The following is a 72,089-nucleotide window of genomic DNA, read 5'->3' on the forward strand; positions in this document are numbered from 1 at the left end:
TCCCCACCTGCTTCTGACTCATTACACACAGACTTGGCAAAACCGACTAAACACCTTTAGCCTAACCTCAAATCTCTTTGTGTCAGGATGTAACCCAGAATAACAGTCACTCTATTAAGTTTATTTTCCCAGACAGATTGTCTAACAGGTAATCTAATACATTATCATCCTTCCTATGATATTATCTTTTAAGCAAATGATTCCCAAAAAACCCTACTTCTTAAAATATTCTACCAGACAGTCAGTCGTCTAGTGTGCCTCTGATTGAACACTTCAATTTACACCATGCATCTCTTCCCACAATGTCATTGGTATATTGTCTCTTTTAATTCCTATTTGACTTCTATAGCAGAGCTCAATTGATTCCTTAAGAGTAATTAAACTGTTTTACTACTTCCAATCCCTATCCTAACCTAATTAGTTTATTTTACAGAGTGATATGTTTAACCTCTTTAGACTGAACCCAGATAAGTTTTTCCCCTATTCACTATCACTTCTAATGGTCAGTTGTTTTTACTTCAATTGTTGGCTATTTTCTCTTCCTCTCCAATTCTGTGTCTGTCCAGACCTTGGCTGTGGATATAACACCTGGTACCCCCCTTGACTGATACAATTGCATTTGATATTGTTCAGTTGAAGCTGTAACAGTGATTGTTGATTTGATTCACTCTGATTCTTCATAACCAACACTTCTTTTCTTCTTCTCCACCACCAGTTATAAGTTGTATTTGATTGAGTTTTCTTCGTCCGGTTCTTCTCGTTGTGGACCTATCAGTATTCTTCAAAAGGTTATCTTCTAAGTTCTGTTCTTGAAATATCATCTTCTTACCAGTGGCCTTTCCTTTGGCCACACTGTATTATTCTTCTCCTTCAATTCTTGAGGTCTTCATCCAGTCGTGTTACTTCTTCCACTTCTCCATTTCTTCTTTGCTCTTGTACCTTCAACTTTCATCAGAGATCAAATCTCTAGTATCCATTTCTTCTTTCCTCTCTTGCCACTTCCCTCTGATCACAGAGTCACCTCCACCCATGACCTCTCATCAATCACTCTCATCTTCATCATCCTCTTCTCCTTCACGTTCCAGACATCTCATTTTCTTCCGTCTTCTGGATTCATCTTCATCGTCGTTTCTGCTTGTTCTCTATCTATTCTGCCATTAGTTTCTCTTAACACTACTTTAGTTAAAGAACTATCCTAATTAGTCAATTTTCCCCTATATCAACCCTTTTATATTCCTTTATTGTGAACTATCTTATTTTAGACTGTATAGCCCATGGCTTCCCCCACTCTAATTCTTTTTAAATAAATCAATTAAAAATCATGAATAATTAAAACCAATCTTTATTCCTATATCACCAATTTATCAATTAGTGTTGAGTATATTACCACAACCCATCAAATGCAAGTCAATTAGTCAACTTCAAAGCAATCCCAAAAACAAAGCCTCTAACCCTATCATTACTCCAATTCCCATCAAACCCCAGTGATACACAGAGCATCCAAAATGCAATTTTTAATGAAATAGTATTTGCCAAGCCTATGTAAAATCGTCATAACATCACATATCTTGTAACAGTAACCTTTTTTATGACTTGATCCTCTGCCGCTTCACGTGATCACTTCCTGTATCTCCTCGCTCCCCCTCTCTCCTGTCTCTCATGACAAGGGACAAAGACACAAGAACAGCTTTTAGTAGTTCATGCCATCACTGAGTATTTCCAACCATTCAATATTCATTCGTTCTACATTATTCACTCTAAGACTAAACTCAGAACTAAATAGATCGCTCAAAAACATTATTTTAATCCGTTATTTAATTATTTAATTCAATCCATTATAATCCATTATCATATATTTAATTTATAAATTCAATAGGTCCCAAAACAAGTTTCATCTTAACCCACCGCCGTTTAAACTTATAAGATTCGTGTTAAAATCTCTTTATGCGTATTTGTTCCGTCGTCTGTGTTCCTCTGTCTCCCCCTGCAGTTTAACCAATGTGTTGTTTTACAGAAATCCACGCATGCGCAAATATCATTTTAACCTCATGCTTGAGTTTCAGCATCCCATCGTGGTGCCGTCTAGTGCCGTAAAACAAAACGTTCCCTAATCTCGTGCCATAAACTCCAACTCCCCCGTTCTGTAGTGTAATGTCGCAAAATTAAACACATGCCCATACATTTATTAAATAGATCGCTCCAAAACATTTCATTTAATTTTAATCGTCTTTTAATTTAATTAATTATACTCCGTCAACATATATTTGATTTATAACTTTACTACATCTCGCCAAATAGTTTCACGTTCGAACAACAGCCGTTTAACACCTAGGAGATTTTTCCCAAAATCTCTCTATTCTGTGACTATTGTCCCTTCCGACCCCCACATGGGACCTATGACCCTTACCCATAATGCCGTGCTTTGTAGGCTTAGCACATAACCACATGTTGTAGTTTTAGCCCCGTAAAATCAACACGTGTCCTAATCTCGTGTCATAAACTCCCCCTTTCTGTCGGGTAGTATCGCAAAATTAAACGCATGCGCACAACCATTCAAAAATCCCTTCTCACCGTGGAAGGAAGATTTTCTATTCTCTCTCTCCCCAAACAGACAGAATAACAGCCCAGCTGTAACTTCCCTTTTCCCCTTATAGTCAAACAACATTTAACAGCGCTCACAAAACATACAACCTGACTTACAGACAGTGACAAGTTTAAGAGACTTTAATCCATCGCAATGGAATCTCTAAGGATATCCGTTAGCATGTAGCACACCACACAATTAGCATGTAGCATTAGCATTTAGCTTAGCCTAAGGTACACTGCGACACAAAACACAATTAGCATGTAGCATTAGCATCCACCTCAGCCACCATGTAGAATGTAGCATGATTCACACTTCAGCCTTACAAAAATTAGCCTTAGCAACGATGTACCACGTGGCCTGAAACAATCAAGCATTAGCCCTAGCCTCCAGCTAACTGCGGCCTACTAGCTATACAAATGAACACCCCGCACCGTGGCCCAATCATTGTCTATCAGTAATATCTCCTTCTAACTTTGTGTTGCCGTAAGTTCTGGATAATCATAGAGAGGTTACCCCAAGCATTATAGTTCGTCAACCATACGATGAGTATATAACATGCATATAATTCGTCCAGCTTAATAATTCCCAGAATTAACCTTACACCACATAACGCGTTGCAAGGATTTTATGGCCCATTCCTAAAGAATCGCCTCGATCCGAGGGCTTTTCCAGATTCCCGGTGCCCTAACTATGCAGACGTCTTCCAACATTTATTCTCTACCAATCCATTGTCACCCGTTACCAATGAATTATACACTTTCAATACTTAAATCCTACCGTTTAATGCTCTACATTCCAATTAACTGCCGTTTTTGATGGAATAAATTTTAGCAGACTCCAGTCGCCCAGCAACAACACCACCGAGGCCAGGTCATAATGGAACATCCCCTCAGTGTACACAAGTCATATCCAATCTAACAACCTCCGAAGCGGTAAGAACACTCACCCTTTTCCATGCTTCAGAGAGAGAGTTAGGCCGGCGGTTGACTGAAACAAGGAGGAGACGCAAACCCAGCCCCACGTTGGGCGCCATTATGTCGTATATGATGAATGGTGGTCATCATTGCTGTCAACAAAAGAGTCCATCTATGCTGCATCGTGTCAGAAGTTTTTATTCATACCACGAGGTTACAGCATAAATTACAGACACGCGTTGTCTGGAGAGCAGTTGCCTCGAATTATAATAACCGCTCTGGGGTTTATTGTCCAAAACCCTTCTTATATAGACACTGCCAAAATAAGGGTTACCCCCTCTTCTGGCCAATCACCAGTCTCCCCTCGGGCGTCATCCTCAAAAAGGCACATTTCAAATACCATCATAAACCATCCCCCCCTCGGTTCCTTTAAACAAAGCACACGTTCAGTTCCACTTAAAACAGTCATAATTTCCATACACTACACATCTTCCCCAATATGTGGAACCAAGGACTGAACACCCCAATCCACAAAAGTGGAAACAAATTTGACCCCAATAACTACTGTGGGATATGCGTCAACAGCAAACTTGGGAAAATCCTCTGCATTATCATTAACAGCAGACTAGTTCATTTCCTCAGTGAAAACATTGCACTGAGCAAATGTCAAAATGCCTCACTCTATTAGAATCTGAAGTCAAATGTCTACTGTTTGCTGATGATCTGGTGCTTCTGTCACGAACCAAGGAGGGCCTACAGCAGCACCTAGATCTTCTGCACAGATTCTGTCAGACCTGGGCCCTGACAGTAAATCTCATAAGACAAAAAGAGTGGTGTTCCAAAAAAGGTCCAGTTGCCAGGACCACAAATACAAATTCCATCTAGACACCGTTGCCCTAGAATACACAAAAAACTATACATACTTCAGCCTAAACATCAGCACCACAGGTAACTTCCACAAAAGCTGTGAACGATCTGAGAGACAAGACAAGAAGGGCCTTCTATGCCATCAAAAGGAACATACAATTCGACATACAAATCAGGATCTGGCGAAGAATACTTGAATCAGTTATAGAACCCATTGCCCTTTATGGTTGTGAGGTCTGGGGTCCGCTCACCAACCAAGAATTCACAAAATGGGACAAACACCAAATTGAGACTTTGCATGCAAAATTCTGCAAAAATATCTACTGTGTACAACGAAAAACACCAAATAATGCATGCAGAGCAGAATTAGACCGATACCTGATAATTATCAAAATCCAGAAAAGAGCCGTTAAATTCTATAACCACTTAAAAGGAAGCGATTCCCAAACATTCCATAACAAAGCCATCACCTACAGAGAGATGAACTTGGAGAAGATTCCCCTAAGCAAGCTGGTCCTGGGGCTCTGTTCACAAACACAAACAGACCCCACAGAGCCCCAGGACAACAACACAATTAGACCCAACCAAATCATGAGAAAACAAAAGAGAATTACTTGACACATTGGAAAGAATTACAAAAAACAGAGCAAACTAGAATGCTATTTGGCCCTAAACAGAGAGTACACATTTTTACATTTTACATTTTAGTCATTTAGCATACACTCTTATCCAGAGCGACTTACAGTTTAGTGAGTGCATACATTTGTCATACAGAATACCTGACCACTGTGACTGACCCAAACTTAAGGAATTCTTTGACTATGTACTGACTCAGTGAGCATAGCCTTGCTATTGAGAAAGGTCACCATAGGCAGACCTGGCTCTCAAGAGAAGACAGGCTATGTGCACACTGCCCACAAAATGAGGTGGAAACTGAGCTGCACTTCCTAACCTCCTGCCAAATGTATGACCATATTAGAGACACATATTTCCCTCAGGTTACAGAGATCCACAAAGAATTCGAAAACAAACCCAATTTTGATAAACTCCCTTATCTACTGGGTGAAATACCACAGTGTGCCATCACAGCTGCAAGATTTGTGACCTGTGGCCACAAGAAAAGGGCAACCAGTGAAGAACAAACACCATTGTAAATACAACCCATATTTATGTTTATTTATTTTCCCATTTGTACTTTAACTATTTGCACATTGTTACAACACTGTATATATACATAATATTACATTTGAAATGTCTTTATTCTTTTGGAACTTTTGAGTGTAATGTTTACTGTTTATATTTATTGTTTATTTCACTTTTGTTTACTATCTACTTCACTTGCTTTGGCAATGTTAACATACGTTTCCCATGCCAATAAAGCCCTTAAATTGAATTGAATTGAGAGCGAGAGAGAGAGAGAGAGAGAGAGAGAGAGAGAGAGAGAGAGAGAGAGAGAGAGAGAGAGAGAGAGAGAGAGAGAGAGAGAGAGAGAGAGAGAGAGAGAGAGAGAGAGAGAGTAAATGAGAAAGAGACTCAAGGATCTCCCATCCTCCTCTGACAGGAAGATCATTGTGTCCCTCAGAGGGTGAAGCGTTGGCACTCCGGCCCAAAAAAACACGGCCCGTCCAAGACCTTTCTGTGCAGATTACCCCTGAACTAGCGACAGTGAAAAACGTAACTTTCCCCCTTAGAGAAAAGGACTGGTTAGAGAGGCTAAAATGTGAGCAAAAACGGAAGCAAAGACTGAACTGGTTTCACATCCAGGAGGAGGCTAATGCTTGACCATGCTAGGCTTTGGCCACCGCTCCTCACCTGACCTTACGCCCTGGTTCTCCTCCCGAGCCACCGTTCCTCACCTGACCTTACGCCCTGGTTCTCCTCCTGAGCCACCGTTTCTCACCTGCCCGTAGGCAGGCCCTGGTTCTCATCACGAGCCACCGTTCCTCACCTGCCCGTAGGCAGGCCCTGGTTCTCATCCCGAGCCACCGTTCCTCACCTGCCCGTAGGCAGGCCCTGGTTCTCATCCCGAGCCACCGTTCCTCACCTGCCCGTAGGCAGGCCCTGGTTCTCATCCCGAGCCACCGTTCCTCACCTGCCCGTAGGCAGGCCCTGGTTCTCATCCCGAGCCACCTCCAGCTGGGCCTGCTGCTCCACACTCTCTCTCCTCAGGATGGTTTCCTGAAGTGTTACATCAAACTTCTTAAACTGTAACATAGAAGTGATGTTTTCCTGAAGTGTTACATCAAACTTCTTATACTTAAACTGTAACACAAAAGTTTGACATGATTATGTGACTAGGCAACCTGCTCTACTCAAGAAGCCATGCATCTGGACTGCTTGTTGCACAGTCTCTGTGCTCAGTCCTCACGCATGTTATATTAATGCTAACTGACAGCTTTACAATCTAAAAATAAATAGCCTAATGTGTGGTTGTAGGGTTGAAGAGGTGATAGAAGTGGTGAGAGTCAAACCTATTAACATTCAAAGCTACTAACATCCCTTTATTTTATCCTATACATTACCGAGACAGCTACAAATGGTCCAAACCAACAACAGAATCACAATAGCTTTTTATGAATTGAATCAGAAGGTGAATAAATTGTCCTGATAAACTGGATCCGACCACACAATACATCACAACAAACAAGACATAGAGGACGAGAAGGTACATTTCTGAATATTCATATTTTTGCCCTACACAAGAGTGCCACCTTCTGGATGCAGAGCAGAATGGATATGATGGAACGATGAGGCCTTCTCTACGCTGGGAGTGGGAGGTGAAGTGATATCAAACTGAAAGAGCGAGCAACTATTATCTCGAAAAAAGTACAGAACGGTCCAATTAGGCTAAATCTGCCATAATAATATCAGAATACCTTGAAAGCTCATTCTACATTTTTTGGTCATAAGTGTCCTCTATGGTCTTCACGGCAAGCTCTCTTCTTCTCAGCAGCTCCTCCATGGTCTTAGTCTTATCTTCCTATATTTTGCAGGTCCTGTGGTCAACACACAGTCTGCGAGTAAGACACTAAACCAACCCTGATAACCCCAGGAAGGATGACAATGACTTAGCATGAGGGTGGTAACATGACTTCTTCTTACTTTCCAAAAGCCTCCATCGTTAACCTCAGCTCTGCTTCTCTATTCCGCACGGTTTCTATTGCTTGTCTCAACACAGCTTGTCTCCACACAGCTTGTCTCAACACAGCTTGTCTCCACATATAGATGTCCTTTTCCTCAATCTGAGTAACAGTGTTACCGCTCCAAACAGCCAGGGTATACTCAGACGCAGAGTTTTGCAGGTGATCTATCAGGACAGAGTCAGACTTCACAGGGACTTGGAACAGTTTCTCCACTCAAGACGGTCGTAAAACTTCCACTAATACAATCTAACAGGGCTAAATGCTCATGTAAATACTTACTTTAAGTGTGTCAAGCACTCCTTGATTCTTAAAGGTTTGGTAAAGCCTCTTCCTCAGCTCATCTGGGGATAAAGCCTCCTGGGGAAGAGAGGATCAAACAACGAATACTAGCTTGCAGGTTTTTCTTGCTGAAGGTAAATACCTAGTACTCTGTAAAGAGACTAACATCTATACAGTGGGGAAAAAAAGTATTTAGTCAGCCACCAATTGTGCAAGTTCTCCCCCTTAAAAAGATGAGAGAGGCCTGTAATTTTCATCATAGGTACACGTCAACTATGACAGACAAAATGAGAAAAAAAAATCCAGAAAATCACATTGTAGGATTTTTAATGAATTTATTTGCAAATTATGGTGGAAAATAAGTATTTGGTCAATAACAAAAGTTTCTCAATACTTTGTTATATACCCTTTGTTGGCAATGACACAGGTCAAACGTTTTCTGTAAGTCTTCACAAGGTTTTCACACACTGTTGCTGCTATTTTGGCCCATTCCTCCATGCAGATCTCCTCTAGAGCAGTGATGTTTTGGGGCTGTCGCTGGGCAACACGGACTTTCAACTCCCTCCAAAGATTTTCTATGGGGTTGAGATCTGGAGACTGGCTAGGCCACTCCAGGACCTTGAAATGCTTCTTACGAAGCCACTCCTTCGTTGCCCGGGCGGTGTGTTTGGGATCATTGTCATGCTGAAAGACCCAGCCACGTTTCATCTTCAATGCCCTTGCTGATGGAAGGAGGTTTTCACTCAAAATCTCACGATACATGGCCCCATTCATTCTTTCCTTTACACGGATCAGTCGTCCTGGTCCCTTTGCAGAAAAACAGCCCCAAAGCATGATGTTTCCACCCCCATGCTTCACAGTAGGTGTGGTGTTCTTTGGATGCAACTCAGCATTCTTTGTCCTCCAAACACGACGAGTTGAGTTTTTACCAAAAAGTTCTATTTTGGTTTCATCTGACCATATGACATTCTCCCAATCCTCTTCTGGATCATCCAAATGCACTCTAGCAAACTTCAGACGGGCCTGGACATGTACTGGCTTAAGCAGGGGAACACATCTGGCACTGCAGGATTTGAGTCCCTGGCGGCGTAGTGTGTTACTGATGGTAGGCTTTGTTACTTTGGTCCCAGCTCTCTGCAGGTCATTCACTAGGTCCCCCCGTGTGGTTCTGGGATTTTTGCTCACCGTTCTTGTGATCATTTTGACCCCACGGGGTGAGATCTTGCGTGGAGCCCCAGATCGAGGGAGATTATCAGTGGTCTTGTATGTCTTCCATTTCCTAATAATTGCTCCCACAGTTGATTTCTTCAAACCAAGCTGCTTACCTATTGCAGATTCAGTCTTCCCAGCCTGGTGCAGGTCTACAATTTTGTTTCTGGTGTCCTTTGACAGCACTTTGGTCTTGGCCATAGTGGAGTTTGGAGTGTGACTGTTTGAGGTTGTGGACAGGTGTCTTTTATACTGATAGCAAGTTCAAACAGGTGCCATTAATACAGGTAATGAGTGGAGGACAGAGGAGCCTCTTAAAGAAGAAGTTACAGGTCTGTGGGAGCCAGAAATCTTGCTTGTTTGTAGGTGACCAAATACTTATTTTCCACCATCATTTGCAAATAAATTCATTAAAAATCCTACAATGTGATTTTCTGGATATTTTTTTCTCAATTTGTCTGTCATAGTTGACGTGTACCTATGATGAAAATTACAGGCCTCTCTCATCTTTTTAAGTGGGAGAACTTGCACAATTGGTGGCTGACTAAATACTTTTTTGCCCCACTGTATTGTGTTTACAGCACTGATCTATAGGTATTCAGGTTTAAATGACCTGCTTAGTAACCAATCGCCCTAAGCACACAGCCAAGACAACGCAGGAGTAGCTTCGGGACAAGTCTCTGAATGTCCTTGAGTGGCCCAACCAGAGCCCGGACTTGAACCCGATCGAACATCTCTGGAGAGACCTGAAAAAAGCTGTGCAGCGACGCTCCCCATCCAAAAGCTCTCAACCTACAACCTATATACTTATTATGGACACAGTATGCTTACATTATTAGTTATCTTGTTGTTATTAGTCCCATCCTTCAACTCCATTCAACACCTCCCATCTATCTCTTAACACAATCCATATTGGATTTCTATTTGCCATATATTTTTCAACAGTACTGTGATGTTTTACAAAAGTTCTGAACCTTTCTATTCTCATTGTTTCTACAGATTGTAAATTGAAAATAAACATTTTTGCTAAAAGTATTATTATATTATTGATCGATTGACTATGACTTTTCAGATCACCCAGTAATGCTATCTGCAGGGTTAGCTCCAGGTAAATATTGCAATCCTTTAGCCATTCCTGGACCTGTGTCCAAAAACAAGCTACAAATGGACAGTACCAAAACAAATTATCTAATGATTCTGTCTCTTTGCAGCAAAATCTGCAGAGCTGGGAAGATTGTATCCCCCATATAAATAGCATTCTATTGGTAGCAAGAATTTTATATAATAATTTAAATTGAAAAATTCTAAGTTTTGAATCCGGCGTCGTTTTGCATATCAGTTCATAAACACTATGCCATGGGATCAGTACGTCAAAAATCTCTTCCCAACTATTTTGCAATCTATATGGGACGGCTGTCAATCCTTTGGTCCTTAAATGAAACTGGTATACTTTGTTATTTATCACAGTTTTCTTTAACCAATTATGTTCTTTAATGCAAGGCCGACAGACAAGTTCCTTACATTTTCCCCCTTCCACTTTCCTCTTCCATTTATGCTGCAATTATTTGGTTGTAATTTTGGGTAGAGCAGACATTTCCATATGTTTTTGTTAGCTGCATGTGCGACATAACTCCACCAGTCCTACCGATGATATCATTTACGAAGATTATATATTTTGTAAACATTTTGTCAAAAAAAAAAAGGTTTTTTATCAATTAGTATGTTTGAGTTTAACCACAATATTTGTTGCATTATTTTTTCTGTCGTTTCTGGAGGATTAAATTGAAATTGCAACCAACTTTCTATGGCTTGTTTTAGAAATAGTGATATTTGGGAGATTATTTCCTTTTCAAATAACTGAAAGTGTGAGGTTGTAATCTGAATAAAGGGAAAAGGGCCATTCTTGAACATTGGGTGAGACAATCTTACTAATTTGCTAGAGAACCAGTTCGGATTTAAGTATAACTTTTGTATGACTGAAGGTTTTAGTGATAGGACTAATGCTTTTATATTTAATAATTTCTGTCGTCCGAATTCATATTCATTATATAAATAGGCCCGTTTAATTTTGTCTGGCTTGCCGTTGTTTTACTCCTCTTGACAGTTTAAAACTTTCTGAGAAATAGTCATTATTTACTATTTTACACCTAGGGTTACTATACATGATTTTAACCCATTTTATAAGAGATTCTCCAAAATTGAAATGCTCCAGGCATTTATATATAAACCCCAGTCGAACTTTATCAAATGCCTTTTCGAAGTCTGCTATGAATAGCAGGCCTGGTTTCCCAGATTTTTCATAGTGTTCTATTGTTTCCAGTACTTGCCTTATATTATCTCCAATGTATCTTCCATGTAAAACACCTGTCTGATTAGAATGAATAATGTCCAACAATACCTTTTAAATTCTATGAGCTATACATTTTGCTAGAATTTTTTCATCACAACACTGAAGTGTAAGGGGCCTCCAATTTTTTTAATTGACTGGATCTTTATATTTTCCACTTTTATCCTGTTTCAGTAATAATGAAATCAGACCTTCTTCTTGAGTGTCTGATAATCTACCATTTACATAGGAGTGGTTAAAACATGCTAATAACGGTCCTCTGAGTATATCAAAAAGGTTTGGTATACCTCGACTGGTATGCCATCCAACCCCGGACTTAAAGTCTTTAATTGCATCCAGAAGTTCCTCCTCTGTAATTTCACCTTCACATGAGTCTTTCTGTATGGCTGTTAATTTTACATTATCAATAGAAAAAAATCTCTACAATTAGCTTCAGTTAGAGGAGATGGAGGCCACTGAAACGAAAACATATGCTTAAAGTACTTTGTTTCCTCCTTCAAAATATAATTTGGTGAATCATGGGTGACTTATTTTTGGTAGCATTCCTATGCTGAAGATAAAAAAAATAATTTGGTGCATTTTTCCCCATATTCCATCCAGTTTGCTTTATTTTTATAATATATTACACTTGATCTTTCTTGAATAAGTTTCTCAATTTCTTTTTGTTTTTCCTCTAATTTATTCTGAGCCTCTATGTTACAGTTTTTATTGCTATCTATCTGTTCTGTTAGACCTTCTATTTCCTTTGTTAGTATGGACTCTTTTGACCTAAATTGCTTTTGTTTTCGAGATGAGTACTGAATTGCATGGCCTCTAAAGGCACATTTAAAGGTGTCCCATACAATAAGGGGATTTGCTGTACCTATGTTATGTCGGAAAAAATCAGTTATGAATTCCTCTGTCCTAGTTAAAAACAAGTTATCATCCAATAGGCTTTGATTAAATTTCCAATATCCCGCCCACATGGAAATTAATTAAGAGTAATGTATATGCCAATTATATGATGGTCCGACCACATTCTGTCCCCTATCAACACTTTTTGAACGTTTGGGGCCAACGAGAATGAGATAAGAAAGAAGTCAAGACGACTAGCTTGATTGAGTCTCCGCCATGTACAGTGGGGAGAACAAGTATTTGATACACTGCCGATTTTGCAGGTTTTCCTACTTACAAAGCATGTAGTCTGTAATTTTTAACACAGGTACACCTCAACTGTGAGAGACGGAATCTAAAATCCAGAAAATCACATTGTATGATTTTTAAGTAATTAATTTGCATTTTATTGCATGACATATGTATTTGATACATCAGAAAAGCAGAACTTAATATTTGGTACAGAAACCTTTGTTTGCAATTATAGAGATCATACGTTTCCTGTAGGTCTTGACCAGGTTTGCACACACTGCAGCAGGGATTTTGGCCCGCTCCTCCATACCTTCTCCAGATCCTTCAGGTTTCGGGGCTGTCGCTGGGCAATACGGACTTTCAGCTCCCTCCAAAGATTTTCTATTGGGTTCAGGTCTGGAGACTGGCTAGGCCACTCCAGGACCTTGAGATGCTTCTTACCTGATTTCCGAATGCATATACGAATGCATATACAGTTACAGCTGTTTGAGAAAGCATGCAAGATTGAGCAAAAATGTACAACAATGTGAGATTTGATTAATCTATTTAATCTATGTCAAGTCCTAGGTGATGGAGATCAGATCCACCCTCTTCACCTGAGACACAAACACTCTGAAATTGTTAGATATTACTTGTTAGGTATTACTGCAATGTCGGAGCTAGAAGCACAAGCATTTCGCTACACCCGCTATAACATCTGCAAAACACGTATATGTGACAAATAAAATGTGATTTGATGCATAGTCACTATAATAACTCCACCTACATGTACCTATTACCTTAATTACCTCAACTAACCTGTACCCCTGCACATTGACTCTGTACCGGTACCCCCTGTATATAACAATAATAATAATATGCCATTTAGCAGACGCTTTTATCCAAAGCGACTTACAGTCATGTGTGCATAATTTTTTTTAGACGTATGGGTGGGTCTCTGGGATCGAGCCCACTACCCTGGCGTTACAAGCGCCATGCTCTACCAATTGAGCTACAGAGCACCACAGCCTCGCTATTGTTATTTACTGCTGCTCTTTAATTATTAGTCTTTTTGGTATTCTTTCTTAAAATTGCATTGTTGGTTAAGGGCTTGTAAGTAAGCATTTCACTGTAAGGTCTACACCTGTTGTATTCGGCGCATGTGACAAATACATTTCATTTGGCATGCACCTTAAACATTTGTTTGCGGACCGCCATTATGTCGAAGAAGAAGAAGAAGAAGAAGAAGTGCCTATAGCTTTGAATTAAACGAACTGGCAATGTTATTGTTTAGTTCCAGTCGCACATTTATGACCTTGATATTCTGTCTTTCAAATAAGAGATAAATACAGATAAATTAATCAACTAATATACACTATTAAATATAAATTAACTAAATATAATCTAAGATACACAAAGTTAAAAACTCGTTGCAAATGTTTCTCTCGTTGCGTTTCGGTAGTTTATAGCAACTTTTCATGTCGTCATCAAACAGTGACGGTATTCTCCAGAAAGAAGGACAGGTTCATTTTTTTATTACAGGTAAACAAACGTTTGTTTTATCAAATTAAAACCATTGCTTCAGAGGTACATTTAGGATCTAAACATCTATCTGTAAATTAAGACTTTTCTAGTTTTCTTCAATGTGTTTATCTTGATGATAATCATGTGCGTGCTGGCTATATAGCTAGCTACCTAACGTTAGCTACGTATTTAGCCATATAACAGTAGCTAGCTAACTAACTTACATCACAAGCCTGTTACCGAAATAGTTGCTGTTTAGCCAATGTATATTCCTGTTCACACAGAACCGTGTTGATTGCTGGAAAGAAACATGTCTGGGAGTTTCTATTACGTCATGGTTGGACATCATGACAACCCGGTCTTTGAAATGGAGTTCTTGCCTGCTGGTAAAGCTGAGTCAAAGGTGTATATATATATATATATTTACGTTATCCTCAACATAATATAGATAGGCCTATGCTCCTGACAACTGTCTAAAGGGGTAGCTAGCTATATCACTACCTATTTATTGAGGTCTCTATCTACATCCAGTCAAAAGAAGAGGTTACTGTAATGCACACTCAATTACTTAGCCTAAAGCAGATCCGTAAATTATTTTTTTGGGTCACAGTGTGTTGACCATTTGAAGTAATGTTTGTGAGCAAGTAGAAATGTTTTGTGTATTCTTATGTCTTTTTCATAGGGGAATAAACACATTTGATATGTCATGGTTTTTCCATTCTGTCTACCTGTAAACAGGATGACCACCGGCATCTGAACCAGTTTATTGCGCATGCAGCTCTCGACTTGGTGGATGAAAACATGTGGCTGTCTAACAACATGTACCTGAAAACTGTGGACAAGTTCAATGAGTGGTTCGTCTCTGCCTTTGTCACCGCAGGACATATCCTTTTCTGACTACTACCCAAGAACTACACGTACTGTAAGTAAGTATCCTTGTCTGAGCCTACAGTTGAAGTCGGAAGTTTACATACACTTAGGTTGGAGTCATTAAAACTCGTTTTTCAACCACTCCACAAATTTCTTGTTAACAAACTATAGTTTTGTCAAGTCGGTTAGGACATCTACTTTGTGCATGACACAAGAAGTTTACATACACTAAGTTGACTGTGCCTTTAAACAGCTTGGAAAATTCCAGAAAATTATGTCATGGCTTTAGAAGCTTCTGATAGGCTAATTGACATAATTTGAGTCAATTGGAGGTGTACCTGTGGATGTATTTCAAGCCCTACCTTCAAACTCAGTGCCTCTTTGCTTGACATCATGGGAAAATCAAAAGAAATCAGCCAAGACCTCAGAAAAAAAATGGTAGACCTCCACAAGTCTGGTTCATCCTTGGGAGCAATTTCCAAATGCCTGAAGGTACCACGTTCATCTGTACAAACAATAGTACGCAAGTATAAACACCATGGGACCATGTAGCCGTCAAACCACTCAGGAAGGAGACACGTTCTGTCTCCTAGAGATTAACGTACTTTGGTGCGAAATGTGCAAATCAATCCTAGAACAACAGCAAAGGACGTTGTGAAGATGCTGGAGGAAACGGGTACAAAAGTATCTATATCCACAGTAAAACAATTCCTATATCGACATAACCTGAAAGGCCGCTCAGCAAGGAAGAAGCCACTGCTCCAAAACCGCCATTAAAAAAGCCAGACTATGTTTTGCAACTGCACATGGGGACAAAGATTGTACTTTTTGGAGAAATGTCCTCAGGTCTGATGAAACAAAAATAGAACTGTTTGGCCATAATGACCGTCGTTATGTTTGCAGGAAAAAGGGGGCAGCTTGCAAGCCGAAGAACACCATCCCAACCGTGAAGCACGGGGGTGGGAGCATCATGCTGTGAAGGTGCTTTGCTGCAGGAGGGACTGGTGTACTTCACAAAATAGATGGCATCATGAGGAAGGAAACTATGTGGATGTATTGAAGCAACATCTTAACTCAGGAAGTTAAAGCTTGGTCGCAAATGGGTCTTCCAAATGGACAATGACCCCAAGCATACTTCCAAAGTTGTGGCAAAATGGCTTAAGGATAACAAAGTCAAGGTATTGGAGTGGCCATCACAAAGCCCTGACCTCAATCCAATAGAAAATGTGTGGGCAGAACTGATAAAGCGTGTGCGAGCAAGGAGGCCTACAAACCTGACTCAGTTACACCAGCTCTGTCAGGAGGAATGGGCCAAAATTCACCCAACTTATTGTGGGAAGCTTGTGGAAGGTTACCCGAAACGTTTGACCCAAGTTAAACAATTTAAAGGCAATGCTACCAAATACTAATTGAGTGTATGTAAACTTCTGACCCACTGGGAATGTGAGGAAATAAATCAAAGCTGAAATAAATCATTCTCTCTACTATTATTCTGACATTTCACATTCATAAAATAAAGTGGTGATCCTAACTGACCTAAGACAGGTAATTTTTACTAGGATTAAATGTCAGGAATTGTGAAAAACTGAGTTTAAATGTATTTGGCTAAGGTGTATGTAAACTTCCGACTTCAACTGTATACAGCCCTCTGGAAACGTTGTAACAAGAAATTATGGAATACTGTATTCCAAAATAGTTTGTCTACAATTCAACAAATAGTCATTGTTACCTTGGCCAAAGGGCCCAGATAAATAATGGGTAGTGTCTGTGTTTCCCTTAACCATCTCCATCACATATGAGATTCATCATGCTTCATGATGTACGACAAGAAGACGGAATCAAAAACTTCTTTAATGATGTGTACGATTTATACATTAAGGTGAGTTGCCCTGTCTGTGCAGGTCATGTACACATAACTTAAATTAACATTCTGATGATTGATTATTGTTCATTAACCTGTGCTCTTTCCCAGTTTGCAATGAATCCTTTTTATGAAACCAATGCTCCAATCCGGTCGACGGCATTTGACAGAAAAGTTCTGTTCCTTGGAAAGAAGCACCTCTTGAGCTGATGAATCAACCTGGGTTCTGTACCTTTTTTTTATTTCCTTAATTGTGTTTATCATACACATCATTTGGTCTACGATCACCTGTTGGTTGTGTTTGATAAATTCCCTACGTATTACTTTCTTTATACTTACCAACCACGGAATAAAAGATAGCATTGGGGGCAATGTTTTATAATGAATGAAGGGCATGTGTGAGTGTCACCAGCATTTTGTTGCCTAGTTTGATAATAATTACATTGTCTGTATGAGGTCTACTTTGATAATGACATTGTCTGTATGAGGTCTACTTTGATAATGACATTGTCTGTATGAGGTCTACTTTGATAATGACATGGTCTGTATGAGGTCTACTTTGATAAAGACATGGTCTGTATGAGGTCTACTTTGATAATAGTGACATTGTATGTATGAGGTTGACCTTGAATGAGCTTGGTTAAAACATGTATATTTAATTTCTGATATTTGTGAAATGTTCTATGGCTTACTGCCCAGATTCTCTAATCAAATACACTATAATTATTCAACTAATTTGGACATTTTCTCTGGACATGTGTTCCAAATACTTCATTAGTGCGCATGTGTGTGCCTTTGCCATACAAAGTAATGGCAGAACATTTCACTAATCATTGAGTATGTACAAAGACCAGCCCATGCAAACAAACAAACACATTCTCAGTTAAAATAAATCACATGACAATTGACTGAATGAATGGTCTGCCTGTAATAGGTGCTGTGTGGATGCAATAATCACCACACCAGAAAACGTTTACCAAATGACTTACTGCCGAAGTCTAACTCTTTAAGTGTATTTTTTTTCCTGTGACAGCGGAGGTGGAAAAACAAAACGTCTTCAGAGAAGATCATTTATTCATGGGCAGTTTTTATTCAAATAGCATTTTCCATTCAACTTGCGTTCCAGTGATTCTGGACAACACTGCTGTAGCTAAATGATATCAAAGATGAACAATGGCTAAACTGTTCTCAGCACTCGACCTAAATGAGACGTATTTTGTGGTAATGTACAATACTGTAAAATCAAAAAGCAATGACAGTTGAAATCAAGTTTTAGTATCAAAACTACACTAGTGTGTAAGAAAATGAAATTGATCTCCATACATGTAAATAAAATGCATGTTAGATAAGATGTCCATAGAAAAAAAAACGGGACCAGATACATTATACCTTGTTTATAATATCCACCACCATGTCCAAGTTCAGAAATGTATCACCTATTAATTACAATTAGCCAAGTTATCGGAACACTGAAAATCTGGTATGGTAAAAGGTTCTGTACTAACTGTTATTGGTAGAGAGCAGAATGCAGGATAAGACCTCCGCTTTATTCATTTAATATTGATCATTTCAGCTCTTGTCCTGTGCAAGTGTTGAACATTGTGTCCATTGCATGAATGATAACTCATTCATTATGTTATGTTGCACAGATATCCCATGGCCAGCAAATCCAGCACCAATAATACATATTATAGAGTAAGAAATCATAAGCCTTCATTTCTGCTTTAATTTCCCTCTTTTCTCTGTACTAGAAAGTAGTGATGCTAGATTAGTGCTTAACTTATTCAAATTAAAAGACTGCATAAATTACTCTGCTTTGTATCAACATTTATGTTGTAATAAATATGAATATATTATGTTTGGAACTTTTTAACCTAATCCCATTCAACTCAATTGATGATTAAAAGTGACTTGCTTCTACTGTATCACATTTGGGTGGGATTACAATTTACATATGGTCCGCAATACGTTTTTGAATGGAATCAAATATGATACTTTCACTGGTAAGGCTGCTCATCTCAACCTTGGTTTCAGTCACAGTGTAAGAAAACCTTTCTACGAAAAAAGGAACTTCTCTCTGGGTGTGTAATATGAACAGGAAGCGATGCTTTGTGAATATTTCTGGCAACCAAATTGGTGTCATAATATAATGTGATGTTTTAAGACAATATATAATTCAAAGATTGCACAGATTTTTAAATTATAATGCATTTCTTGGTGGAATCGGACAAAATAATACTCTTCTTCAGTACCTGCTTTACATCAATGAGTCCCAAGACCAACAAGCCCATTAGAATTTCATACATGGACACTAGTCAGTGCTTGCTTACTGTACTTGAGAGAGCAGAGCATGAGTGTTAATAAATAAGCCTGTGTGTCCTCCTAACTCCAGTTCTATATAGGTTGTAGGCCCAGTGCTTGACTTGGGCAGGAGCTCACCGGAGTGGAGTCCCGGCACCTCAAAATGTTCTACTGCTTGGCCTCCTGTTCCTCTTTATAGAATATTAGTTCAAAAGTATTGTGGAGCTCCTGCACCTAAATGTAAACAGTACCGGCACCCAAAATGAGCACTGGCACCTATTTCAGTCCAAGTCAAGCACTGGGTAGGCACTACACGTTGTCAACAGCAGGAAGTGCTGGAGCGGGGCTTTCTGTGGAGGTTGACTGTGTCCGTGGGGATGAGGTGGTCTGCCCTTTCCTCCATGGCCAGCACTCTCCGCACCGCCTCCTCAAAGGCTATAGCTACGTTGGTGGAACCCTTGGCACTGGTCTCATAATAAGGGTGATTGCCGTTTTCCCGACACCACTGTTGAGCATCTTCAGAAGAAACTTGCCTTTCTGACACATCCACCTTGTTCCCCAGCACCACGAAGGGGAACTTCTCAGGCTCCTTGACGTCGGCGTAGTAGATGAACTCCTTCTTCCAGTTGGCCAGGTTGTGGAAGCTCTGGTTGTCATCCACACTGAATGTGAGCAGACAGCAGTCAGACCCGCGGTAGAAGGGAGTCCTGAGGCTGCGGAAACGCTCCTGTCCGGCCGTGTCCCAGATCTGCATGGTGACCAGACGACCGTCCACCTCCAGGTCCTTGTTAAGGAATTCCACTCCGATGGTGTGGAAGAGGTGCGTGTCAAACTTGTTGGTGACGTAGCGGTTCATGAGGGAGCTCTTCCCCACTCCTCCGTCTCCCAGCAGGATGACTTTCAGCAGAGATGACTTGGTGGCCATGGCTCTTAACAACACGTGGTCTCGTCCTCTGGAAAATAGGACCTGGGGGACAGGATGTAATGTGTAACTAACAACTGTTGCAAAATAGCCTTCAGGTTTTTCAAACCTGTTTGTTTCACCTAAAAAAAAGTATGTATATGAGCTGGACTTGTTTTTAAGGATGTGCTTATGACCACAAGCTCTTCTATAGGAGATAGACTTACCTTTACTACTCAGCGTGGATATTCTGAAACCTAGGAAAAAACACTTGAATGTTAGCACTTTATCTTACAGTGGCTTTCACAGCAAATCAACACCCCCCACACACACAAATTGTGAGAAGGGGAACGTGGTTAACATTTACTGTGAGTCAGGGAAGAGATCTGACTTACCCGTGAATTATTGAAGCCTCCAGCTGGGCCGGATCATGTGCTACATACATTAGGTAGTTGGTCACATGCGTCTATGTTTCGTGTCAGTCATTATAATCTTAACCGTGGTCAACATTCAACCAGCTGGAACGAAATAGCAAACAATGTGTTGATATAACCTGCAAGCATATATTTACATTTTAGTCATTTAGCAGACGCTCTTATCCAGAGCGACTTATATATGCAGACAGTACAGTGACTGCACAGCTGTCTGTAACCAGGCCTTTACGAAACATAGCTACCGATACATAAACTGTCACGTCATAGCTAGCTAACAAGTTGCATTACTCAATCATAGTTATCGAGCTAGCTAGTTAACTAGAATATGATACGAAAAAAATGCCAATTAACGGTGGAATACTGTTTGAAACTAACTTAGCGTAGATAGCTAGCTATAACAAATAGGGCAAACGTACGCCCTTACAACAGTCGATATTAAGCTATCTAACTGATTTAGCTAGCTAGCGTTGTTACGCTAATTAGCTAGATGGCACATTTCCTTTTCCTGCTGGCTAGCTATCAAACCAGCTAGCTAAACATTAAGACACTGACAATGGGACTTAGTTATTAATTTACCGTTGCCAAGTTTTGAAGAATAAGTTCGACGACTGTGATAATTTCTAGCTTTTTTTCTAGCTGTCCCTTGGATGGGATTCAATGGCAGTTAGCTAGCCTAGCTGCTTCTCGCTCATCAACAACAACTTCTGATGTCTGCGGGCTAACGTTAGCCTCTGTTTCCACTGACTCATGTGACCTAAGAAGTCTTGAATTTTTTGACAGTACTGTCAAATGTTCTCGAGTCTCATCACTCAGTTTGAATATAATATTATTTCTAATAAAATGAATTATAAACAAATACAGCTATGCTGTTGACTAGGTTTTAGCCAGTAAATAGCTAGCTACAGTATTCAATCGAACCTCCAACAAAGACCACATCTGATTCTTACAGAAACAGAGCCACCAGAGGACGACAAACACACGATAGATGGGACCAGACCAGACACCACACGGTAGATAGTACCAGACCAGACACCACACGGTAGATGGGACCAGACCAGACACCACACGGTAGATGGGACCAGACCAGACACCACACGGTAGATGGGACCAGACCAGACACCACACGGTAGATAGTACCAGACCAGACACCACACGGTAGATGGGACCAGACCAGACACCACACGGTAGATGGGACCAGACCAGACACCACACGGTAGATGGGACCAGACCAGACACCACACGGTAGATAGTACCAGACCAGACACCACACGGTAGATGGGACCAGACCAGACACCACACGGTAGATGGGACCAGACCAGACACCACACGGTAGATAGTACCAGACCAGACACCACACGGTAGATAGTACCAGACCAGACACCACACGGTAGATGGGACCAGACCAGACACCACACAGTAGATGGGACCAGACCAGACACCACACAGTAGATGGGACCAGACCAGACACCACACGGTAGATGGGACCAGACCAGACACCACACAGTAGATGGGACCAGACCAGACACCACACGGTAGATAGGACCAGACCAGACACCACACGGTAGATAGTACCAGACCAGACACCACACGGTAGATGGGACCAGACCAGACACCACACGGTAGATAGGACCAGACCAGACACCACACGGTAGATGGGACCAGACCAGACACCACACGGTAGATAGTACCAGACCAGACACCACACGGTAGATAGTACCAGACCAGACACCACACGGTAGATGGGACCAGACCAGACACCACACAGTAGATGGGACCAGACCAGACACCACACAGTAGATGGGACCAGACCAGACACCACACGGTAGATGGGACCAGACCAGACACCACACGGTAGATAGTACCAGACCAGACACCACACGGTAGATGGGACCAGACCAGACACCACACGGTAGATGGGACCAGACCAGACACCACACGGTAGATAGGACCAGACCAGACACCACACGGTAGATGGGACCAGACCAGACACCACACGGTAGATAGTACCAGACCAGACACCACACGGTAGATAGTACCAGACCAGACACCACACGGTAGATGGGACCAGACCAGACACCACACAGTAGATGGGACCAGACCAGACACCACACAGTAGATGGGACCAGACCAGACACCACACGGTAGATAGGACCAGACCAGACACCACACAGTAGATAGGACCAGACACCACACGGTAGATGGGACCAGACCAGACAAATCTAGATACCGTTGGTAGAATCTTTGACCAGAGACCATAGGACAGACAAACTTAAAGATAAAGCATTAGCCTGGTAAATTGTTGATTTATTGTGTGAGTGCACAAAAGCTCATTTTTAACATTATGCCCCCATGAAACTGTAGGCCCATTGTTTACACTGTCTGGCAGCTGATTTCATGCCTGTAGGCCTAATATTGTCATTGTCTGGTGTGGTCTATTTGAGTCATCCTGGCCAAATAAAGAGCATTCTTCTTTTGCAATGTCTATGGAACACATGCCCTACAAAAGGCTTTTCCACTACTCCACCACCGATGTGTGACTTTCTGTGAGAATAGAGATCGGGGAACAGCATCTTTCTAGCAGTTATGACAGGTCAAGAATCAAGGTGTGTAAGAGGTTGTGACAGTTTCAGTATACAGGACCCCATAGACTCAGTGACAAGCAGCAGCTATCTGGTGACCACGAGCAAAGACCATGAGAAAAAAATATGAACAGAGCCCTTATAAAAACATGTTTTATGTAATACAAAATGAAAGCGCAATTTACAGCAGTTATGCATTGTTACATACACATACTATGATCATAAAACACGTGTAGCCTTCAAGGGAAGACTTCTTGGTGAATCTAATATTAATATTTTGGTTCACGTGACTACATGTTACATGTCTTAGTGTATCTTATTTTGATATATTGCGGCTAACTGCAACATTTCACTTTCACTTAGAAAATGAAAAAGCAACACAATATGTTTTTTGTTGTTGTAGATAAGCCTGGCATATCCTGCCATTTATGTGAAAATAATTGAATATAATGAAAAACATTTGTGAACATTATTGAAAACGGAACTGTATTTATCTAGTGGATCATTTATTTGTGGACACTACTCTTTGTCTTGGTGGCTCAAATTAAAGGAAAAGTTCAAAAGCAGTCTTGTAAATTTGCAGATGAAATCCCTGCACATACCAATGATGCTCAAACCCTCAGCTGTGCAACACTTTCCTATGTGGACGGCTGAACTGCCAAACATTCTGCAAATACAAATTTTTCTAAATACTTGTTGCACATACAGCACAGCAAAAAAAATACACCCATAGTTTGGGATTAGGAAGATGTGTGTGTGTGTGCTCTCTGAAAAGAGCAGACTAAAGGAGGAAACTGCTGCTAGCTCTGCCTCTGAGGTCTGTGTCTAACACAGTGGACTGATTCTACAGGTTCAGAGTTCACAGTTTAAAAGATGGCAGTGTCTTCCTCTTGACAGGAGCCTGAGGTCAGCACCACGTTGTCCAGCCCAATCTCTCCCCCAACTCCATTCCCACGCTCAGCTTCAAAGATTATCTGCAGAATGAGAGCAAAGATGTTGATTAGATGTTTTGGAAATTTGGGACTTGTGTGGTGTATTTTGTTCCCTTCGACAGTGGCCATATTGGCAAGTGTGGTGATTAAATGAACAACATTGAGCTGGTAAATCCGGCATTCACAGAACATACTATTATCTACTGACACCGGCACCATTCTATGGGTCCTTTATCATTCTAGGTGTTTGGAATGGAAATGGTGACTCACAGATTCTGGGGCCTGGTTCTTCCAGGCCACAGTGAGCAGTTCTGTCTGCCAATCCTGTCCCCGGCTGTGGCTCTGCTCCCACACTGGGTAGGCTCTGTTGTTCAGCAGCACCCGCAGCGTGCCCACCTGGCTGCCCGTCACGCGGTAGTTGAAGGTGAGGCAGAAGCCTCCCTGCTGGGCCCGGTCACTGAGGAGCAGCTTTAGCCTGGCCTGGTCCAGCTTCTCCCCCAGAAGACCACTCATAGCCATGTAGTACTTGATACCTGGAGATTAGGGACCATGGACACAGGCTGATCAGTGATAGTCACAGGGCGTTAGGGACCAGGGACACAGGCTGATCAGTGATAGTCACAGGGGTTAGGGACCAGGGACACAGGCTGATCAGTGATAGTCACAGGGGTTAGGGACCAGGGACACAGGCTGATCAGTGATAGTCACAGGGGTTAGGGACCAGGGACACAGGCTGATCAGTGATAGTCACAGGGGTTAGGGACCAGGGACACAGGCTGATCAGTGATAGTCATGGGGGTTAAGGACCAGGGACACAGGATGATCACTGACAGTCATGGGGGTTAGGGACCAGGGACACAGGCTGATCAGTGATAGTCATTAGCGTATGACTAACAGCTATTTGGGAATAGTTAGTCTGGAAGATAGATTCAGACGATCATGTGGACAATAAAGGATTTACCTTATTGGTCATTGTATAAAACTATATGCATCTACATGGCAAATATAGAAGGTAAATACTATTTATGCCCAATTAATAGTATAATTTGTACCGTTTTCATGGTAGGACACGCTCCAGTCGAATCTATCGTCCTTGTCCTGCACCCACTCACACGCGCCCTGATCGAAGTTGCAGTCCATGAAGAACTCTGGAAGGCACAGTCAGATGTCAACAATTCACAGGGATTATGAAGGTATGGTTACTCACATTATGTTAACAAGTAAAGCAAGGATTACCTTCCTGTCCTGGAGCTATTTCGATCTCTTTGACATCCGTTGCAGAATCAAATACTGACTCAAAGTCCTCTGGAACTGATTTGGGAGAGAGATAACTCTTTTAAGATAAGGTCCAGCAAATGTCAAAACAATGTAGTTCACTTTTGCAAAAAGCACACAAAAAAAAGAAGACAAGACATATTCAAACAGGATATCAACAGCCTTGATTATTGTTTATGTAAAACATTTTCTAAACAGATAAGTTAATTTACTTAATAATATAGCTCTATCAAAACAAGCTCTATCAAAACAAGCCATTTCAGTTACAAGCATTCTTCTGAAGATATGTGAATCATGAAGATCCTCCAGATGATTATGCAGTTGAGAGATTTCCCCTCATAAAACAAAAGCCAGTAAGGGGCTTTTTACCTGCAAGTGGAAAATGCCTGCCCTTCTGCCATTTATCTGTCAAGATGGTGCATTAAAGCTCTCCCAACAAACTTCCCCCTTCACTGAGTTGCCCTAGACAACCAGATGTACAGTGAGGGAAAAATGTATTTGATCCCCTGCTGATTTTGTACGTTTGCCCACTGACAAAGAAATGATCAGTCTATAATATTAATGGTAGGTTAATTTTAACAGTGAGAGACAGAATAACAACAACAAAATCCAGAAAAATGTTATAAATTGATTTGCATTTTAATGAGGGAAATAAGTATTTGACCCCCTCTCAATCAGAAAGATTTCTGGCTCCCAGGTGTCTTTTATACAGGTAACGAGCTGAGATTAGGAGCACACTCTTAAAGGGAGACCCATGGGGCGGCGCACAATTGGCCCAGCGTTGTCCAGGGTAGGGGAGGGAATGGCCGGCAGGGATGTAGCTCAGTTGGTAGAGCATGACGTTTGCAACGCCAGGGTTGTGGGTTCGATTCCCACGGGGGGCCAGTATGAAAAATAACAAAATTATGTATGCACTAACTGTAAGTCGCTCTGGATAAGAGCGTCTACTAAAATGTAAATGAAGTTTGCCAATGAACATCTGAATGATTCAGAGGAGTACTGGGTGAAAGTGTTGTAGTCAGATGAGACCAAAATGGAACTCTTTGGCATCAACTCAACTCGCCGTGTTTGGAGGAGGAGGAATGCTGCCTATGACCCCAAGAGCACCATCCCCACCGTCAAACATGGAGGTGGAAACATTATGCTTTGGGGGTGTTTTTCTGCTAAGGGGACAGGACAACTTTACCGCATCAAAGGGACGATGGACGGGGCTATGTACCTTCCCTCAGCCAGGGCATTGAAAATGGGTCGTGGATAGATATTCCAGCATGACAATGACCCAAAACACACGGCCAAGGCAACAAAGGAGTGGCTCAAGAAGAAGCACATTAAGGTCCCGAAGTGGCCTAGCCAGTCTCCAGACCTTAATCCCATAGAAAATCTGTGGAGGGAGCTGAAGGTTCGAGTTGCCAAACGTCAGCCTCAAAACCTTAATGACTTGGAGTAGATCTGCAAAGAGGAGTGGGACAAAATACCTCCTGAGATGTGTGCAAACCTGGTGGCCAACGACAAGAACCATCTGACCTCTGTGATTGCCAACAAGGGTTTTGCCACCATGTACTAAGTCATGTTTTGCAGAGGGGTCAAATACTTATTTCCCTCATTAAAATGCAAATCAATTTATAACATGCATTTTTGACATGCATTTTTCTGGATTTTGTTGTTGTTATTCTGTCTCTCACTGTTCAAATAAACCTACCATTAAAATTATAGACTGATCATTTCTTTGTCAGTGGGCAAGCGTACAAAATCGGCAGGGGATCACATACTTTTTTCCCCCTCACTGTATGCAACTTTGCCAATTGAACCCTGACCAGCTGGAGAAGGCTGGTGTTTGAGGGGGTTTGAGGAGCTGATGACAGACTCTCTCTTTCAAGGACTCAGGTCTGTTTGCTGAACAGCTGTTCTGAGGGACGATAATACAAGTCTGTGCATGCACAGGGAGAACTGTGTGTATCCTGAGGTGCTCACATGGTGGCGGAGTGAAATTCCTCCCTGGAGCTGATGGCTGTCTCGGGGCCTGTCTCCTCTTGCTTTCTGAGTCTTCCAGGCTACTGTCAGACGTGTTTCCATGAAGATATCAACACTAGTGGCGAACAGCATCCTTGTTACCGGTGGTGTAAAGTACTACTTAAGTAGTTATTTTGGGTATCTGTACTTTACTATTTATATTTTTGACAACTTTTACTTCACTACATTCCTAAAGAAAATATTGTACTTTTTACTCCATACATTTTCCCTGACAACCAAAAGTACTCGTTACATTTTGAATGCATAGCAGGACAGGAAAAATGTCAAATTCACGCACTTATCAAGAGAACACGTGGTCATCCCTACTGCCTTACTTTTGATACTTAAATATATTTAAAACCAAATACTTTTACTCAAGTAGTATTTTACTGTCTGACTTTCACTTGAGTAACTTTCTATTAAGGTGTCTATACTTTACTCAAGTATGACAATTGGGTACTTTTTCCACCACTGCTTGTTACTGTCTCACTGAGAGGCATACCATCGCACAAGTGATCCTTTGCCCACTCGCGGATGGGTTTTGATCTTAAAAGGAAGAGCCAATAATCCTAGCTATTTTAGCCAAATCTCCATTTAGGAGAAATGAGTAGACCTTTGCCACCACCGTGACGACCAGATGCTCTCCGGCTATGAGTGGAAACGTAGTCAGATGAAGAAAGAGGAGCTGGAGTAGCAGAGTTCTATGGGGTGATCCAGGTCTCCGTCAGGGCCAAAACGTCAAGGGACTGAAGGGCAGCATAGACTGCAGAGGTATCTTGTGTGTATGTGTGTGTTTTATACCAAGAGCTAAGCGTCTTCTTCTTTCTAAACAAAATGATTTGGCATGAGCTGATTATACTGCTCTCTATGCTATCTCTTCATGATATTTCTGTCCCACAATCTCTCAAGGGTTCCTACTTGGTTTTCAACCTTCATTTTCAGCCCATGGCCAGAGAAGGAGAAGGTTAGAGAAGTGGTCATGTTTGACTGATGGCCTCGGTGCATCCACCTCTTTCACAGGCCTGGTTGTGTGGGATTGTCACACTGGTAGTCAGCACTTACGTTTCAACAGCTGTTTTTCTGTCCTTAGTCTCCCTTCAAAAAGGTCAATGTCAAATGACAGGGGGCGAAACAGAATACTGGTTTCAAACACTAGGACCAGATCCGTTTGATTACATCAACCAACATGCACAGAGCGTATTGAACTAGACGCAGCATTTAACGGTAACTTAGTTCAACTTCGTGATTGAGTGTATTCATCCTCTTGCTACATCTTATTTAGAGCAGGATGTAACACATTAAGAGCTCTTCTAACGTAAGCTAATGTGTTGAGGTCTTGTCCTCTAACCACATTAGGTATTTACAGGATTTGATGCATCTACAGCATGTGAATCTAATATGTGAAACAGGAGGCCATTCTCTGCTTACTGATAATATGTGAAAACAGAGGCCATTGTCTGTGTACTGATAATACGTATTTTAAATCAGTGCACAGAACATGAAGCAACAGGCTGAATTCTGACACACACTCAGGTCCAGGGCTTAAAACAGAGCTTTTATTGTGGAATGGTAATCCTCAAGCTAATGCTGCCCGACAGGCTGACGCCACACCACGTTTGATATGTCTTAAAAGCGCCAGAAGTAAGGGACTCAATCCAGGCATTTAGTCCAGCTAACCGAACCAGCCTGATGGTCTGGGGGTAGAAGCTATTGGCCAGTCTGTTAGTTTTACCCATGATGCTCCTGTACTGCCTGGGTCTGAGTGATGGAAACAGGGAGAACAGGCCGTGGCTCAGTTTGCTGAGGTCCCTGATGATCTTCTTGGCCTTCCTGCAACATAGGTGTCCTGGAGGGCAGACGGTGTGTGCACCCAATGGTGCATTCGGCTGAGCGTACCACCCTCTGTCATGCCTTGCGGTCAGCGGCGGTGGAGTTGCTATACCAGGCTGTGATGCAGCCCGACAGTATGCTCTCGATGGTGCGCCTGTAGAACACTGTGAGGGCCCTCGGGGACAGGCCAAATTTCTTCAGCATCCTGAGGTTAAAGAAATGCTGTCGTGCCTTCTTCACCATTCAATTCAGTTACTTTCCCTTTCTTGGGCACGGGGATGATAGTGGACATCTTGAAGAAGGTGGGTATAATGGCCTGAGCTAGAAAATGTCTGAAAACACAACAGCTAGCTGTTCTGCACATGCTCTGTGAGGGCCTCAGGGGCTCAGAGTAATTTTTCTCGAAGTGTGAGAAAAAGGTGTTTACCTCATCCGGTAGGGCAGTGTTGGTATCATCCGGTAGGGCGGCGTTGGTATCATCCGGTAGGGCGGCGTTGGTATCATCCGGTAGGGTGGCGTTGGTATCATCCGGTAGGGCGGCGTTGGTATCATCCGGTAGGGTAGCGTTGGTATCATCCGGTAGGGCGGCGTTGGTATCATCCGGTAGGGCGGCGTTGGTATCATCCGGTAGGGCGGCGTTGGTATCATCCGGTAGGGCGGCGTTGGTATCATCCGGTAGGGCAGCGTTGGTATCATCCGGTAGGGCGGCGTTGGTATCATCCGGTAGGGCGGCGTTGGTATCATCCGGTAGGGCGGCGTTGGTATCATCCGGTAGGGCGGCTTTAGTATCATCCGGTAGGGCGGCGTTGGTATCATCCGGTAGGGCGGCGTTGGTATCATCCGGTAGGGCGGCGTTGGTATCATCCGGTAGGGCGGCGTTGGTATCATCCGGTAGGGCGGCGTTGGTATCATCCGGTAGGGCGGCGTTGGTATCATCCGGTAGAGCGGCTTTGGTATCATCCGGTAGGGCGGCGTAGGTATCATCCAGTAGGGCGGCGTTGGTGTCCTCGATGTCATTCGCTTTCTTTTTGTAATAGTTAGAAGCCACATACGCCTCATATCCGACCCGCTGAATCCACTTCGACCCTATACTCATGCCTCCAGCAAGATGGCGCAGACAGACATTCTTCTTATTGTCAATTTGATTCAACCAATCATCAGTAATTTCTGTCATTGCAGTACATGTTGTGTGCCCTTCTCTATTAGCATGCTGAAAGTCTGTTGTTAATTTGTTTACAGAGAAGTAGCATTGTATTTGTTTAAACACAATGTTTTCCAACAGTTTGCTAAGAGCTGGTAGCAAGCTGATAGGTCTGCTGTTAGAACCAGCAAAAGCCGCTTTACCACTCTTGGGTAGCGGAATGACTTTGGCTTCCCTCCAGGCCTGAGGACAAAGACTTTAATCTAGGCTCAGATGAAAGATATTACAGATAGGAGTGGCTATAGAGTCAGCTACCATCCTTAGTAGCTTTTCCATTATTCCCCAACCTCCAAATATAAAATAAAAAAATGCAAGATGGCACCGACAGACATGGCAGCTCTGCTTCTTGCTCCTAAGCAACTTTGCAGTATTTTGTTTTTTTTGTGTGTTATTTCTTACATTATTAGCCCAGAATGTGTTTTGTGTTATTACATACAGCCAGAAATAACTTTTGGATATCAGAGCAGCGTTAACTCACTAGCATTACAACCAGTAATACGACTTTTCCGTACTGGATCCTTTTTTCGTACCCCCCTAAATGACTATCGCCCCATAGCAATCACTTCTGTCATCATGAAGTGCTTTGAGAGTCTAGTTAAGGATCATATCACCTCTACCTTACCTGACACCCTAGACCCACTTCAATTTGCTTACCGCCCCAATAGATCCACAGACGATGCAATTGCCATCGCACTGCACACTGCCCTATCCCATCTGGACAAGAGGAATACCTATGTAAGAATGCTGTGCATTGACTATGGCTCAGCCTTCAACACCATAGTACCCTCCAAGCTCATCATTAAGCTCGGGGCCCTGGGTCTGAACCCCGCCCTGTGCAACTAGGTCCTGGACTTCCTGATGGGCAGCCCCAATGTGGTGAAGGTAGGAAACAACACCTCCACTTCACTGATCCTCAACACAGGTTTCCCACAAGGGTGCGTGCTCAGCCCCTCCTACACTCCCTGTTCACCCACGACTGCGTGGCCACGCACACCTCCAACTCAATCATCAAGTTTGCAGACGACACAACAGTAGTAGGCCTGATTACCAACAATGACGAAACAGCCTACAGGGAGGAGGTGAGGGCCCAGGCGGAGTGCTTCCAGGAAAATAACCTCTCCCTAAACGTCAACAAAACGAAGGAGCTGATCGTGGACTTCAATAAACAGCAGACATCGATGGGACCACAGTGGAGAAGGTGAAAAGCTTCAAGTTCCTCGGCATACACATCACTGACAATCTGAAATGATCCACCCACACAGACAGTGTGGTGAAGAAGGCGCAACAACGCCTCTTCAACCAGGAGTTTGAAGAAATTCCCTCACAAACTTTTACAGATGCACAATTGAGAGCATTATGTCGGGCCGTATCACCGCCTGGTACGGCAACTGCACCGCCTGCAACCGCAGGGCTCTCCAGAGGGTGGTGCGGTCTGCCCAACGCATCACCGGGGGCACACTGCCTGCCCTCCAGGACCCCTACTGCACCCGATGTGACAGGAAGGCCAAAAAGATAATCAAGGACATCAACCACCCGAGCCATGGCCTGTTCACCCTGCTATCATCCAGAAGGCGAGGTCAGTACAGGTGCATCAAAGCTGGGACAGAGAGACTAAAAAACAGCTTCTATCTCAAGGCCATCAGACTGTTAAGCAGCAATCACTAGCCGGCTACCAACGGTTAATCAACCCTGCACCTTAGAGGCTGCTGCCCTATAGACATGGAATCACTGGCTACTTTAATAATGTTTACATACTGCTTTACTCATTTCATATGTATTCTATTCTACTGTATTTTAGTCTATGCCTCTTCGACATTGCTCGTCCTAATATTTATATATTTCTTATTCCATTCTTTTACATTTAGATTTGTGTGTATTGTTGTGAATTATTAGATACTACTGCACTGTTGGAGCTAGGAACACAAGCATTTCACTACACCCGCAATAACAGGAGTAAAGGAGGACGGGAGATGGCCTCATACCCATGTCGAAAAGGAAAGTAGCAGTGTTCCAGCGTAGAACCTCTGAGAGTTGGACAGTCAATATGTTTATAGTAATTCAGGAGCACGGTTCTCAAATTACTTTTGTTAAAGTCGAAAATGAACGCTGCCTCCAGGTACTCAGTCTCCAGTTTGTTCAGGGTCCAATGAAGATCTTTGAGATCATTTTTGGTGTCGGCTTGGGGTGGGATGTACACAGCCATGGTGATAATCCCTGAGCACTCTCTTGGAAGGTAAAAATGGCGGCAATAAATTACGAAGAATTCCAAGTTGGGAGAGCAGAAGCTCGCAAGTTCCTGTCTGTTTTCCCCGTCGCACCACATGTTATTGGTCATATTGGTCAAGCTGCTTGGTCAAGCTGCTCAAAACCCGGTCGTTGTATTCATGGGTTGAATATTTCATCACAATATTGTTTTGAACATTGGTTTTGGACTGATGCTAGACTGAGCGTTCTACTCAATGCATCGTCAATGTGTGCTGATGAAGATTTCATCAAAAGTGCTTGGAAATACAATGAAGTTCAAAAGGAGGCAAATAATTAGTAGGAAAACCTTTTGTCATCATTTTGATGTCGCCCGATTGACTTTAGATGCAGTATAACGTTAGCTAGCTAGCTAAGATTGAGGGGAGGCCATCTAATTTTAGCTAGCTAACGTTAGCATTGCTAGCTATTTTTGACTAACTTTGCTAGCTAATGACAACATTGCCATCTGTCTAAAGTAAATTTGACAACATGATAAGGCTGGTAAAGTTGTTTCCTACTAAATATTTGACTACTTTAGCAATGTCATCGTTTTTACCAGGCACTATAGTGTAATTTAGACGAAGCAGTAGTTAGCCTCCATCCAGAACGACTGGGCTTATCACCACTTTAGGGCACCACTATGGCGCCGCCGGTAGAGAGCGGCTTGAGAATGTTCATAACAATGGCATGACGCGAGCGAGTGAGGGAGGTGCAACCTATGACTATAATCCGTTTGGATGTCGGAGGAAAGCCAGGTCTCAGGAAAAAAAAGAGTATGTTGCAGAATCGAATGTCCCTCTGAAAGGAGATCCTCGCTTTGAGTTCGTCAAGTTTATTCACTAAAGATTGAACATTGGCGAGTAGTATGCTCGATAAGGGACGACGGGTCGCCCGGCTTCTCAGGCTCACTAATACCCCCCCCCCCCCATCTGCTTCTCCATTCTCCATCTTCGTTTCCAAGATAGTGTGTATACGTATGAAGTTCAATTGTGATAGATGAGTGTTTTATTCCATGTCTTAGGTTTATATAACAGACGCCTACGTATTTAGTGCATTTTTACAATGAGAAGGAAGAAACAACGCCCTGACAGTGGATGATATCTAAATCATTGGAATAAGAGATTCTGCATAAGAAGACTGATGGATAAGACTAGACTTCCTTCAAGCGTGGCCAAGAAACGTGCAGCCAGGTTCGGGAAGGCCTGTAATTAGGCCAGTCCTTAGACTCCATAAATACCCCCTGTTAGGAGACATCTTTAAAAAAGTTGTCCAGAGAGGATGTAGGTCTGTGTGAAGGCATAGGAGTGACTAATAGAGAGACTGATGGACAGCCGGGTCATAGGGTCATAGGGTCATAGGGTCATAGGGTCGTTGTAGGGTACACAGCACTAACCCTGTGACCATCCATGTCCTAACATTGCCTGGTTATGTGTTTGAAAGCGTCCTGTATACTGTAATTTGGGGGCGTATAATATGTGCAACCCTCCTAAATTTAACAGGGTGAAGAGAACAGTACGTATCACAAATTCGGGGATTGTATTTCTGAATGAGTACGAGTGCTGCACATTACCACAGCAGTAATGGTGTATGAACTTCCAAAGGATCAGTGTTGGAATAATCAGATTTGGGACCACCCACGATGGCAATAAATAGGAGGATTAGTGGGAAGAAGTTAGAGGGGAAAAAAAGGCTTACTGAAAACATCTCCTCTTGAATTAAGCTGGTTGTCCACATCTGCCTCCTCATCTTCCTCCTCCCCTACATCAGTGAAGGCCACCTGGCCCACCTCCTCTGAGCCACGCGTATAGGTCTCCCCGTCATAGTCGAAGGGCTGCAAGCGGATCTGAGGGGGGACGGTCACCTGGGGCTCGGGGATGACGTTCCTGATCTGCTCGTTGTCCAGCCTCACTGGCGACTCTGGGATAGCTGCAGGACGAAGAGCCACATCAGACCTCTGGGACTACAGACGTGGAATCTGATGCAATTATACAAGAGTTTAGGTGGACATTCTGGGGTTACCCCACCATTATAGATTATAAAGATATTATGGATTATAAAGATATTATAGATTATAAAGATATTATGGATTATAAAGGCTTTATAGATTATAAAGATATTATGGATTATAAAGATATTATGGATTATAAAGATATTATGGATTATAAAGCCATTATAGATAATAAAGAAGCCATTATAGATTATAAAGGCTTTATAGATTATAAAGATATTATGGATTCTAAAGCCATTATAGATAATAAAGAAGCCATTATAGATTATAAAGGCTTTATAGATTATAAAGATATTATGGATTATAAAGGCTTTATAGATTATAAAGATATTATGGATTATAAAGGCTTTATAGATAATAAAGATATTATGGATTATAAAGCCATTATAGATAATAAAGAAGCCACTATAGATTATAAAGGCTTTATAGATAGTAAAGATATTATGGATTATAAAGGCTTTATAGATTATAAAGATATTATGGATTATAAAGGCTTTATAGATAATAAAGATATTATGGATTATAAAGCCATTATAGATAATAAAGAAGCCATTATAGATTATAAAGGTTTTATAGATTATAAAGATATTATGGATTATAAAGCCATTATAGATAATAAAGAAGCCATTATAGATTATAAAGGCTTTATAGATTATAAAGATATTATGGATTATAAAGCCATTATAGATAATAAAGAAGCCATTATAGATTATAAAGGCTTTATAGATTATAAAGATATTATGGATTATAAAGCCGTTATAGATAATAAAGAAGCCATTATAGATTATAAAGGCTTTATAGATTATAAAGATATTATGGATTATAAAGCCATTATAGATAATAAAGAAGCCATTATAGATTATAAAGCCATTATAGGATATAAAGACAAGTGACAAAACATACATCAGACAGTATATCACTGTAATTTGTTCTTAATAACTTACCTTGTTCATTGAAATACATGTATTTGCTTTTCTGTAAACATGTTGTCATAGACATGACAGATGAGCATAGAGAGAAGGACAACAGACTGGAACATCATACTCCATGCATGGGAGGCATGACAGCCAGCCTCAGCCACATACAGTGCATTCGGAAAGTATTCAGACCCCTTGACTTTTTCCACATTTTGTTACATTACAGCCTTATTCTAATATTGATTAAATTACTTTTTTTCCCTCATCAATCTACACACAATACCCCATAATGACAAAGTGAAAACATGTTTTTAGAAATGTTTGCAAATGTATTAAAAATAAAAAACAGAAATACCTTATTTACATAAGTATTCAGACCCTTTGCTATGAGACTCGAAATTGAGCTCAGGTGCATCCTGTTTCCATTGTTCATCCTTGAGATGTTTCTACAACTTGATTGGAGTCCACCTGTGGTAAATTCAATTGATTGGACATGATTTGGAAAGGCACACACCTGTCTATATAAGGTCCCACAGTTGACAGTGCATGTCAGAGCAAAAACCAAGCCATGAGTTGAAAGGACTTATCCGTAGATCTCCGAGACAGGATTTTATCGAGGCACAGATCTGGGGAAGGGTACCAAAAAATGTCTGCAGCATTGAAGGTCCCCAAGAACACAGTGGCCTCCATCATTCTTAAATGGAATAAGTTTGGAACCACTAAGACTCTTCTTAGAGCTGGCCGCCCGGCCAAACTGAGCAATAGGGGGAGAAGGGACTTGGTCAGGTAGGTGACCAAGAACCCGATGGTCGCTTTGACAGAGCTCCAGAGTTCCTCTGTGGAGATGGGAGAACCTTCCAGAAGGACAAACATCTCTGCAGCACTCCACCAATCAGGCCTTTATGGTAGAGTGGCCAGATGGAAGCCACTCGTCAGTAAAAGGCACAACAGCCTGCTTGGAGTCTGCCAAAAGGCACCTAAAGACTCTCAGACCATGAGAAACAAGATTATCTGGTCTGATGAAACCAAGATTGAACTCTTTGGCCTGAATACCAAGCGTCACATCTGGAGGAAACCTGGCACCATCCCTACGGTGAAGCATGGTGGTGGCAGAATCATGCTGAGGGGATGTTTTTCAGCGGCAAGGACTGGGAGACTAGTCGGGATCGAGGGAAAGATGAACGGACCAAAGTACAGAGCGATCCTTGATGAAAACCTGCTCCAGAGCGCTCATAACCTCAGACTGGGGTGAAGGGTCACCTTCCAACAGGACAACGACCCTAAGCACACAGCCAAGACAACGCAGGAGTGGCTTCGGGACAAGTCTCTGAATGTCCTTGAGTGGCCCAGCCAGAGCCCGGACATGATTCCGATCTAACATCTCTGGAGAGACCTGAAAATAGCTGTGCAGCAACGCTCTCCATCCAACCTGACAGAACTTGAGAGGATCTGCAGAGAAGAATGGGAGAAACTCCCCAAATACAGGTGTGCCAAGCTTGTAGCGTCATACCCAAAAAGACAAGAGGCTGTTATCGCTGCCAAAGGTGCTTCAACAAAGTACTGAGTAAAGGGTCTGAATACTTATGTAAATGTGATATTTCCGTTTTTTATTTTGTATAAATGTGCAAAAAAAATCTAAAATCCTGTTTTTGCTTTGTCAAATTGGGGTATTGTGTGTAGATTGATGAGGGGAAAAAAACTATTTAATCCATGTTAGAATAAGGCTGTAAGGTAACAAAATGTGGAAAAAGTCAAGGGATCTGAATGCATCTAATTTACTGTTCTATGTACAGGCATATCCCATACTTGAAATGTCTGAAATGGTTTCATGCTGAGTTCTACATGGCATAACAAGCTGTGTGTGGTGGGGACAGGACGTAGCCAGCCTTGAGCCATGGGAGAGGGAGGGGAGGAGGGTTTCACAAAGCAAAATCGTAGGCGGGGGGAGGAGGGGGCTGGGTCACGGGGACGCGTCAGGGCGAGGTGCAAACAGAGGAAGTGGAAAGCCTTATTGCATTCCATACACATCTCACCATTTAGGACATGATCATCTGCACTGCCATTGTCTCCCTGGTCCCACGAGCTTTGATAAAGGGGCTTGACTACAAAAACATAAAGGCATCTTCGTTTACACAAAGCCCTGAGGCCTCGTTGCACCTATTATGTCACCAAGGCAACATCAACTACTGCCTGGTTCAGAGAGTGCACTGTGGCTCCCCTGTTCCCAGGCAGACATACGGACAGTCACACATGCCTCTCCTTTCCTCTGTCCTTCAGATGGCTGGGTTCAGATATTTACACAGGTGTGATTTGAATCAGGGCCTCTCCCTGTGTAACATCTGTAGAGTGCAGAGGTTCTCTGAAAACGGGAAACTGGCTTTGGCAGTGCTCATGTTTGCTGATGTTGTTAAGAGCACAGATGAAATATGCAATTGTAAAATCACTAAGGAGGGATGTCAGAGACATTTTACTCATGTATCGGATGCAAACTATCAGATATAAGAGCTGAATATGGTATATGCTGTCTGGAAAATAAACACTGTTTGATTATGGCCCCCCTTGCACATCAAAACTTTTCTATCAAATCGTTTTTACTCTCAGAATGATTTGATAATAATAATAATAAGCCATTTAGCAGACGCTTTTTTCCAAAGCGACTTACAGTCATGCGTGCATACATTTTTGTGTATGGGTGGTCCCGGGGATCGAACCCACTACCTTGGCGTTACAAGCGCCGTGCTCTACCAGCTGAGCTACAGAGGACCATGATTGATGAATAGTACACCTGTTCAGGTCTCACCAGAGCATTCGAAGCCACTGCCACGGAAGCCTTGCTTGCACTTGCACTTGTAGGATCCCTGAGTGTTCAGACAGACTGCACGGTGGCTGCACTTGTGTGTATTGGTGGCACACTCGTCGTTGTCTGAAAAAATGAAATGAGCTGATTTGATCAGCTGATCTCCTCACTGAATTATTGATAGCAAAATCATTGTATGTGTGAAAAGGATTGCATACCTTACCTACACAGTCATATTTGCCATTGACATACGTCAGGTCGTAGCCGTTCTGACACTTGCAGTAGTAGCTGCCAAACGTGTTGACACACTGTCGGTTGTATGGGCACAGGTTCTTCCCTGTTACACATTCATCAATATCTAAAAGACAAAAGGAAATGGAGGAAAGAAAGGGACGTTGTCAGTAGGCTGAACATGAAATTAAATGACTTCAGTTATTTTTTCTCCATTGTAGTGAAGGGTTAATATTTGGATCAGGTGTAAACCCTTCCTTACTGACACAAGTTTAGCACCACAATAGAAGTGCGTGCGTGCGTGCGCAGACTGGCTCCCACTCAAATCAAGCAGTTTAGTGGGAAGAAACAATACCCCATTTTAACCCACATCACTACCCTATTTTAACCCACATCATTACCCCATTTTTACCCACACACTACCCCATTTTAACCCACATCACTACCCTATTTTAACCCACATCATTACCCCATTTTTACCCACACACTACCCCATTTTAACCCACATCACTACCCTATTTTAACCCACATCATTACCCCATTTTTACCCACACAATACCCCATTTTAACCCACATCATTACCCCATTTTTACCCACACACTACCCCATTTTAACCCACAACACTACCCCATTTTAACCCACATCACTACCCTATTTTAACCCACATCACTACCCTATTTTAACCCACATCATTACCCCATTTTTACCCACACACAACCCCATTTTAACCCACATGCTGCTACAGATGATTAAGTTCGTATGCGAGAAGCCTTGAGACAGAGCAGGAATGTGAAACCACAGAATGGAGTCTTTACAAAGCTTTACAAAGCTCCAAGAAGTCCACCCCTTCTATTGTGTACAGCACTTGCTGATCTATGAGGTGGAGAGGTCCAGCGAGAACCGGTATGAACTCCTCATGGAGTGATATAGTGTCAGGGTGGTGGTCCAAGGTGGTGGTACTCACCCACACAGGTCCTCTGGTCTGGCCCTAGCTGCAGCCCCGCCGACGGGCAGAGACAACGGATCTCCCCCTGTACATCCTCACAGCCATACTGACAGTGTGCCAGGGAGCACGTCCTGGAGTCTACACACACACACACACACACACAGGAAACTGAACTTCTTAAACACTAAAAGGTTCTGTGTAGTACATTTAGAGCTAACAGTGATATCTCAGAGTGAATAGCGGCAGGTACAGTCGGGGTTACAGTTTCCACTAGCAGGTACAGTCGGGGTTAGAGTTTCCACTAGCAAGAACAGTCGGGGTTAGAGTTTCCACTAGCAGGTACAGTCGGGGTTAGAGTTTCCACTAGCAGGTACAGTCGGGGTTACAGTTTCCACTAGCAAGTACAGTCGGGGTTAGAGTTTCCACTAGCAAGTACAGTCGGGGTTACAGTTTCCACTAGCAAGTACAGTCGGGGTTACAGTTTCCACTAGCAAGTACAGTCGGGGTTAGAGTTTCCACTAGCAAGTACAGTCGGGGTTACAGTTTCCACTAGCAAGTACAGTCGGGGTTACAGTTTCCACTAGCAGGTACAGTCGGGGTTACAGTTTCCACTCACTGCTACAGGAGCCATCAGGCATCAGGGTGTGTCCATTGAGGCAGTAACACATGTAGCTGCCTTGGGTGTTCATGCAGCGATGCTCACAGGGGCGGGGCTTCAGGCCACACTCATTCAGATCTGGACAGAGAGACTGTCATCCTCAGTTATGTACTTCAGGGACATGTATGTATGGCTATAGATATCAGTTTGAAATCAGAAATGATGCCCCGGGGGCTTCTCTAAGTCTATGGTGGCTTCCCTGAGACATCATACTTGAATATTGTCCCATGGACATCATACCTTATGTAGTTCCATTGGCAACATATTATATACTGTTTAGGTTTCTCCAGATTAACTATTCTACATTTGCAGAAATTGAATAGCTTGATATCTACATATTGATGCATCTTTAAAGGTGCCAAAACATGATGATCAAGTGATCTATCAGGGGATAACGACGGAGACAGGCTACAAATCTGAGCTTCAAGTTGATCTCCATCAAGAGACCACTTTGACTCACATTCCATTGACCCTAGTCACCCTACTGACCTTGATTGCACATCTTTCCGGCGTATCCTGGGTAACACTTGCATTTGTTGGGGCCAGCACACTCTCCGTGCTTACAGCCGTGTTCACACTGAGCTGATGAAGTATTTTAAGAGAGAAATAGAAACAGCAGCATTAAGGGGGGTTAAAACAGGTCACCTGACACAACATAGTGTACGTGCCAGTTTTACTATCCCCGAGGTCATTTAGCCCACATTTCTCCTGGTGCAGGAAAATACCCCGCCGCAAAGAAAAACAAAAGTGAAAACCCATTATATTGTGCAGAACAATTTGAATTCTCAAACTTTAGTTTTCCATTGACTGAATACTGTATCTATTTACAGTATGTTATATTTTCAATCAGAGAAAGTTACAAAGAAAAAGTTAAATTGATGACCAGAGCAATGCAAAGACAATTCCAATCATTACAAAAAACATGGCAAGGTCACGTACAGTACATCTCAACCAAACTTAACCACCTACAGTACATCTCAACCAAACGTAACCACCTACAGTACATCTCAACCAAACGTAACCACCTACAGTACATCTCAACCAAACGTAACCACCTACAGTACATCTTAACCAAATGTAAACACAACTTGTTTTGTTGAAATACTCACCTTCACACTGTCCCTTGCTGTTCTTTCTCCAGCCATAGCAACACTCCAGTCTCCTGCCATAGCGACACACACCTGGTTGGCCACCGGCGTGGACTTGTCTGCGGTGCCTGTACAGTTAAAGGACAGGTGACACACAACTCTATCTACCCTGTTAAATCTCTGGTTGAACTGGTCTCCATTCCTTCAGGGACAGTTGAATGTGAGTTGATTGACTACAGCTGCTTGATTAGGAATAATACAATTGGTGAGTAAAGTTTGATCATAATACTTTGTTGATCATAACTTTATAATGGATCGCAGAAGAAAACAAATGCCCAAATGAATGTATACAAGTTGCAGTAAATATACTGCAAATAGAGGAGATAATTGGATCACTAAACATGTCCCATGTGCTTTTTGGTGACAATCGACTTCAACACATCCATAGTCTCATTTAGTCATCCCAAATGCAGCCCTGCAGACATCCCAGCTAATTACACCATGGAAGTGCTGTAGAAAACCGACAGGTCAAATAAAGTTCCCCCTGGCTCCCTCCTATTGGGAGAAACAGGCTCCTTCTATTGGGAGAAAAGGGCTCCTCCTATTGGGAGAAAAGAGCTCCTTCTATTGGGAGAAAAGGGCTCCTTCTATTGGGAGAAACAGGCTCCTCCTATTGGGAGAAAATAGCTCCTCCTATTGGGAGAAAAGGGCTCCTTCTATTGGGAGAAAAGAGCTCCTCCTATTGGGAGAAAAGAGCTCCTCCTATTGGGAGAATAGAGCTCCTCCTATTGGGAGAATAGAGCTCCTCCTATTGGGAGAATAGAGCTCCTCCTATTGGGAGAATAGAGCTCCTCCTATTGGGAGAAAAGGGCTCCTCCTATTGGGAGAAAATGGAGGTTCCCACCAATTGGGAGAAACAAGCTCCTCCTATTGGGAGAAAAGGGCTCCTCCTATTGGGAGAAAATGGAGGTTCCCACCTTTTGGGAGAAAATAGCTCCTCCTATTGGGATAAAAGAGCTCCTCCTATAGAGAGTAAAGAGAGGCTTCACACTGAATCACATCTATACCTCATCGTTGGTATACGTTATCTGATGAACCCTCTAACCTCTAGCCCAGTGCCAAACTCCCAGATGTTTGCATGGCTTCCTAAAAGCAGCCCTGGCTCCAGGGGGACTGGAGAAATCTGAGCCCTGTTAGAAATCAATCAGAATAGCCCACAGGAAGAGAGGGCTAGGGGCTGCTAAGTGTGACAGGTGTCCTTTAGTGATTAACAGTTTCCATGTCAGGAGCTACATTTAGCTGAGACCTCACAGAATCCCTAACCAAGACACAGACAGCCTGAGAGTGCATGCATGGCAACAGAACACCACTTTCCCCATGTACATATTGAAACCAACATCTTAGTAGGATGAAATGGTAGGATTTAAACAATGACATGTCTGTGATTGTCATGAGCTAAACTGAGTCGCTCTGGATAGAAGTGTATGCTAAATTACTAACATGAGTGTGTCACATGTCTTATGAGCAGGCTACTGGTAATGGAGATTCAATATGAGCCAACTGTTTTTACTGTAAAAGTAAACACCTATAATGCCTTTACAACACTTACAACACACAGCTGTGTCTGGCCAGAGTGTTAGCTAGTAGCTGTTAGGAGAGTTAGCTAGGGATGCAACAATTGCTTTTGCAGTGCTGTTCCCTTGACACTGCAATGGAATGTCCAGACTGAATCAACTACTATCAAGATGAATCCTACCAATAAACACTGAGCTTTACACCTGCTGCAGGCTTCAGAGTGAACAGATACAATGACAAAAGCATGAACTACAGTACATTGTATGACCAATATTTTATACAGTATCTCTTTGAGGATTGTTTCCTACAGCAGTCTGATTGATTGATTGATTGATTGATTGATTGATTGCTCACTAACCTGTTGATGTCGGCACTCCCAGAGGAAGCATAGAACAGGAAGAGAAGTACACCGATCCAGCTGAGGGGCTGCATGTCTCTGACTGGGTACAGCGCACCTTCTCTCTCTCTATCTCTCTCAATTCAAGTCAATTTTTCTCTCTCTCTCTCTCTCTCTCTCTCTCTCTCTCTCTCTCTCTCTCTCTCTCTCTCTCTCTCTCTCTCTCTCTCTGTGAAGCTCTCACTGACTGTGATTCTGTCTCCGTTGTGTTCTGCTCCTCCCAAGGACTTGCTCCTACTCCATGCACTCACACAGGGGTCACAGGAACCCGCCTCAATTGAGACCTCACCAAGCCTTTCTTAGTTCATGTGTTTCCCCACCATACACACTCCCCTCTAGTATGTAGACTTCACTCTCTCTCTTTCTCTCTCACTCTTTTTCACTCTCCTGATAGCAGTCTCTGTGATCTGAGTCCCATATGTCGGAGGGGACGGGAGGGGGGTGGTGGCTGTACGTTCCGGGTGGGGGGTGGGGGTGTTCCAGACATCTCTACAGGGAAACCCAATCCAGGGCCATTTGATTGATGATCGTTTTCCTGCAATAGTTCACCAGCAGGGACAGATCTGCGATCACCATTGCAGCTATACTTAAAGCACATAGGGAACCAATGAAATGAGATGCATAGTGTCATGCTTATTTAACACCATATACAGGAGCTGTGTGAACTTGACCTACATTCTTGCCCCTCCCTGGTTCTACAGACCGAGTGTTAATCTGCTTCTTCATGATGACATCACTCCTCTCTTACATGTTCCATCCATCTTGGCTCTTGATGCCATGCCTTGCTCTGACATTGTCCCGGTTGCTAATTAGCTGGATCGCCTGTGTTAATTGCGGGACCCAGACGTGCCCGAGCCTGTCATTAGGAGCAGCCCTTCCCTTTGATGTCCTGCTTATGACCAGCACCCACAAAGCCCTGCTCTCTTTCACAAATGCTTATACCAAGTTTAAGAAAAGCTCACGTCAAGCCCTAAAAGCCCTTAATGAGTTTGCAAACTTTCAAAGTGAACCCAGACATCTGGACTAGCTCTAGCTGTGCACAACAGACAATGGTGTTGTGGGAATGTTTGGTTGTCGGGTTTAGCTTTAAAGCCAGTGAACCACAGCCATGTGCTGTTACCTTTTCTTATTGGATGGCTATGTCCCAAAAGTTTACAATGACTTTCGCAAACATATTTTTGGGGTTTAGATGGAATATGTCTAAACTTGTCCATAAGTTGCCTCTGATATTTCTCGGTGCTCTTTCATCCATTAAAAAAGTTCCGGAGTATCACTATCCCATCTGCATCCCCCTCCTGTTCTTTCTCTCTCGACTAATGATTTATGGAGCACTGCCATTTTATGTTTGAAAGGTTTGTGCGGTATTGCCTAAAACCCGGAACCACACCTTCAAAAGAGTCAGTCTACCTCAAACAAGGAATTGGGAGGTACAAGGGAAATTGCTTTCACATGAGGAGAAGAAAGCTTTTTCACAGTCAGGTAGTGTAGTTCAGCTGTAAAATACGGCCCTGTGATTTCTCTGCCATGGCAGGATATATACAGTACTGTAGCTAACCACAACCAAAGCTGGGGGAGGTGGAATTTGTGGGAAGCTCCCTTTAACTGCGGAAATCTGAGAAAGTGAATGCCGGAAAAGTGGTTAATGTTTCCCCGTTATTTCAGAAGCCAGTAGCCAAAGCGGTAACAACAATAACATTGTTAGATTATATGTGAAATTGACCTGATCATAGCTATTTGATTCACATGTTTGTAGAAAAGTTTAAGGAAAAACTCTATAGCCTCCAGTATCATAGGCCTCCAGTAACATGATTCAACATGACACAGTCCTAATGTAGCCCATAACCTTGACTCGAGCATAAATCTCAGTCTCTGAGTTCAAAGCAAATGAGTTTCAGAGATAATCTGTCAAAGCAATCCTGGGGCGGTCTACAGAGCTGACTGCTGAGAGGAGGGACATGGCATGGCAAGTCCGCGGAAGGAAAACGAGACGAGCCCAGATCTTGGCTAGGAATAATAATCGAATCAGACCTCTGAGATGTTCTGTATGACTACCTGCTGTCACGACTTCCTCCGAAGCTGCCTCCTCTCCTTGTTCGGGCAGGCTTCGGCGGTCGTAGTCACCGGCCTTCTAGCCACTGCCTCTCCTCATCTCATCATTCCATTGGTTTTGTCTTGTTTATTACACACACCTGGTTCATATCCCCTCATCAGTACCTGTATAAGTGTTCCCTCTGCCCCCTTGTCTTTGTGTGCGATTGTTTATTGTGGAGGATAGTGAAGCTCGGCGGAGCTCCGTGTATTTTGTATCGCCGGGATATTTCCCTGTGTGCCTTGTATTTTCCAGTGCGCCTGTTTTGCGCACTGGAGTGTTTTTGCCGCATTACTGCATAACTCTGTATTTGCGGAATAAAGCCTGTTGTTACTTTTACAGTAGAAGCAGTTGGCTCATATTGAATCCCCATTACCAGTAGCCTGCTCATAAGACATGTGACACACTCATGTTAGTAATTTAGCAGACACTTCTATCCAGAGCGACTCAGTTTAGCTCATGACAATCACAGACATGTCATTGTTTAAATCCTACTATTACATCCTACTAAGATGTTGGTTTCAATATGTACATGGGAAAAGTGGTGTTCTGTTGCCATGCATGCACTCTCAGGATGTCTGTGTCTTGGTTAGGGATTCTGTGAGGTCTCAGCTAAATGTAGCTCCAGTGTAAGGCGCTGGTCGATTCAGGCGCAGCTGGGAATTTTATGGACAGGTCATTTGCACATAGTCTAGGGATTACATTGGTTCCCCTATCCATTCCACTGCCCATCAGAGCACTTGACAGTCGACCATTATGGTCCAGGTTCGTTAGGGAAGTTACAGCACCAGTCACTATGGTTACGCACTAGGCCCATAGAGAGCAAGTCACTTTATTTTATTTTATTGAGTCTCCTGATTTCCCTGTTGTGTTAGGTCTTCCTGGTTAGCACTACACAAACCCCACCTTTTCATGGCCGCAGAGGGTTCTCACGGGGTGGTCTCGCCAAGAGAGAATTTCAGCCAAGAGAGTGTCAGGATAGGTGTCTAGGTGTTTCCGTTGGTGCAACCACGGTGGAAAATCCAGACACTACCTCCACCGTGCGCATTCCCCCGAATACCTCGATTTGGCGCGTGCGTTTTCCAAATGACCACCTCATCGGTCAGGGGATTGTACAATAAACCTCAGAGTAGACGCTGTGCCTCCCAGGAGTCATGTGTATCCCCTGTCGCAGGCTGAAACGGAGGCGATGGAGACATACGTCTCCGAGTCCCTGCGACAGGGGTTCATACGTCCCTCCACTTAGCCAACCTCATCGAGTTTCTTTTTTGTGAAGAAGAAAGACGGAGGTCTGCGCCCGTGCATTGATTACTGAGCACTGAACAATGGGACAATACGTTATAGTTATCCTCTGCCCCTCATTCCATCTGTAATCGAGTCAATGCATGGGGCGCGCTTCTTCACAAAATTAGATCTTCGGAGTGGGTACAACCTGGTGCGTGTCCGAGAGGGAGGGATAGGCGCTGTCCTATCTCAACGCTCGGTCACGCCACCCAAGCTCCGCCCCTGTGCCTTCTTCTCTAAGAAGCTCAGCCCGGCGGAGCAGAACTACGACGTTGGTGATCGGGAGCTGTTGGCTGTTGTCCGAGCCCTGACCGTGTGGAGGCACTTGCTCGAGTTGGCGAAACACCCTTTCCTCGTCTGGACGGACCACCGTAACCTGGAGTACATCCGGGCAGCGAGGAGGATGAACCCTCGCCAGGCCAGGTGGGCCCTATTCTTCACCTGGTTTGATTTTACACTGTCTTACATCCCGGGTATGAAGAACGTGAAGGCAGACGCACTGTCACGGCTGTATGACACAGAGGAGAGGCCAATAGACACCCCATACTCTCGACCTCCTGCATTGTGGCGCCGGTAGTATGGGCGATGGATGCGGACATAGAGCGGGCGTTACTCACAGAGCCATCTCCACCTCAGTGTCCAGCTGGGCTGCAGTACGTGCCGTCTCTTGTCCTTGACCGTCTAATCTATTGGGCACACATGTCCCCCTCCTCTGGTCACCCAGGTATTGGCCGTACAGTGCGCTGCCTGACCGGAAAGTACTGATGGCCTACCTTGGCTAAGAACGTGAAGGTGTATGTCTCCCCGCTGCTCGGTGTGCGCCCAGAGCAAGGCACCTAGGCACCTCCCAGCGGGTAAGTTACAGCCCTTACCAGTTCCACAACGGCCATGGTCCCACCTGTGTATTGACTTTCTCACTGATCTTCCCCTCTCTCAGGGTAACACCACCATCCTGGTCGTTGTGGATCGCTTTTCTAAAGCCTGCGATGGATGACTGGTTTCGGCGTGCGGCAGAGATGTGGAACGCTGCTCACGTCCACCTCCAGCACGCCGTGCGTCGCCAGAAGGCCAATGCTGACCGCCACCGCAGTGAGGCCCCGGTCTTTGTACCGGGTGATCGGGTCTGGCTCTCGACCCAGAATCTGCTCCTCCGCCTGCCCTGCCAGAAGCTGAGCCCGCAGTTTGTGGGGCCGTTCAATGTCCTGAGGAGAATAAACAAGGTTACCTATAGGTTACTACTCCCTCCAGATTACTGTATTAACCTCTCGTTTCATGTGTCTCTCCTCAGGCCGGTGGTGGCTGGTCCGATCCAGGAGTCTGAGTTGCGGGAGGTCGCTCCGCCCCCTCTGGACATCGAGGGGGCCCCGGCGTACTCCGTCCATTCCATCCTGGATTCGAGGCGTCGGGTGGGGGGCCTTCAGTACCTCGTGGATTGGGAGTGGTACAGTCCAGAGGAGCGGTGCTGGGTCCCGGTGAGAGATATCCTCGATTCCTCCCTGTTGCGGGATTTCCACCGTCGCCATCTGGCTCGCCCTGCTCTGTGCCCTCCTGGCCGTTCCAGAGGCCGGTGTCAGCGCACTGCTGGAGCTGCACGTCAACAGGGGGGTACTGTTACGACTTCCTCCGAAGCTGCCTCCCCTTCTTGTTCGGGCAGGCTTCGGCGGTCGTAGTCACCAGCCTTCTAGCCACTGCCTCTCCTCATCTCATCATTCCATTGGTTTTGTCTTGTCTATTACACACACCTGGTTCATATCTCCTCATCAGTACCTGTATAAGTGTTCCCTCTGCCCCCTTGTCTTTGTGTGTGATTGTTTATTGTGGAGGATAGTGAAGCTCGGTGAAGCTCTGTGTATTTATTATCGCAGGGATATTTCCTTGTGTGCCTTGTATTTTCCAGTGCGCCTGTTTTGCGCACTGGAGTGTTTTTGATGCGGTAATGCGTAACTCTGTATTTGCGGAATAAAGCCTGTTATTCTGTGATTTACCCTCCTGCCCCTGACTCCTTCGACATCACCTCATCACACCTGCTTTAGGAATGTTTCCTGTCCTCTGGTTTGCAGGGATAACGTTCTATGAAGTCTTATACATGTACACTGTGTAATCTAAGAAGACATGGTTGTAATACATTAAGGAGGAAACTGAAGTCAAATATAGCACAAGGAAAATATTTCCTTCAAGTAGGCCTATGGCAGACACATGATATATGTGAAACTTGGAGGTCTGGGAACAACATTTTTTGGCCAGTGTCTTTAAAACATAAAACAAAACAAAAAAATCTATGACACTTCCTCTTATTCCTGTCATCGCTGAGATATGAGGAAAGTGAGATCGTAAATCTGCCGCCTTTCAGCAGATACTGCCTTGTTCGGCCCAGGTGTTTCTACCAAGCCCTCTCATCTTTCACACGTCAGCCTCTATCTCTGGAATGTTTGAATGAGGGCATGTATTTGATATGTGAAATAATAATAATAATGTACGGGATGGATAAAGTCTCGGATACTTGAAGGAGACATTACTAAATAACTTTGTTCAGCTTGTATCAGTGAAGTTATAGAACGCAATACTTACTGATAGTGCAACCCTGTCAACGTGTTGATGTACATCTGATTGTGTCCAGTAATAAGTACCTTTTGAGAATATTGGAATCCCCCTTTTATATTTCTTGGAATGGTTTCAAATAATTATTTTCAATGGGTTTTTTTTTTCCACCCAGAGGTAAGATATGTATTTACAGTAATTCAGCTGAACTCCATTTGCCCTCTCCCTGCACTATTTCAAGTTCAGCTAGAGTACATATTGCACTTTGCCATTAAGGTTGATAAGGATGACATTTTGGGTTGCATAAATTCACACATGACAAGAATGTGAGTAAGAGTACAGTCTCTCACACCATTCATGCCCTTCTTCTTCTGGTCAGTGCCACCGTATGGTAAACATCTCAGGCATGTGGGTTATGTCGCTCCTGCAAGCAGTGGACACTGGAGCTGTTTCCTGGTGTCTAGGCTGACACTCACAAGGCTCTGGGCAGTCCAGGCTGACAGGTGATGGAGCCTGCTCTCTCTGTCTGCACGTCTGATTGGCTCACAGCTGGCTGTGATGAAGGGATTATTCCCACAACAATATCACCCTGCTCTGTCCTCAGGGCCAATCTGGGGCTTAGTCCGAGGAAACACCAGGGGGTTTCCCACTGGACACGGACCCCACTGGCCCCCACTGGCCCCATGACTTTGATCCAGAGAGGCTTCTGTTTCATCTGAGTGGCTTTAATCCTTCTGGACAGATGGTGACTCCCTATTGGCCATTCTGCTGTTTGTTCCACTGTTCAATAGTTAGTGAATGTGCCATAGACCTTTATTGTATATCGTCCATCTGGCAGAAATCTGGACTGTATTCTTCATTTTGAAGGTGATGCAACTCTATAAAGTGTTGCTGCAGCATGCATCAGAAAGGGGAAATAAGGAAATGAATGAGTGAAATTTAGTTTTTGATTCCCGTATGTGTGGTCCTCTGTAGCTCAATTGGTAGAGCATGGCGCTTGTAACGCCAGGGTAGTGGGTTCGATCCCCAGGACCACCCATACGTAAAAATGTATGCACACATGACTGTAAGTCGCTTTGGATAAAAGTGTCTGCTAAATGGCATAATATATTTTTTTTAAAGATCTAAATATCTCACAGGGAATTAAGATATCAATATCTTACAGTACAAGGGAGCTAATTAACACAATAGCCTATATGATACAGTATGTAGCTACATGAGTCAAACCAACAATGACTGTTTTGGTGCTTTGCGATGAAACAACTTGATTATTTGAACTTGCCTCCTCTTATTTTCCTGTGACAGTTTTCTCCACATGGGGGAGTCCTGAGCTAGCCAAACTCAAACGCTGCTCCAACAGGATAGGATTGTATGGGCTGAAACGCAAAGATAGGCCCACCAACACAGACCAAATCGTGTTGTTTATGGACCGATTGATCCTCTCAGGCTGAAAATCTATGCATATGATAACCTAATGAAAAAGACAACTTCACATGTTATTTGGCTGGAGATGGACATTCTATTCATTGTATTGAGTGAGAGCCATTCTATTCCACCAAAACACATATTTTTCTACTGTACAATGCTTTCAATCACAGCGTTCTTAGAACATAAACAAATGTGGGCCCACATGCATCTGAGGGATACAGTAATCACAAGGACAGTATGCACATCATTGTGGTTATGTAATGATTTGTCTATGCTCATCATTCATTAAGTCTAATTCCTGGTAAATGATGTTCTGTGGGGTCTTAATCTACTGCCTGGCCTCGGAGTGGAAAGGTCAGTTCTTTATGAGTGGAATTTTACCAGGTGGAGCTAACTTATTCAACCATCTGAAATTGTCTGTCACAAGAGGTCTCTTGTCTGCTTCTGTTTCAGTCTGCCAAGATGAAGTTGCATATTTTCACATCCTGTATGAGAATACAGCATGAAAAATCACAAAGAGAAGTGCTGGCCATTCCTCCGTTTGGCTGTCCCATGTGATGCAGACACTGGCAGGCTTTACACAGTAACAGTATCATTTGTCAGATCATTCAGTATGTTGAAAGTGAACCCATTTCACCATCACACTTCCTTCTCCCTGCCCCCACAAACAAAACAATGTAATTGTTTGTTTACGCAATTAAGTTAATGTTTGATCATATCAGCTTCAGAAATGAGAGCTGTTACATAAGGCCTAAAGTAGTATAGTATTGCGTGATACTTTTTACTCCAACTTCTTTCAGGATGTTTTTCAGACTACTTCCTGGAATTCACATAATGCAGTAGCCTGCCCCAATCCGTTAGCCTACAGTCTGATAATCAAGGGATAATGCAGTAGCCTGCCCCAATCCGTTAGCCTACAGTCTGATAATCAAGGGATAATGCAGTAGCCTGCCCCATCCGTTAGCCTACAGTCTGATAATCAAGGGATAATGCAGTAGCCTGCCCCAATCCGTTAGCCTACAGTCTGATAATCAAGGGATAATGCAGTAACCTGCCCCATCCGTTAGCCTACAGTCTGATAATCAAGGGATAATGCAGCAGCCTGCCCCATCCGTTAGCCTACAGTCTGATAATCAAGGGATAATGCAGTAGCCTGCCCCAATCCGTTAGCCTACAGTCTGATAATCAAGGGATAATGCAGTAGCCTGCCCCATCCGTTAGCCTACAGTCTGATAATCAAGGGATAATGCAGTAACCTGCCCCAATCCGTTAGCCTACAGTCTGATAATCAAGGGATAATGCAGTAGCCTGCCCCATCCGTTAGCCTACAGTCTGATAATCAAGGGATAATGCAGTAGCCTGCCCCAATCCGTTAGCCTACAGTCTGATAATCAAGGGATAATGCAGTAGCCTGCCCCAATCCGTTAGCCTACAGTCTGATAATCAAGGGATAATGCAGTAGCCTGCCCCAATCCGTTAGCCTACAGTCTGATAATCAAGGGATAATGCAGTAGCCTGCCCCATCCATTAGCCTACAGTTTGCGCTCTAGAATAGACTAAAGCACATATCAGGGAGCAGGCTAGTAAAGCATTGCTTGATAACGCAGGGATAGAACAGAGGTTGGTGTTCCTATGGAAGTAGAATCAGAACACTGCTGCATGTTCCCTGGATCTACAGTATATGGCTGTTCCTGTGCATAGTCAGCAGCTTAAACCTCTGCTAGTACACTGAATGGAGGGTTCATCCCCTCACCGGATGGACAAACGCGCTCTGTCAGGTGTCCCACACTGTGACATGGCCTGTGACGGTGACATGGTGAACATATCTTTGACTATAAAAGGAGAAAGAAGACTGTTGAGGAGTTATTTTGAAAGTGGCGTTGACGCAACCACATCCTGCCCTATGTGACAGATGAGCTGAGTAGTGTGTGTGTGTGCGTGTGCGTTTGTGTGTGCGTGTGTGTGCGTGTGTGTGACTGATTAAATTAAAGGCCATAGAGGCATAGACCACAGAGGATGAAAGAGTTCAACAGTGCTCAGTTACGGGTTGAGTGTTGGGATCAAACATCATATAAAACAGTGCTGAATAACTTCTTTCTGTCCAGCTTCACTACAAATGGCATAGATTTTTGGTCCTGCTGTGTGCGAGGATCACTGTCTGTTGCAGTGTAATTAATACAATGTCAGAATTACCATTGACAGTTGTTCCTCATACCAGTGTGTCAGCACACACTGCACACTGAAAATCAAGCACAAAGATCAAACACCTTATCCATGGGACCGCAAAGCAGTTTTCTTTTACAGTGATAAGAAATAGCCTACTGCTATTAGAAGTTCATCCTGAAAGCTGGGCCTTTTTTTTTTTTTGTGTCTTTTTAAATGTGTCTGTCATCACAGTGTCCTATGATGGGGATGTGGCTGGTCTGGGCTGAGGACAGTGCTGCCACAGGGACAGGGAGAAGCTGAACTCTGTAATACCAGATGTAACCTTGGGAACATCCGGAGAGGATTCTGGCTGAGCAGTGAATATGTCCACACGGTGACTGACTGCAGTTTCCGTTAACGGTCTTCACTGTAGTACGTCATGAAAAAGTTTTTAATGACATAACATTTTCTTGTACACGTTTTTTTTTTTTAAATACATATTTTCATTTTAATCAAATTACACTTGTAACATTTTTTTTGTGAGGATATTTCACCATTTATCTTGGAGGTGGACATACAGTAAGAAGTGATCGCAGTTTGACCTGAGTAGTGACACGGGGTGAACAAAGTCACTGACGAGTGGTTTCTAAAAGCAGACTCATCAGAAGTGTCTGAACGTGGTTTCTCTGCATACAGAGAAGTTTGGTTTCTAAAAGCATCATCCTACAACATCTTCTCTTGCTGACTTCTACCCCAGGGCGATCAATGTTGGGGAGAAGTGAACTACATGTAGTTCAACTAGTAATTTAGCTACATTTTGCAGTAGCTTGGTGGTAGTTGAACTAAATGCAAATTTTGGTAAGGTTTTTTCCCCCATGTAGCGGTGTAGCTAACTACTGGAACCACACACTACTTTTTTTGCAACAACCAAAAAAAAAAAGAGAATATGAGGTAGGCCAGAATTGTCTTTCTTTTTCGGCATCAGACCCATTCTCACATCAAACATCGTTTTTTTTGTGTTCAATACACCAAATTACACATTCCGTTAACATCTGACTCCACAGTGATCATTCTGTTCTTGGAATTTGTGGTCTATGACATTTCAGATTTAGATATGATAATTCATCACAAAAGTAGTTTGGATGTAGTGAACTACTTTTTCCAACTAACTTTAGTTCAGTAAACTACATTTTTCTTAAGGGTAGCTTTAGTGTAGCTTAACTTCTTCCAGTGTGAAGTAATTGGTAGCTTGGTAAAACTATATTTTCAGAGTATCTTCCCCAACACTGCAGGTGATAAATACAGTAGTTTCAGGTTGTGCTTTGTTGGTGGTGCTCAGTCACAGTTACATTTGGCTTGCGTCAGCTGTAAATGTATTCCGTCCATAGTTGTGATCACATTTGTCTTTCTTGGCATTTTTCAGTCAGGTCATCAAGCCAAGGTGTCATGAACCTTGACCGAACCCACCTGTTATTTCAAGGCCATTGGTCAAGTTAAAACATGAACATCTGTAGTCCTCGCGTCATAACGGCTTTAGACCTATCCATGGTTCTAACAGGCACTGGAAGTCAGTCATGCAGGGAGCCAGACCTCAGGGTTTGGCTGGCAGCTAGCCTGTCCATGAGATTAGAGAGCTGCTCTCACTCCTCTGTGCCTGGTGTGATGGGCTAAACACTCGTCAGCTGGACACCTGCCTTTATCTGCTCATTAATTATCCAGCAAACACTGTTGTGCCATGTTATTAGCGGGTGCTTGATGAAGATGCTCGGGCAGGCCCTCCCTGGAGGTTTGCAGTATGTCTGACCATTACTTATTTATCTGGTTGGCTGGAGAGATTAGATTATGGTGGCCCATTAGCTCTGTCATAGTCACAGACATGGCAGCTCATACCGTTCACTTCCAGGGGTTCTTGTCCTGAGAGCCTGGTCCATTGAGGCAATTGAGGAAGCTAGGAAGTTATAGATCTTATGACTGTCTACTGTACCTACAGATGTAGGATCTTAAATTGAGCCAGTTTGCTACAGCAGGAAAATAATTCTGCAGCAACAGGAAATGTGAATTATTATGTGAATTATAATTAATGGATTTTTTTTTTTGCAGGGGTTGATACAAATTCTCTAAAACAAAAGAGTGATCAAATTAATATCCTACATCTGTAAGTGTGTGTCAATGTTTCACACTGTGAAATGATCTGTCATGTGAACTGAAATAAGATCAAGACTGCAGTTTTTGGACAATAGTATCTCATGTCTGCTTCCAAAAACCTTCTTCACTGGTTCTTCAGTTTCATCCACTAGACTCCATGTTCCCAGCCAGTGTTGTGTTAGGATACAGAGCTCTCATTGGCTGTGCCTTCAGCCAGTGTTGTGTGAGGGTGTGGAGCTCTCATTGGCTGTGCCTTCACTGACTTCACACTGACTTTATAATTAATCTCACTGGTGATTCACAGTATTATTTTCCCATGATCCCGCTTGAATCTTCTCTCTGAGAGAGATGTACTCTCACTAGACTAGACCCCACAAGAGTGAAAAAACGTGTTGTATTTGTTCTCCTGCAGCTATTCAGGTATTCCCGATGAGCTTCAGAGTTAGATATTTGAGAAATGTGCTATTTGTTTTCTATGATTTATCACCAAACCCTACCACTGCACTGTCCATTGAGATGAGAGACCTCAGATCCCCACTTGAGTCAAATGAGCCTGGATTTTACCCCAGGCCTCTGCCAAGCAATTTCCCTTTTCCTCTCCAATAACCAACGTAGGCTCAAATGAAAGCTGTGTCCTTTGAATTAAGGTGTGCCTTTCCCCTTCGCAGATGTTCTCAAGCTAATCAGGAAAAAGAAGACACAAATGTGACAAGACCTTTCAGTGTAACCTTTGATTTGACCTTTTTCTAACCATTAGTGTTTGGAGATCTAATACACATTCCAGATATCCCACAGTACATACCGCTGGGTCCTCTGGTGGTGGTGAGTCATTCCTGAGTAGCTCTCTTAGCTTTCACAAGAGGTTACTCCACTTCCATTAACTACTATGCATCAGGGGAGGGTTTTAACTAACCGCTCATATCTGGAGAATAAAATTCTTCACAGTGTTTTGGGTCATGTCTCATCTTGTTTTGGATGATGTTTGTATCATCAAAGGTAGGCCGCGTTAGCTAACCAGGTAGCTTAGTGGTTAAGAGCGTTGTGCCAGTAATCGAAAGGTTGCTGGTTCTAATCCCCGAGCCGACTAGTTGAAAAATCTGTCGATGTGCCCTTGAGCAAGGCACTTAACCCTAATTGCTCCTGTAAGTCGCTCTGGATAAGACTGTCTGCTAAATGACAACAAAAAAAATTATAACATGCCACTCTGTTGGGAGAATGACACCTATCAGAAGTCTTAAGAAACGGAGACAGGAAGTGAGACATATTGGCATAGATTAACACTAGCTCACTTTTCTTTCATGTCAACAGGCGCATTGGCTCAAATGACTGCAGTCAGTTTTAACCTTTGACCAGGTCAGGTCCTAAGGGTCAGAGTTGAACTCGGCTTCCTTATTCTTCTCAACAGGGGGCTTCAAGCCGTGAGCTAGTGTTCCCTCATGGATATAATAAGCATGAAAATGGTTGGTATGGAGGACATAGTGTTACAACTCATTTTCAACAGACTTATAACTGCAATTGAAACACAATCATAGTCCTCAACTAATGCTGTAGCAATACGGACTACATTGATTCAACATCAATATCCGGTCCTGAATATGAAGCTTGCCCAAATTACACAAATGTTTGGTCAAAAAATGGGAGCACACACAATGGCTCAGGACAGAGTCATTGTATAGGTGTTCAGAAGCCTTTGAGTCAGTGAAAACGAGAACAACCACATTTCATTTCCTGTTTCTAGTCCTATTGGATAATGTGACAGGACTCAGAGCCAGCTGAACAATAGAAAAGATACAGGTTATTGATAGCTTTAACTGCGTTGAAAGGATATGACCTCACACACCATTTCCCATAAGCATCCTTAAGCATCCCACAGCAACACTTTCTCATTGAGAGCATCTTTCCTGTCAACATAGATGTGTGTCCTGAATGAAAATCTGTACGATTCATCTCAAACTTTTGAGAAACATCACAAGAAGTATCTATTCAACATTGTGTGTTGAAAGTCAGTAAAGAGAGGTTCCATTTGAGGACTGCCTCATAGAGCTGGTGTGAAACACCCACGGGTTTCTCTGAACTGGTGCCCTACGTGGACAGGAAGCAGCCAGCTACAAAGGGAACAGAAACAAGTTACAAAGAGAGGAAGACAGAAGGAATAGTTCAAAAGAGGCTTTGTCTCAAGAGCTTCCACAGGCAGACACACGCACACGCACACGCACACGCACACGCACACACACACACACACACACACACACACACACACACACGCACACGCACACGCACACGCACGCGCACGCGCACGCACACACACACACACACACACACACACACACACACACACACACGCACACGCACACGCACGCGCACGCGCACGCGCACGCACACGCACACACACACATACACACACACACACACACACACACGCGCACGCACCCGCACACGCACACACACACACACGCACACGCACACGCACGCGTACACACACTGCATTGGAAGTTGATTTGTAGTAAGATTCAGACTGTGGCCTACTTTTTACAGCATTGGCCACTAGTTCCCTTATTTGGCAACAGGCAGGCTTTACACTAGAATAACCTACCCATAGGAGTTGGTCTGCAGCAGCCTCAAAGTTGATTCTGTAGTATGATTACCCCCCACAACACTATATATCCTCACATTTGGCTAGGATCCACCCCTGTGTTAGGGCCAATACTACCAGACAAGCTGTATCTGGCCCAAATGTTACTGTAGCAGGAGTCCTGCTGTCAGCGTGCATCTCCTGCTGTTAACCACTTCCTGCCTACGCTACCTGGCAGTGTTTTTACCCACAAACCATATAGTGAACACAACACTCACACTGGAATTGTATTGTAGAGTTGAGCTAGTTGAACTACTCCTTACATCAAAGCTAATGTTTATACTTTTTTTTTGTCTTATCAATAGGCAGTGTGAGTGAGATCATGTGTCAGGTCAATATGGAATGTGGAGATACACGTAAATCTGAACTTTTGGCTGAAGATAAGATAAAGACTCTAGCAGGGTAGTCATAATGTTATTGTTGTGTTTTGGAGGACTGACTGCACATGTTATCTTTAGACTGTAGTATCTCCAAATCCAGACAGAACCTGAACAAGCAGTAATGAGATTGCTGTAGAGACACAAGGCTACAGGAGTCACAAATCACAGAAGCCAATGGAATCTTCTCATGGTGGGATGACTAACACTGTGGGGACTGTTAAAAATGACTGGTGTGATGTATTAGAGCATGTATAACACTGCAGACTGTTGAAGATGACTGGTGTGGTTGATTAGAGCCTGTAAAAGGAACATGGGAAGTGTGCGTGACTGCTGAAGTGGGAGGGAGAGGATGTGATGTCACTTAAGGGACCTCAGAGGGTTCGTTAACAGCAGTTTCCTCCCACTTCAGTTGAAAGTTCAGTTCAGTTCAGTTCAGTTAGTTCACGAGAATAACTATTGGGCAAACATAACACACCGTTTCGTGGAAAATACAACATTTTTGTTTTGTTGTTTTTAACAAGTACTGTTCAAAACTGTTCCAATCGATTCTGTATCACAGTTATGCATACTTCCTGTTGTGTGCTCAGAGAGGCAGACGAAGCTGCAGCAATGTAGATTACGCCACAGGGCTCCGGTCAATGTTGTGATGTAGCTCTGCTGCTCTACAAACCATGAGGGAGATACTGAGCACAACGGGAAGCCAATTCTTTCATTTCTCGATAGGACTTTGAAAATGCAGAAGACATTAGCATTTTGCCATCTGAACTTGTGACTATGACTCAGGGATAATCGCATAAACATGAGCCCAAAACAAACACATTTAAGGGTATTGCTTTATTTGAATAGTCCATCTGTAGATGCTCTACAGACTATCAATAACATTTCAACTATCTACTAACCCTAACCCTAGCTCTAACCCTAACATCAACCCTTATCCTACCCCTAAACATAACCCTTACCCTAACCCTAGCCCTAACTCAAACTTAATCCTTACCTTAGTCCTTATTCTAAACCTTATCCTAACCCTAACAGTAACCTTAGCAAGCAGTTGCTTATCAATATATAGTCAGTTGCTTATCATATAACGACACAGGATGAGACCCAGATGCAGACACAGGAGGCGGTTCGAGTCTCTGATATTTATTAAAATACAAGGGGCAGCCAAGAGGCAGGTTGTGGACAGGCAGAAGTTCGTAAACTAGGTCTGAGTCTGAAAGGTACAGGGCGGCAGGCAGGCTAGAGGTCAGGGCAGGCTGAATGGTATGGCAGGCGGGCTCAGTGTCTGGGCAGGCTGAATGGTATGGCAGGCGGGCTCAGTGTCTGGGCAGGCTGAATGGTATGGCAGGCAGGCTAGAGGTCAGGGTAGGCTGAATGGTATGGCAGGCAGGCTAGAGGTCAGGGCAGGATGAATGGTATGGCAGGCGGGCTCAGTGTCTGGGCAGGCAGAAAAGATCAGAACCGGGAGGACTAGAAAACAGGGACTAGGAAAAACCAGGAGTACGTAACAACACGCTGGTAGGCTTGACGAGACAAGATGAACTGTCAACAGACAAACAGAAAACACCGGTATAAATACACAGGGGATTATGGGAACAAATGGGAGACACCTGATGGGGGGTGGAGACAAGCACAAGACAGGTGAAACAGATCAGGGTGTGACAGTACCCCACCCTCTAGGGGCGCCACCTGGCGTCCTACCCGGGCGCATAGCTGGTTGACCAGGGTGTCGGCGGTGAAAGTCGGCGATGAGGGCCGGGTCCAGGATGTCCTTAGCGGGGACCCAGCACCTCTCCTCTGGGCCTTGACCCTCCCAGTCAACCAGGTACTGGAATCCCCTGCCCCGAGGTCACACTCAGGAGGCGTCACACCATGTACGCCGGATGGCTTTCGATGAGACGGGAAGGACGGGTGGGCCTGGGAACACGAGACAAAGGGCTGTGAGACAAAGGCTTAATCCTTGACACATGAAGAGTGGGATGTATACGGAGGGTACGGGGCAACAAAAGCAGAAAAGCAGAGGGGTTAAGGACTTTAGAGATGGGGGAAAGGACCAATAAAATGGGGGGGAAGTTTACGAGACTCCACCCGGAGGGGCAGGTCCCGCGTAGACAGCCATACCCTCTGCCCGAGACGGTAGCGGGGAACCGGAGTCCGGTGGTGGTCCGCTTGTTGACGATACCTGGAGGTGGTCTTGACAAGAGCGGACCGAGCCCTCTTCTAGGTACGCCGACAGCAGCGGACGAACATCTGGGCCGAGGGTATGTTGACCTCTTCTTCTTGCAGAGGGTAGTGCATACGGCCCAGTACATCACTGGGGCCAAGCTTCCAGCCATCCAGGACCTCTATACCAGGTGGTGTCAGAGGAAGGCCCTAAAAATTGTCAAAGACTCCAGCCGCCCTAGTCATAGACTGTTCTCTCTGCTACCGTATGGCAAGCGGTACCGGAGCGTCAAGTCTAGGTCCAAGAGGCTTCTAAACAGCTTCTACCCCCAAGCCATAAGACTCTTGAACATCTAATCAAATGGCTAACCAGACTATTTGCATTGCCCCCCACCCCTCTTTTACGCTGCTGCTACTCTCTGTTTATTATCTATGCATAGTCACTTTAATATCCCTACCTACATGTACATATTACCCAAATTACCTCGACTAACCGGTGCCCCTGAACATTGACTCAGTACTGGTACCCCCTGTATATAACCTCGCTATTGTTATTTTTACTGCTGCTCTTTAATTATTTGTTACTTTATTTCGTATTATTTTATATTGTATTTTTTTGTGATTTTTTTTGGTATTCTTTTTTTAAAATCCATTGTTGGTTAAGGGCTTGTAAGTAAGCATTTCACTGTAAGGTCTACACCTGTTGTATTCGGCGAATGTGACAAATACCTATTTATTGCCTTACCTCCATAACTTGCTACATTTGCACACACTGTATATATATTTTCTGTTGTATTTTTGACTTTATGTTTTGTTTTACCCCATATGTAACTCTGTGTTGTTGTTTTTATCGCACTGCTTTGCTTTATCTTGGCCAGGTCGCAGTTGTAAATGAGAACTTGTTCTCAACTGGCTTACCTGGTTAAATAAAGGTTAAATAAAAAATAAATAAATACATTTGAAAAAAACAATTTTATTTTATTTTATTTGAAGAGTGGGGCTGATAGACCACGGAGCACTCAAAGGGCGAGAGCCCAGTGGCTTAGCAGGGAAGAGTGTTCCGGGCGTACTCCACCCACACAAGTTGCCGGCTCCAGGTGGTGGGGTTGGTCGAGACAAGGCACCGAAGAGTCGTCTCCAGGTCCTGATTGGTATTCTCTGACTGGCCGTTGGACTAGGGTTGAAACCGGGAGGACAGGCTGGCCAATGAGGGTGCAGAACGCCTTCCAGAATCGGGACGAGAATCGAGGACCACGATCGGAGACTATGTCGACAGGGAGTCCATGGATTCAGAAGACGTGCTGCACCATGAGCTGGGCCGTCTCCTTGGCTGAAGGTAACTTGGGGTGAGGGATGAAATGGGCAGCTTTAGAGAACTTTAGGGAACGTTGTGCCTTGCGGACCAGGCTCTCTATACCCCAGACAACTGTAACTGCAAGACATGAGGTAGGGAGGATGGTCTCAGAGTCAGAAGGTGTGCCAGCAGAACTATACAGGCGAGAGAGAGCGTCAGGCTTCACATTCTTGGACTCTGGGCGGTAGGAGATGGTAAAGTTGAATCTGGTGAATAACAGAGCCCAACGGGCCTGCCTAGAGTTAAGGCGCTTGGCGGTGCGGAGATATTCTACATTCTTATGGTCGGTCCACACCAAAAATGAATGTTCCGCCCCTTCAAGCTAGTGCCGCCACTCCTCCAATGCCATCTTGACCGCCAGAAGTTTCCGATGTCCTACGTCATTGTTTCTCTCAGCAGGGTTGAGATGATGGGACAGGAAGGCACAGGGATGCAGCTTTTGGTCCTGGGCAGACAGCTGGGAAAAGACGGCCCCCACTCCAACATCAGAAGCATCGACCTCAACCACGAACTGACGGGACGGGTCCGGATGGATAAGGATGGGGGCTGTAGTAAACTGATGCTTAAGGTCCAAAAACGCCATGTCAACAGCTGGGGACCATGTGAACGGCACCTTGGGAGAAGTGAGTGCAGAGAGGTGAGAGGCCAGGGTGCTGTAACCAGGGTGCTGTAGCCAGGGTGCTGTAACCAGGGTGTTGTAGCCAGGGTGCTGTAACCAGGGTGCTGTAACCAGGGTGCTGTAACCAGGGTGCTGTAACCAGGATGCTGTAGCCCCGAATGAAGCGGGCGGTAGAAATGTGCAAATCCCAGGTAACGTTGCAGCTGCACTCTGCAAATCCCAGGTAACGTTGCAGCTGCACTCTGCAAATCCCAGGTAACGTTGCAGCTGCACTATGCAAATCCCAGGTAACGTTGCAGCTGCACTCTGCAAATCCCAGGTAACGTTGCAGCTGCACTCTGCAAATCCCAGGTAATGTTGCAGCTGCACTCTGCAAATCCCAGGTAACGTTGCAGCTGCACTCTGCAAATCCCAGGTAACGTTGCAGCTGCACTCTGCAAATCCCAGGTAACTTTGCAGCTGCACTCTGCAAATCCCAGGTAACGTTGCAGCTGCACTCTGCAAATCCCAGGTAACGTTGCAGCTGCACTCTGCAAATCCCAGGTAACGTTGCAGCTGCACTCTGCAAATCCCAGGTAACTTTGCAGCTGCACTCTGCAAATCCCAGGTAACTTTGCAGCTGCACTCTGCAAATCGCAGGTAACGTTGCAGCTGCACTCTGCAAATCCCAGGTAACGTTGCAGCTGCACTCTGCAAATCCCAGGTAACTTTGCAGCTGCACTCTGGATGTGGGTTGGGGCCAATCCACCACCGCTCTCACCTTTTCAGGATCCATCTGAACATTCCCTTCAGCAATGATGTATCCCAGAAAGAAGATAGTGGAGCGATGGAATTCACACTTCTCTGCTTTCACAAACAACTGGTTCTCCAGGAGGCGCTGGAGGACTTGTCGAACATGGAGAACATGTTCTTGAGCAGAACGGGAGAAAACAAGGATGTCGTCGAGTTAGACAAACACAAACCGATTCAACATGTCCCGGGGCACATCATTGACCAGGGCATGGAACACAGTGGGAGCGTTGGTGAGTCAAAACGTCATGACCAGGTAATCACAGTGTCCGATAGCTGTGTTGAAGGGTGTCTTTCACTCGTCTCCGAACTAGGTGGTAGGCGTTCCGAAGGTCCAACTTGGAAAAGATGGTTGCCCCCTGGAGAGGTTCGAAAGCTGAGGAGAGGAGTGGTAGAGGGTAACGATTCTTAACCGTGATGTCATTGAGGTCGATACATGAATGCAGGGTCTTGTCCTTCTTTTACACAAAGAAGAACCCTGCGCCGGCAGGGGAGGCAGAAGGACAAATGGCTCCAGCAGCCAGCAAGTCCTCAATTTACTCCTCCATGGCCTTGGTCTCAGGGCCAGACAGGGAATATAGCCACCCAAGAGGCGGTGTGGTGCCCGGGAAGAGGTCAATAGAGCAATCATAGGGACGGAGGAAAGGAGGTGGCGCGAGCCTTGCTGAAAACCTCTAGGGGGTCCTGGTACTCCGCGGGAATACCGGAGAGATCCGAGGCTTTACCAGAGCCCGCAGGAGGATGTCCCGGGGCAGGCTGCGCAGCCTTAAGGCAACGTGCCCAGGCTCCAGCCCAGGAAAGAACCAGTGGTCCAGTCTATAAGGGGGTTGTGCGCCTCTGGAGCCATGAAATCCCAAAATAACAGGAACATGGGGAGATTAAATAAGAAGAAACTGTATGGACTCACTGTGATTGACCGAAACCCGCAGGTTAATAGGAACTGTACTACGAGTGACCCTGCCAATGGAGCGTCCGTCCAGTGCTCTGGCGTTCATGGGAAAGGATAGGAGTTGTGTGGAGATACCCAGCTCAGATACCAGAGCAGCGTCCATGAAGCTCTCATCAGCCCCAGAGTCAATGAGCACCCAGAGAGATTTAGACCGGTCACCCCACAGCAGGATCACATGGAAAGGGATATGAGTAATAGGAGTCAAACCCTCCCAGCATGGCCCACCATTGTCCTTGTAACTAACTGATGAGTCTGGTCTTTTACAGGACAGGTGGATTTATAATGCCCTGTAGCACCACAATACAGGCAACTGTTGGAGTTAAGCCTGTGTAATCGTTCCTGAGGCGACAATCTAACTCTGCCCAGTTGCATAGGCTCAGGAGAAAGTGAGTAGCTCGTTCCCGATGATTCCCAAGGAGACTCGGATGACTACGGATCCTCTCGGAAAAGTGTTGGCGACTTCGGGGGTTCTTCGGAAGCGAGCAAGCATTCTGTCTCTGCATTTCACCCTTAGCTTTGTTTCTATGTTGAGATACATGTCAAGTCAACCCCCCCCCCCCCCCCCAATTCCCCTAAAACACACATACTCCTGTTATAGATGTCAGATAGTTGAAGATAAGGTTCAGATGAGCCAGTCAGATGTGCCCTGATAGAGGCTGGTGTCACAGAGACCATGTAGCCTAGCTATGCCCCCCTCCCAGGATTACCCTCTTCTGTCTCTACCCATGGGCATCAAAAAGTCCCTCTGTTATCTCTACCCATGGGCATCAAAAAGTCCCTCTGCTATCTCTACCCACAGGCATCAAAAAGTCCCTCTGCTATCTATTCCCTCTGCTATCTATTCCCACGGGGGGCCAGTATAAAAAAATATGTATTCACTAACTGTAAGTCGCTCTGGATAAGAGCGTCTGCTAAATGACTAAAATGTAAATGTAAATGTCTATCTCTACCCATGGGCATCAAAAAGTCCCTCTGCTATCTCTACCCACGGGCATCAAAAAGTCCCTCTGCTATCTCTACCCATGGGCCTCAGAAAGTCCCTCTGCTATCGCTACCCAAGGGCCTCAGAAAGTCCCTCTGCTATCTCTACCCATGGGCCTCAGAAAGTCCCTCTGCTATCTCTACCCATGGGCCTCAGAAAGTCCCTCTGCTATCTCTACCCATGGGCCTCAGAAAGTCCATCTGCTATCTCTAACCATGGGCCTCAGAAAGTCCCTCTGCTATCTCTACCCATGGGCCTCAGAAAGTCCCTCTGCTATCTCTACCCATGGGCCTCAGAAAGTCCCTCTGCTATCTCTACCCATGGGCCTCAGAAAGTCCCTCTGCTGTCTCTACCCATGGGCCTCAGAAAGTCCCTCTGCTATCTCTACCCATGGGCCTCAGAAAGTCCCTCTGCTATCTCTACCCATGGGCCTCAGAAAGTCCCTCTGCTATCTCTAACCATGGGCCTCAGAAAGTCCCTCTGCTATCTCTACCCATGGGCCTCAGAAAGTCCCTCTGCTATCTCTACCCATGGGCCTCAGAAAGTCCCTCTGCTATCTCTACCCATGGGCCTCAGAAAGTCCCTCTGCTATCTCTACCCATGGGCCTCAGAAAGTCCCTCTGCTGTCTCTACCCATGGGCCTCAGAAAGTCCCTCTGCTATCTCTTTACTAGTCCTGTATTAGTGGACCGATATAGCCGTCTGTCATCCTAATAGCTGTGTCCTGAAGCCTCTAGTGTTGTAGAGTGTTGGTACTGGCCTGTCAGACAGGGCTTTCTTGTGTTGACAAATCTCTGCATGTTTGGCTTTAGTGTGCATGTCCTGCCATGTTCAGATGGGCTGGGGGAGGATGGGCTGGGGGAGAAGTTGTAACTGTGCATGAGTAAGTGTGTGTGTGTGTACGTGTGTGTGTACGTGTGTTCGTGTGTGTGCCTGTATGGGCCTGTGCCAGGTTCACAGCTGGAGTGCTACTCCTCTCGGCAGGGCAAATCTCCTTCAGATGAAAGGTTGCATGCATATGTCACTTTGCACCGGCTGCATCTCTCTCGGTTCAACAAGGAAATGTATGCTTGGCTAATCTGATTAAGACTCCACTGGCAATAGCTGATTTCCAAAGAATATTTTTACCAATGAAATTCCACAGAATTTCACAGTACCATACTTCAGGAGCCTTTACTGTGGTCATGGGATCTGCAGCAGACTTTAAGACTGTTTGAGAGCATTCTTCTGTACGGTATATAGAAGCCATTTACCCCCCCTTCCATTTTTTAAAGACTTCTAGCAAGTTCCAAACCAAAGATTAGCTTTAAACGGTCTGAGGAAACAGGTCTAGGCCAAAGCCCTGTTGTTACCTCATATCCCAGCGACTGGCCGGAGAGTAGGCTTCCAAGGTTGTAAAGTTTAGATACTGTACATGTCCAATTTAGAGTGTTTTTTTTTGGCAATGCTATCCAAGTAAATGGACAATCTTAATATATGAATGTCCAAGTTGCTCTAAGGAAACAGGACACCTTACTCAGTCACAAAAAATCCCTTTGTTAAAAACATATGGTGTTGCCATATGGTCAGATATGTATCATTGCCTATATGGTATAATGTACAGTATACAACTTGACTCATTTGGATTCATTTCTGCAATAGGAGCTGGAGTAAACTCCCAGAGGCCTGCTAGGTGGACAGTCTGTAGTATCTGTCGTACAATAACAATGGGAAAACAGAAACACTGGAGCTGTTTCAGACACGAGTAAGGTTGATACAATGAGAACCACATGGAATCGTAAACTGTACTGCTCTCCAATCCTTAAGAAGTCCTTTTCCTGAGTTGTCACACCTCCTCCTTCTGATTGGGTGCACGGGATCAGTGTTTGTCACTCGAATCATTCAGAAACAGGCTACCTTTGTGACAGACCAACAGAGAAAAAGACAAATTCCTCTGCAGAAAAAAGGTCTGTTTTTTTCCCCCACGTCCTAATATGGACATGGGCTCAGTCCACGGTGAGATAGCTATGAGATCACATCACTGTATGGAAAGAAAACCTGAAATAAATCATTTGGGAATACCAACTTTTGGACCATAGTATGGAATATATGGAGTCTTTTCACACAGTGACTTCACTTGACATTATAAAATAGTATTCAAAATATGCGTCATTCCAGTAGCCCCAGTGATTGTGTATGCTTTAGTAAACCTTATTAGATTACGTTTAAGTGCACTGTTAAATATTTTATGAAAGATATGAAACTGGTTTTCTGGTCAAGGTCCCCTCCAGAATGTCAGTGTATTCTCTGGTCAGCTGGAGGCAGTTGTTGGGAACTGTTTGACTTCTCTGCCCATTCTGTACCTTTGGGGAAAAGGATTGTGGGAGTAGCTTCCTGTGAGAGGAAGCTCTGTTGGCCTGTAATAGTCTATTCTTTATGTTCCCCTCCACCCTACAGTGAATTAACAAACAGGTTGGGGAGCTCTCTCTGCCTTTATGTCATCATCATGGCCCTGTTATTACCAAGCCAAACAAAACATAATAATGGGCTATCAAATTGTGAAATAACTGTGCTGAGCATTCCTTAGCTGTGCAACACCTGAGTATCAGATTCTGCACACAAAGATATTGGTAATAAACATTAGACTGAATTGTGGCATTAGACTGAATTATGTGATTAAACCATCTCCATCCTTCCGTCTTTCACTCCTTCCATCTTTCACTCCTTCTCTGTTTCACTCCTTCTCTCTTCAAATTAAGGTGAGCAAAAATCCAGGAATTTGTTTGCCATGCATGGCAACTGCTGCCCCATTGGCCGATTGACACTGTGCTTTTGTGCCTACCAATCACACAATAGCAAAGGCGCTTTTTTCCCACCATAGATATGATAATGAAGACAGTCATTCCCTTGGTGCATTTTCAAAATGCTCAAAATAGAGGCTCAGCATCTCCCGGAGCCGTTACTACTATTTACACTTTCCTTAGCCAACAACATCTGCTCTTCCTCAGGAGTGCTATCGAGAGATCGCTATAACGATGTCAAACAAGGGTCAAAAGTAATCTAATATAAAATAATGTAGTCATTACTCTTGAATATATTTGAATGTCCAACATAAATCAGAATACATAGAACTATAATTTATTACATTCTCTATGTGACAGCCAGTCAATGAATATGTGGATTGTTCTTGCCTTTTAGTGTTGTAGGACCCTTGACACAGTGCTGATGGTTTCACAGCAGTAGTATGAGTCAGTGTTGGCATCAGACAGGCTGGAACTGGTTCAGAAGCACCCTCTCGTGCTGAGTGCCCTCATCTCATGCAGCTAGTTATCCACTTCACCTGGCCAAGGGCTTTCACTGGTAGAAGTGCATTTTTTATTTCATCTAAAAATCATTAGCGTGAATAGCTAGAATGTTACTCATCGACAAAAAACACACATTTCCCTTGCATTACTAATCACGTGCGGACTGAACTAGTCCTAAGAAAAATCTATAAAATAACAGTAATCCTAATAGGATGTGTGTTCTATGACCTTCTGTCAGGACAGGAATAGGAATATCCAGGACATCTGCATCACCCGGTGTCACAAGTAGGCTAAGAAGACCATGAAGGCCCCCGGCCACCCGAGCCACGGTCTGTTCACCCTGCTACCATCTGGAACCCGAGCCACGGTCTGTTCACCCTGCTACCATCTAGAACCCGAGCCACGGTCTGTTCACCCTGCTACCATCTAGAACCCGAGCCACGGTCTGTTCACCCTGCTACCATCTGGAACCCGAGCCACGGTCTGTTCACCCTGCTACCATCTAGAGCCCGAGCCACGGTCTGTTCACCCTGCTACCATCTGGAATCCGAGCCACGGTCTGTTCGCCCTGCTACCATCTGGAACCCGAGCCACGGTCGGTTCACCCTGCTACCATCTGGAACCCGAGCCACGGTCTGTTCGCCCTGCTACCATCTGGAACCCGAGCCACGGTCTGTTCACCCTGCTACCATCTGGAACCCGAGCCACGGTCTGTTCACCCTGCTACCATCTGGAACCCGAGCCACGGTCTGTTCACCCTGCTACCATCTGGAACCCGAGCCACGGTTTGTTCACCCTGCTACCATCTGGAAGGTGGAGGCAGTACAGGTGCATCAACACTGGGACCGAGAGACTGAGAAACAGCTTCTATCTCCAGTCACCACTAGCCGGCCTCCACCCAGTACCCTGACCTGAAACTTAGTCACTGTTACTAGCCGGCAACCACCCGGTACTCTACCCTGCACCTTAGAGACTGCTGCCCTATGTACATAGTCATTGAACACTGGTATCTTTAATAATGTTAACATTCTGTTTTACCCACTTCATATGTATATACTGTATTCTAGTCAAGGCTCATCCTATATAACTACTGCTGTACACACCTTTTCTATTCATATACTGTCGATAATGTCTATGCACACCATTATATACATATAAATGTATATTCCGGACTCAGACATTCCTCGTTCTGATGTTTCTTCATTTCTTTCTTTAGATTTTGGGGATTTGTGTATATTTGTTTTGTATTGGCACTGTTGGAGCTAGAAACATCAATATTTGACTGCACCTGTAATAACATCTGCACGCGACCAATAAAATTTGATTTGATTTGACTTTAGTAAAATGTCATTAAAGTAACAGTAATTCTACTTGAATGGGATAATTCAGGACTCTTTCCACCCCTGCCCATTGATTGGGTTAATCAGTGGTTAGGACAATCTAACTAGTATAACTGGAGTGTGTTGCCCTAATTCTTCTAATGACCATGTCCCCACTTTCGATGACTACAGTGCAGTGATTGTACTGTGAATACCACAAATTTCAACAAGTATCTGCCCTCTATTTTGAGATTACTAATGTTGATCATTATCAAATTGTGGTAGGCTAAGTGGAGTCAAGAATAGCTTGGCGTTGTTGAGACAGTGTCCTTGAGAAACCTGCTTTTCCCATGAAACACAGCCCAGATGGAAACCCACACTCGAACATAAACAAACATAGGCTCTCTGGGTTTCCCATGTGTCTAGGTACAGCTATCTGCCTATATAGAACTACTGAAGCCAACAGTAAACCTATCTGCTCATTTCATAACCATAATAATCACTCATCAATGAATGAGGCATGTACATTGCTGGTGTCTGTTCAGATGAGGAAAACGTGGCATTTTTCTCTCATAGTCAGAGGATGTTTCCGTTACCCGCTGCCGTACACATTCTAGCACTGTGTATAATGACAATGTATTCTGTATTTGCTGCGTTATGGAATTTGAGAGTGTTCTGATTTCTAGTCACTTTAGCGACGAACATAGCAGATTTTTATATTTTATAATACAAAGCCAAAGTAACCAGCACAATTGCTGTCTGTCAACAGCCTCCAGTTTCTAAATGCTGCCCATACCAGATGTGTGTTGTGCCTGCAGAGATGTGGCCTGTCTACCTGCCTGTCAGCCTGCCTGGACATGTCAATTGCCACTTTCACCTTAACATTTTCCAGGGACAGTGGTGTAGTGGAAGGGTATACGCAGGTAAACACAGGACAGTGCTTTCGGAAAGTATTCAGACCCCTTGACTTTTTCACATTTTGATACGTTGCAGCCTTGTTCTAAAATTGATTTAAAAACATTTGATTCTCATCAATCTCCACACAATACCCCACAATGACAAAGCAAAAATTGGTTTTTAGAAATGTTTGCTAATTTATTACAAATAAAAAACGGAAATATCACATTTACATTAAGTATTCAGACCCTTTATTCAGTACTTTGTTGAAGCACCTTTGGCAGCAAATACAGCCATGAGTCTTCTTGGGTATGACGCTATAAAGTTTGGCACACCTGTAATTGGGGAGTTTCTTCCATTCTTCTTTGCAGATCCTCTCAAGCTCTGTCAGGTTGGATGGGGAGCGTCGCTGCACAGCTATTTTCAGGTCTCTCCAGAGATGTACGATTGGGTTCAAGTCCGGGCTCTGGCTGGGCCACTCAAGGACATTCAGAGACTTGTCTCGAAGCCACTCCTGCGTTGTCTTGGCTGTGTGCTTATGGTCATTGTCCTGTTGGAAGGTGAACCTTCGCCCTAGTCTGAGGTCCTGAGCGCTCTGGAGCAGGTTTTCATCAAGGAGCTCTCTATACTTTACTCTGTTCATCTTTCCCTCGATCCTGACTAGTCTCCCAGTCCCTGTCCTAGAAAAACATCCCCACAGCATGATGCTGCCACCACCATGCTTCACCGTAGGGATGGTGCCAGGTTTCCTCCAGACGTGACACTTGGCATTCAGGCCAAAGAGTTCAATCTTGGTTTCATCAGACCAGAATCTTGTTTCTCATGGTCTGAGAGTCCTTTAAGTGCCTTTTGGCAAACTCTAAGCGGGCTATCGTACATTTTACTGAGGAGTGGCTTCTGTCTGGCCACTCTACCAAAAAGGCCTGATTGGTGGAGTGCTGCAGAGATGGTTGTCCTTCTGGAAGGTTCTCCCATCTCCACAGAGGAACTGTGGAGCTCTGTCAGAGTGACCATCGGGTTCTTGGTCACCTCCCTGACCAAGGCCCTTCTCCCCCATTTGCTTGGTTTTTGCTCTGACATGCACTGTCAACTGTGGGATCTTATATAGACAGGCTTGTGCCTTTCCAAATCATGTCCAATCAATTGAATTTACCACAGGTGGACTCCAATCAAGTTGTAGAAACATCTCAAGGATGACCAGTTGAAACAAGATGCACCTGAGGTCAATTTCGATTCTCATAGCAAAGGGTCTGAATACTTATGTAAATCAGGTATTTCTGTTTTTTATTTTTAATAAATGTGCAGAAATTTCTAAAAACGGTTTTCACTTTGTCATTATGGGGTATCGTGTGTAGATTGATGAGGGGAAAAAATAATTTAATTCATTTTAGAATAATGCTGTAACGTAACAAAATGTGGAAAAAGTCAAGGGGTCTGAATGCTTTCCGAATGCACTGTATACCCACTTATTTTTCAGAGGGTATTGCATATACCCAATTCTTAATCCCCACGATGCGTAGTGGAGGTGTATGCCGTATCATTTAATAAGGCTATTTGAACAGATCAGAATGTTTAGCTTAACATTTTGATAAACTGTTATTTTCTATTATTTTAGGCGCAGCAATGGTGGGATTTTGGCTATAGGCTACTTTGAAGCAAGATAAGACATGCCTCACGATATGAAGTAAAACGTCCAGGTTTCAAACAATTAAGGAACAGGACAAATATAGCGATGCTAGTGATAGGTCTAACCAGTACATGGAAAGGCTTTCCCAAAAACCTTTTCAATTAAATGTTAACTGGCTACAAAGTAGCCCATACCTAACTGGCAGAATGCTATCATGATGATTATTTGCATCAATCCAATGGCCATTTGTTTCGCAAACTAACCAAACAACAGTGCTAGGTGCCTGCGCACTTGAATTAGAGGGTAACTACACTAAAAACGACACAAAACATTTATTAGATTTTTCCCAGACCTCAAAAGTGATGCCCTGGGGAGCCTTTTTCACACAGGCCATTTGGGAAATTATTGTCAAAATTAGAGTACACCCACTTCTCCAGACA

At 43.8% G+C, this 72,089-nt stretch overlaps 4 protein-coding genes across 4 annotated transcripts in view; 2 read left to right on the forward strand and 2 right to left on the reverse strand.

Annotated features, from left to right (window-relative positions):
• Positions 1-608, forward strand: part of LOC311143854 (neuronal membrane glycoprotein M6-b-like) — a gene marked incomplete at both ends in the record, with an annotated part of 28,864 nt that extends 28,256 nt beyond the window's left edge. Inside the window, one exon of the mRNA XM_084179730.1 lies at positions 567-608. Coding sequence (XP_084035856.1) covers positions 567-608 — 42 coding nt within the window. The remainder of the gene's footprint in view (positions 1-566) is intronic.
• Positions 609-14,269: 13,661 nt separating this feature from the next.
• On the forward strand, positions 14,270-18,561 carry LOC311143855 (trafficking protein particle complex subunit 2; the record flags this gene model as incomplete). Its single annotated transcript, XM_084179731.1, has 4 exons — positions 14,270-14,377; positions 14,713-14,857; positions 16,638-16,723; positions 16,817-18,561. Coding segments are annotated over 4 exons (438 nt in total), but the record flags the coding sequence as incomplete, so codon positions are not given.
• LOC311144036 (ras-related protein Rab-9A) lies at positions 17,774-21,266 on the reverse strand. Its single transcript, XM_084179963.1, has 4 exons — positions 20,918-21,266; positions 20,303-20,425; positions 20,135-20,164; positions 17,774-19,973 (listed from the first exon to the last, which is right to left on the reverse strand). Exon 4 carries the CDS (start codon positions 19,929-19,931, stop codon positions 19,326-19,328), a length of 606 nt encoding a protein of 201 aa, XP_084036089.1. The 5' UTR covers positions 19,932-19,973; positions 20,135-20,164; positions 20,303-20,425; positions 20,918-21,266; the 3' UTR covers positions 17,774-19,325.
• A 1,361-nt stretch (positions 21,267-22,627) lies between these two features.
• Positions 22,628-43,239, reverse strand: LOC311143519 (epidermal growth factor-like protein 6). Its single transcript, XM_084179347.1, has 12 exons — positions 42,991-43,239; positions 41,079-41,185; positions 40,459-40,551; positions 39,928-40,047; positions 39,330-39,449; positions 38,358-38,492; positions 38,138-38,260; positions 34,108-34,338; positions 25,089-25,163; positions 24,905-25,000; positions 24,123-24,385; positions 22,628-23,894 (listed from the first exon to the last, which is right to left on the reverse strand). The coding sequence occupies exons 1-12, from the start codon at positions 43,062-43,064 to the stop codon at positions 23,787-23,789; spliced, it is 1,545 nt and encodes a 514-aa protein (XP_084035473.1). The 5' UTR covers positions 43,065-43,239; the 3' UTR covers positions 22,628-23,786.
• Between the last annotated feature and the right edge of the window lie 28,850 nt (positions 43,240-72,089).

The sequence above is a fragment of the Coregonus lavaretus genome, assembly GCF_964263955.1.
Source record: "Coregonus lavaretus genome assembly, chromosome: 16".
NCBI classification, from domain to species: Eukaryota; Metazoa; Chordata; class Actinopteri; order Salmoniformes; family Salmonidae; genus Coregonus; species Coregonus lavaretus.

Excerpts from the sequence above, each read along its gene's own strand:
- LOC311144036 (XM_084179963.1), bottom strand. The coding sequence starts at position 19,931 with ATGGCCACCAAGTCATCTCTGCTGAAAGTCATCCTGCTGGGAGACGGA.
- LOC311143519 (XM_084179347.1), bottom strand. The coding sequence starts at position 43,064 with ATGCAGCCCCTCAGCTGGATCGGTGTACTTCTCTTCCTGTTCTATGCT. Across the intron at positions 38,493-39,329 it reads AGACCAGAGGACCTGTGTGG|ATATTGATGAATGTGTAACA; the intron begins GTGAGTACCACC and ends TTTGTCTTTTAG. Across the intron at positions 34,339-38,137 it reads CAGTGGCTTCGAATGCTCTG|CTATCCCAGAGTCGCCAGTG; the intron begins GTGAGACCTGAA and ends TTCGTCCTGCAG.